This window comes from Saccopteryx leptura, chromosome 3 (assembly GCF_036850995.1).
Source record: "Saccopteryx leptura isolate mSacLep1 chromosome 3, mSacLep1_pri_phased_curated, whole genome shotgun sequence".
Taxonomy (NCBI): Eukaryota; Metazoa; Chordata; class Mammalia; order Chiroptera; family Emballonuridae; genus Saccopteryx; species Saccopteryx leptura.
Window position 1 is genome coordinate 91,202,812 of NC_089505.1, and position 70,292 is coordinate 91,273,103.

General features: G+C 53.5%; 1 protein-coding gene across 1 annotated transcript; it reads left to right on the forward strand.

Moving 5' to 3' along the window:
- The first annotated feature begins 17,318 nt into the window (after positions 1-17,318).
- On the forward strand, positions 17,319-60,126 carry DISP3 (dispatched RND transporter family member 3). Its single transcript, XM_066375068.1, has 21 exons — positions 17,319-17,515; positions 35,948-37,016; positions 37,782-38,001; positions 40,810-40,946; positions 41,847-41,981; positions 42,515-42,675; positions 44,022-44,161; positions 44,748-44,896; positions 45,129-45,290; positions 46,136-46,297; positions 48,004-48,117; positions 48,763-48,899; positions 50,364-50,548; positions 52,494-52,624; positions 52,699-52,871; positions 53,704-53,830; positions 54,319-54,464; positions 56,618-56,777; positions 57,325-57,438; positions 57,829-57,995; positions 58,846-60,126. Exons 2-21 carry the CDS (start codon positions 35,951-35,953, stop codon positions 59,206-59,208), a joined length of 4,149 nt encoding a protein of 1,382 aa, XP_066231165.1. The 5' UTR covers positions 17,319-17,515; positions 35,948-35,950; the 3' UTR covers positions 59,209-60,126.
- Positions 60,127-70,292: the final 10,166 nt, after the last annotated feature.

Below are 70,292 nucleotides of genomic sequence, written 5' to 3' on the forward strand. Positions count from 1 at the left end.
TCCATCTCAGTACTGTCACTTGTCAACTGTGTGACCCTCGCATAGTCACTGGAGCTCTCTGGGCTCTCATTTCCCCATGCGGACTGTGGAGGGTGGGTGGTGGGAGGGGGCGACAACGAGGAAAGCTGTGACAGACAAGTAGCGTGCAGGTACAAATAGCTGGCAGGCAGTTGGCGGCGGCCATTACGCCTTTCCCAGTCTCCTCCCACGTGCTCAACACTGTCCTCCGCAGGGTGATGGATGCAGCTTCCATTTCCTTTGCATTTAACTCACTTAAATTTTAACAATTCTTTAAAAAAAATGAAACAAAATACAGATAAACAGCCATTTATAATCATGGCTCCATAAACCAGAAATTTCTCTTTGCGAATGCAGTCTGTACAGCAACTATTCGTGAGGCAGGAGCGAGAACATTACTATGCAGTATGAAAACTCCCAGGGAAGGGGGTGAAAGCCCGACTTCTCCAGATTGGTCTCTTCTTCCCAGAAATGTCAGCATGTCTCCCAGTTTGGGACTACAACATCCCTGAGTCTTGGTGGACTCCAGGGGGCTGGCCTCTGCATGCAGGTGCTCGTGGGGAGTGCGGGGAGGGGCAGCCAAGTTATGATCAAGGCTTCAGTTAACTGTTCTTTTTTTTTTTTCTGAAGCTGGAAACGGGGAGAGACAGTCAGACAAACTCCCGCATGCGCCCGACCGGGATCCAGGATCCATCCGGCACGCCCACCAGGGGCGACGCTCTGCCCACCAGGGGGCGATGCTCTGCCCCTCTGGGGTGTTGCTCTGCCGCGACCAGAGCCGCTCTAGCGCCTGGGGCAGAGGCCAAGGAGCCATCCCCAGCACCTAGGCCATCTTTGCTCCAATGGAGCCTTGGCTGCGGGAGGGGAAGAGAGAGACAGGGAGGAAGGAGGGGGGGTGGTGGAGAAGCAGATGGGCGCTTCTCCTATGTGCCCTGGCCGGGAATTGAACCTGGGTCCCCCGCACGCCAGGCCGACGCTCTACCGCTGAGCCAACCGGCCAGGGCCCAGTTAACTGTTCTTAAATTGACCAGTGGACCTCCTCTGGGGACGGCCAAGCCCAGGGGCTCAGCATTGGGCTTGGTCATCTACACAATGGCCTTGGAAACAGCTGGGTTTAGGGTCAAGCCCTGCCTCTGTCACTTGCTGGCCGTGTGGCTACAGGCAAGTCCATCTGCCTCTCTGGACCTCAGTCTCCTCACTTGTGAAATGGGTAACAGGAGTACTTCCCTGGCAACTGGGCAGCGAGGACTAAGAGAGAATGCACAGCATGCTCAGACTTGTTTCTGGCCCATGGGAAGGGCAGAACGCACACATGCAGCCTGGATGTCAGGAATCCCAGCCGTGACTCGCTGCTAAAGGCAAACAGAGAGAGCCCAGAGCCTGCCCTACAGATCAGGGGAGTCTTCCCACAAGCGATGCACTCCCTTCGCTGCTAAGAGAGATGGCACTGCCCTGACCGGTTGGCTCAGTGGTAGAGCACTGGCCTGGCGTGTAGGAGTCCCGGGTTCGATTCCCGGCCAGGGCACACAGGAGAAGCGCCCATCTGCTTCTCCACCCCACCCCTCTCCTTCCTCTCTGTCTCTCTCTTCCCCTCCCGCAGCCAAGGCTCCATTGGAGCAAAGTTGGCCCAGGCACCGAAGATGGCTCCATGGCCTCTGTCTCAGGCGCTAGAATAGCCCTGGTTGCAACAGAGCAACGCCCGGGATGGGCAGAGCATCGCCCCCTGGTGGGCATGCCGGGTGGATCCTTGTGGGGCGCATGCGGGAGTCTGACTGCCTCCCCATTTCCAACTTCAGAAAAATACAAAAAAAAAAAAAAAGAGAGAGATAGCATGCGACAGCTGCTGCAGGACTGTTGTGCGGTTCACATGTGCGGGGCTCCTCACACGGAGCTTCGTCCGTGATAGGTGCTCACTTCACATTCCCTTCCCTCGGGGCCAGGGCTTAGGGGGGACAACACATCCTCTCTCACAGGGCTCGGCGCAGAGTGAGTGCCCAATACCTACCCCCTGTCACATGGATAGGCACAGAGTGGGTGCTTCATACACATTCCTCTCACTCCAGAACTGGCACGTGAAAGGTGCTCAATGCACGCTGCCCTCACACAAGATGTGGTGTGCAGCCATGTTCGATCTATGCCAGGGCCTTTCTCCCTCTCACCCTTTTTAACAAGGCCTGTGTCTTCTCCTTGGTGTCACAATGCATCTCACCCAGCACTGAACACACAGTGGGTACTCAGCAAACGTGGACTGGATGGACCTGATCCCAGCCCCCTCCCAGCCCCCTCCCAGCCAGACAGAGCACGGTGATGGGGGCGTGCGGGTGAGCTGGGAGTGGGCAGCTTCTCCGGCTCCTTGGAACTCAACTTGATGTGTAAGTGTGATGACTGTCCTGGTGCCTACTTGCCAAGCTCCCTGAGGTCAGTAATCTGACTGCAGTCGCTGCCTCACTAACCTGCCCATTGGCTTCTTGCTGGAGACTGCGGATACTACTACCCCTGGTCTGCCTGCCTTTCTCCCATCCTTCCACTTTCCTGGGAAGGAGACAGACCACGTGGGCTGTGCAGGGCACCTCTCAGCACCGTGCCAGGGCTGGCACTGGACTGTTAATGGTAGAGGACTAGCAATGGGGAAGTCAGCTGATATACTGTTAGAATGAGACACAGAAGGCACCATGACCCGGAGGGTACTGGGACCCATGACACCTTGCCCCTCAACACGGGGAATCTGGGTGTCTCATTCAGTCACATCTGTCTTGAGCATTGTCCCTGTCAGGACTTGGTGCTTGGGGTCCCGCGGCTCCCCAATCTCCATGGCCACAGTTCACTGGGGGAGGTGGATTATAATGGAGAGACGGGTAGGAAGTACTTCCATCTCCAAGGAAGATCGATTGTCCCTACCTAAAGGCACTGGGGGCTTCACTGAGGGGATGACATTTGAGATGGACCTTGGTGGCTACATAAAATTAATCCAGGGGAGGCAAGAGTCCATCCGGTGGTGGGAACAGTCTATGCAAAGTATGGTGGTGTGAAATGGTGTGAAGGTGGGGACAGAGTCATCTGCCCTTTTGACGTGTCTTTCTGCTCTATGTAAAGGCACCAACTTCTCCATTTCTTTGAGCTGGAGGAAGAGGAGGAGAGAAAACGACAACAACAACACTGGTTCCAAGGTCTGAGGTCCCCACCTGCCACAAGCATAGAGGTGGAGGAGTTCTCAGAGATCATCTAGTATCCGGGATTGCAAAGAAAGTCTAATTTCAGGGCCAAGCGGACCGCCTGGGAGGTCTGCCTAGGGAGATGTGCTGAGAAAAGCTTGCGGGTGAACCTGGGTGCAGTGCTGCAATGGATTAGTGATGTCTGCCGGGGGAACACCATGGTTGCATGGCAGTCCCCTCCATTTACACATGTGGACACTAAAGCCTGAGCAGGAAGAGTCACCCCTCCAAGGACACACAGAGCCAAGGAGAGATGCCAGAGCTCCTCTCTCCATCCTGGGCTCTTCCCGTTATACCAGTGAGTCTCAAACCTGAGCAGGCAGCAGAATCACCCGGAGAGGAGAAGCCTGTTAAACAGATTCTCAGCCCAACCCCCAGCATTTCTGATTCTGCAATTTGCATTTCTAATAAGCTCCCAGGTGCTGCTGCTGCTCCAGGGGCCTCACTTTGTGAACCACTGCTCTATACCAACATGCTAGGTTGAAAGTTGAGGTTAATCCCATTTCTGAAAAACAAGGCTAACCATATTCTTCTGAGCCCCTAGGGTTGTAGTGAAGGGCATACGAGGTCAAGTTTGGAAATATACTCTGTAGAGTTAAAGCAGAGGTCTTCAACCTCCGCTGCATATCAGGGTCACCTGCTGGACATTAAAAAGTCCTGCTTGAGAAGAAATAGTAGTTATGTGACATGGTAGAGGTGCTACACTACGGTAATAATCATTCCACAAGATATAAGTGTATCAAGTCAACACATTGTACACCTTCAATTTACACAATGGTCTATGTCAATTACATTTTAATAAAGTCCTGCTGCCCAGGCCACAGCCTAGACAAATTAAATGAGAATCTCTGAGGTGGATCCAGGCGTCGTCTGTGTTTTCCAAACCTCCCGGGTGATTCTAATGTGCGCCCAGCCTTGAGAAATAGTGGGGGACCTCGTTGGAAATGCAGATTTACATTCAGCAAGTCCAGGAAGGGACTGAGAGTGGTCCAGGGGGTGCCGATGCTACTGGTTCATGGACCACCCTTTGAGAAGCAAGGTCCAGACGAGAGACAGAATCTGCTGTTATCATCGCTGAGTCTGGGTAGGTAAGGGGGTTTGCGCTCGGTTTGAGAGCCACTCCTTCCTGTTACAGGTGTTACCTGATCACACTGTTTCCATCCTCTCTGCAGTCCTGGCTGGGGGGATCCAGGGACCACCCCGCAGCTCATCCTCCAAGCTCCACCCCTGCAAGGCCCCAAGCTGCTTTGTCAGGCGGGAGCCAAGTGCCATCCGCCACCCGCCACCACTCATTTCCTTCATCTTCATTCTGGTCTTTAGCAAACAGCGTCAGATATGATAGATTTTTTGTTTGCAAACCCAGCCTCAAGGCTGGAAATTGACATCTTCCGCTCTCCTGTTGCACCATTTGTGTCTCGCTGTCTTTTTGCCCATGATTGCCCCTTGCCATTTGCCCACCAGGTGTTTCAGCTAATTCATGCACTACTTGAACACCTACTGTGTGCAAGGGGGATGTCAGTTTGCTCTATGACCTTGAGCAAGTCTGTTACTCACTCCGACTAAGCAGCTCAGGGTTGGGACCTTGTTTTAGTCTCCTTAGGGTCCTTGGGGCCTAGTACAGTAGCTGGCAGGTAGACAGGGCTCAACTAGTATTTGTTAAACAGATGCTGTTGAATGGATGAAATCAAGAGCTCTCAGAGCCTTAGTTTCTTTGCCTATAGTGAGGCCAATTTCCTAAGAGTGTAGTGAGATTTATCATTATTGGGGAGGCCTCCAGTTTACAGGTGGGTAAATTGAGGACAAGATATGCAAGTAGCAAGTCACTGGAGCAAGTCAAACTAGAATCCAAGTCTGTTATACTCAGAAACCTTCATCCAGGGCAAAAGAGCCACTTGTTTTCCCAGGAAGAGCGGCCAGACCAGAAGTGCAGCAGGACCCAGGAGCTGCGGACGGGCAGAGGCCCTGTGGCTGGAGAGGAGCGAGGCAGCTCAGCCCTGGCAGAGGGAAGGGGCCCTGGAGCCAGGTCAGCCATTGGCACCTTTGAAGATTATCTCAGCAGGTAGAGAAGCCAGGATGAGGTATGAGCCTTCCTCCCCTTTCCTGAAATATCTGCTCAGAAAGGTCAGCCAGCAAAAGGGAACACCGATGCCAAACTGGAAGTTGGCACACTGGACCAGGCACCCGGCCCAGCAGAGTCCAGTCTGGGGCAGGCTTCTCTGTCAGCCAAGCACAGCCTTTTCAAGGGGCATCTTCACCATCCACCCCTCTCTCTGGGTATCCCTTGTGTTTTCCAGATCCTTGTTTGCAGCAGCCTCTCCTAGCAGCAGAGCTTGCACTGTCCCAGGCCAGCTCAGACCCAACTCCTCCTTGGAAGAAGGGGTGAGAGAGAGCCTGCCACATAGAAACAGAAACGTGAAGGGCTACAGGCTGGTGCCACTGCTGAGACCAGGAAGCTGGGACTATGTAACACATTGTACCCAGCTCACCCAGGCCAGTCTACAGTCTGGTATCTGGTGCTGCAGGAGCACCTGGGAGAAGACAATGTGCAGACTCCGGGGGCGGGGTGTGCATAAAGGCATCTTGGTCCCTCTTCTTCTCTACATCCATAGCTTTGTGCCCCTCCCCATGAGATTCAACAGATTTATAATTCTAAGCATCCTTGGCTCTTGGTGTCTAAAATTATGTAATGATAGGATTCCAATTTTATTTAATCAAGACTTATTTGCAAGGGACAGAAATCCTGTTCCACCTGGTCTCAAAGCTGAAAAGTTCAAAAGTAGACTAGGACTTCAGGCATAGCTTGATCCAGGAGCTCAAGTCAAGTTTCTCTCTGTCCTTCAGTTTATGACGAGGTTGGCACTATTTATTCTTGGAATAGACATGGTGGCATCATGGCCACTCATAATTTTTCTAGCATCTCAGTTTCAAGTCCTGCAGGACATACAGAGTCTCTTCCTGTCTTCCTCTAACTTCTTATGTCAGGCCTAGCAATTTGACCAGAAGTCCAGGATTGCATTCTCATTGGTCCGGATTTGTTGTGAGCCAGACAATGGGATACTCTGATTGGCTTAGGCCTGAGTCACATGTTCATTTTCCCCCATCCAAATCACATGGTCTGGAGAGGAATGGTGGTTCTCAATTGAAAATTAATAGGCTGCTATCAAAAGAATGGTGTACAGATTCAGGAAGCAAAAATAAAAAACATCCTTACACTGAGGTTCTGAGGCTATATAAATGAGTGATCCTATGAGAACTTGAGCCAAGATTTGAAGGAATCCCTACAGCTCACCTCTCAGATTTGGAACTACGGGAGCTACTAGAAAGTAGGGGTAAAGGGTAAATCTCCCCCACTCTCTACCTTTCCAGATTTAAACAGTGTATCCCTTCACTTTTCCTTTGCTTTTAACTCTTGGAGCCTGAGTATTTTCTTTCTATTTCTTCTCTGTTGCTATTTTGCAAGGAGCCTGACTAAGTTTCCGATGGGGATGGTGGAGAGTGAGCTGAAGGCTCCACGGGTCATGGCTGCAGGGAAGGAAGCTGGATGCCCGGCCAGTGGCTTTGAGGAGCAGTCAGCCAGCCGCCGGAATCTGTAAGAGGGAAGGGGAGGCATAAACACAGCACAGAAGACTGAACTATTGATCCGATTCTTCTTCCCCTGGAGTGGTCTTCTACATTCATACCCTTGCCATGGCTACGAGGTGAGCCGAGTCTAGTTGACCTTGGGCTTGGCCACGTGACTTGCTGACGATGGGTGGTAGCAGATATAATGCGAGAAGAGGCTTGGGATGTGTTATGGGGTTGCGTTTGCCCCCTAGCCCTCCTCCCACAGCCACTTCCGTGACACATGGGGCAGACACGAGCTGGCCCACACTCTGAAACAGAGCTCCTCACTCAGCTTCTAGACCTGTGAGCAAAATGTAAGTGTTAATGTTAAACACAGCCGGGATTTTGAAGCAGTTTGTAATGTAGCATTATTGTGGCAAAAGCTGACTGAGAAAGGCAGCAAGAAGTATCAGAGGCTCTAGAGGACCAAGAGAGTGTGGGGTCAGCCCTACCATTGGGATTTTGGGGGCCCTGCAAAATTAAGAGCTGGGAGCCCAGGTTCTAGAGCCCTCCCACAAAGTGCCATATGATCACGGGAAAGTCATCCCTTTAATTAAGCGTCAACTGTCCCACGTCTTTTTTTTTTTTTTTAATTTAGTCAGGCACAGGAGGCAGGGAGGCAAAGACAGACTCCCGCATGCTCCCGATCAGCATCCACCCAGCAAACCCCCTACAAGGCGGTGTTCTGCCCATCTGGGGGCGCTGCTCCATTGCTCAGCAACTAAACTACTTCAGCACCTAAGGTGAGGCCATGGAGCCATCCTCAGCCCTCGGGGCCAACTTGCTCGAACTATTTGAACCATGGCTACAGGAGGAGAGGAGAGAGAGAGAGAGAAAGAAAGAGAGGGAAGGGGAGAGGCAGGGGTGCAGAAGCAGATGGTCGCTTCTCCTGTGTGTCCTGACTGGGAATTGAACTCAGAACTTCCATATGCCAGGCCAATGCTCTACTGCTGAGCCAACTGGCCAGGGCCTGTCCCACTTCTAAAATGAGAATAATAATGTCTGTCCCTGATTTCTCAGTAGCCAGGTCCTGGAGCAGATGGTTCCAGAACTCTGGCTCTGCTGCTGCTGCTCATGATCTGCCCCCTACACTGCCCCCAGCCCTGGCCTGGGAAGTGGCCCCCCTGAAGAGTATGTGCATACCCCACACCCCATGTACCCTCACATAATGACTCTCTATAGAAATCAAGTCAGACTGTGAAAGATGATGAAATAGATGTGTGAGATTGTTCTAGCAGCAAAGAAGAGGGAGTGTGGAAGGCTCCTTGGGGGAAAGAGTGGAGGTGGGGTCGGGGGTGGCTTCGTCATACAAGCGAGGAGCTGAGCCTTGAAGATGAGTAATGCTTCAGCTGGTGGAGAAGAGAAAGAGCATTTCAGGCAGATGGGGTGACGTGAGTAGAGGCAGAAGCATGACAGAGCCCGCAGTGTTGGAGCAATGATGGGCCAGCTTTTCAGCTGAGGGCTGAGTCAGGGCTGCTGGGGGCAGGGCGGGGACTGCGTTTGGTGAGGCTGGAGGAAGGCCTTGTGAGGAAAGGGCCTCGAGTGCCACATTCAGTGTGGAGGCTGTGTCCTATGGGCAATGGGGAGAGGTGGGGGGGCGGAGTGCTTGGAGCAGCTGACTCTCCTGCAGGGAACAGCCAGCATCTGGGGCTTCCTGGATGTCCCAGGAGCTCTCCTGGCTTCCCCCAGCCCCTCATACCGTCCCTAGGAGACAGTAAAGCCTGGGCTCCGGGCCTCCGTAGGCTCCACAGTCTGGGAGCCTACAAAGTGAGCAGGTTTGGAAGCAGGAAGATGCAGGGACTTGGTTGGAGTTGAAGAAGAATCTTCTTGAAATAAATGATTGAGGGGAAGGGGTGAGCTTCCAGCTAAGACAAGAGGAAGGAGAATCATGGGGAGGTGAGCTCATCTGGGTCACAGCATCGAGGGGACAGACTGAGCCTCAGATGTGGTCACAAACCCCATCCTCTTACATTGTGGCTCCAGTGGGCAACCTCTAGGCCTGGCAATCAGTCAGAGCTGGATTCAAATCTTGGCTCGACATTTACTAGATGTGTGACCTTAGGCTGGTGACTTAACCTCTCTCAGTCACCTCTTTTGTAAAACAGGGACTATAGTATCCACTTCCTGAGAATTTTTTAGAATTAAACAATAGCAGCTGGCATTTCTAAGCACTTACCATGTCTAGACACTGATCTCAGGACTTCCCATATACCCCTAACTCCTCAGCACAGCCTTAGGAATTAGGTACTGCTAGGAACCCCCTTTACAGATGAGGGATCTGAAGCACAGAAAGGTTATGTGAATTGCCCAAAGTCACACAGCTAATAAGTGGCAGAGCCGGGCTTTAAGTTGTTTGGCTCCAAGGCTTGTGCTCTGAACCCAAAGGCTCTATCTGAGATGATACGAACATTTTACACTTAGGACACACGCAAAAATGCTGGCTATCCCCTTGTTATCTAAATAGTACCAAAAATATTTGGGAGAACAAACAATTCCTGGGAAATGAGTTTCAGGAAGTCCTTCACTGGCTAGGGGGAGAAGTTTCTCTAAATCCCCTTGACCCAAAACAAGAGGAAGCAGGACAATGACATTGCCCGGTGACCGCTGCACGCCAGACACACTGCATATGCCATCCTCACAGCCGCCCCTCGAGGCAAGTCTTGTCTCCATTTTAAAGGTAAAAAAACTGAGAGAGTTGAGACAACTTAGCCAATACCACCTGACCTATAAGCGATGCAGCTATAAATGGACTGAAGTCTGTCTGATGCCAAACTCTATTCTGTTAACCACCTGCCCGGCAGGCCCCTTAATTATCCGTGGATTAAAATGATAATGATCACAAAATCCTCAGGGGATTAGAGAAAGTCCCCTGCACTTGGTCCAGTAATGCTTGGACCCACGTGTTCTGGTCTGCTTCCATTTTCCTGATTTAGCAAAGATGATGAGCGTTTGTCTACCCCGGGCAGCCCCTGTACACACGGGGAGGGGGAGGGCAGGAGGTACGAAGAACAGCGCCATCCAGATGAAATCAGCATAGAGTTAAAAAAAATTTTTTTTTTAAAGAAAATTCTTGCCCAACAATCCATCCAAGGCCAAAAGAGAATGGATCGCACCACCTTGGGTCTTGTCACACCGTATATGAGGAGGGGTTGCCATCCCCCGCAGGGCGCAGGGACAACAGGGCTCAGAAGTCAGCTGGACCTTGCAAACCCTGGCCTCTCTGAGCCGTGCTTTCTGCATTTGTAACACGGAGATGATTGTTCTCCGAGAGCTGCTGTGATGGTTAAAGGGGACGGTATAGGTAAAACACTTGACACAGGGCTTTGTCACACAGTAAGTGCTCAGTAAATGTTTACTGTGGTCATTATCAAGGGAAGGAATACATATAAAGGCAGGGAAGTGGGGAGTTTGGGAATGTGGGGATAGACACAGGAAAGAAGACAAGGAGCAGGGGGAGGGCAGGGAGGGGATGTGCCTCCAGCCCCTCTCCCCAGCACAGCTGTTCTGGGCTGGCTCACACTGCTCCCTCATGTGGTCGCTGCTCATGTATTCCTCCTGCATTCTGCTGCCACATCTGCCAGGCGTGGCCCTGGATGCCAGGGAGAACAGCCATCCCCACACGTGCCCAGTTAATAAATGAGGACCCAGAGGTGTTGTGGAGGACACAAGGCCTTGGAGGGGTGGCCAAACGAGCAGTGCTGTTAGGAGGCAACCACACCACTGCAATTACTTGCTCTGGGTCTCAGTCTCCCCACTGGTGAATGAGAAGCTAGGAGATGACTTGGCGTTTTGTCTCAGGTAATGCCAAGCCCATGGTGTGTCCACAGCCAGATGCTGTGGCCTCTGTATCTTGTCCTAGAAGGTGTGGGTATGACCCTGCCGTCCTGGGTCCTGGGAACTGTCTTGCCATTTTGCAGGATGACCTTTCTAGTTTTCAGGGACAAATTTCATTAGGCAAACCAATTCCCACATGGGCAGGTGAGCTCTGTCTTAGAGCATTTCCCTTGGTAGATGTTGCTCAGAGAGAAGAAAGGACATCCCTGAGGATGAATCAGGAAATCAGTTTAGTTGTGTTTTAGACATGAGATGAGACCAGGTACCAAAGTAGGGGCTCTGAGACTGGGCACCCATCCAGGACCTGGTTCAGCCAGGAGCAGCCCAGCAAAGCAGATAAACACAGTCTCTTTGACATCAGGCAAACCTTTGTTCAAATTCTTTCCATCCCTGACTCTTTCTGTAACCTTAACAAAGTCTCTCAACCTCTCTGCCCTTCGGTTTTAACATCTGCACAATGGGAATAATAGTGTGGTAAAGAACTTGGGTTGTAGACTCAACCAGCCTGGGGTGGAGTCCTCAGTATTTACCTGTTCCGTGAGCTGAAGCAACTTACTCTGTGAGCCTCTATTTCCTTGCCTGGAAATAAGGATAATCAGGAGACACCTCATGGGCTGGTTGTGAGTTTAAATGAAGTAGTGCATATGTGCAGGGAGCAGCACTCAATAAAAGCTAGCCATTAATTGTTACTGATGCCAATGCTGTTAGCAGCGTCCCTGGCTGCCTAAAAAGGTATTCTAGCTGCTTGGGCACCGATGATCATCGAACAACCCTTCACTCCAGCTCGGAAGCCCCAGCCACAGAGCTCTCTGGCACAGAACATTCCCGACCCTGCCCACACGGCATGTGCCGGAGCAGGAGCTGGTGCTGGGCAGCCCTGCAGAGCTGCACAGATTTCTGACTGGGAAGATGCCAGGAAAGCTCTTTCTTACTGTCACTGCAGAGGCCCAGATGGAACCTGGTGGTCAGGGTTAACGCTGGCCTGGCTCCTGGCGCCAGTCGCCCAGCCAGACTGACTAAGGCAGGGTGAAGCGCCGGCCAACTTGTGCCAGGAAGCTGAGGCCAGAGGGGCAAAGGGCTTGGCAGGGCAGGGGGAGGAGGTGGGGGCTGGGATTCCGTGCTGAGTCATGGATGAGCTCACACCGAGGCAGGTACCCCAGGAGCCTTAGGTACTTCTGAGGAGGGGCTGGGAGTCAGGCCCTACTCATGACCCTGACTTCTAATGCTTGGGCAGCCCATTGGGCACTCGGAGACCCCCACCAGATGTAACTGAGTTATTCTTGAACCTAAGCATTACTTACACTGAGCATCACACCACCTCCAAGGATCCAACTCAGTGGCCAGCTCCACTCTCTTCAAGTTTTGACCTCACTGAAACTGTGGTCCAGGTGTTAGGAGACCAGAGTCAGCCACTGTCCGTGGTCCTGAAACACCCCACCAACAAGAACTGTACAGGGATTTCTACCCAGCCTCTTCTGGGCCTGGTGATGATCTTTATTTCTGATCTCTGTGGTTTCTTTTGCTGATGCAGACCAACAGATTTGTGATGTTTAGCTTAACTCTTTATGTAACTGGTCTCATGTTCTTTTGATGTTCCATAACATGGACCTCTGCTGCCATCCATCCCTTGGAAAAACTGGGAATTCTGTATTCCCCATGGCCTCCTACCCATTCTAAGCTATTCCCTCTTCCCATCCTCTCCCAGGAGATCACAGTTAGATCTCTAGCCTCATGTCCTCATTTGTCAGGTCAGAACAAGAGGCCAGAGTGGGAAGTGCACCAAGACCACAGTGTAAGTGTGAGCAAACCTGGGGCCACCATGTAGGTCTCCTGACTCCCCATCTACCTCCTCCTCCATTGCCCACACTTCCACGGCCCAGCCAGGGGGAACGGGACCCACAGGCAGCATGGAATCTGCCTTCCAGGGCTCTGTCCGCAGAGAACACAATAGCTACAGTTTATTTCTAGCTCACTCTGTGCCACTCACTGTGCTTCTGCATAGCAGCTCCTTCCTTTGGGGAGCTCTGATCACTGTCCCCAATATACAGGTAAGAAAATGAGATCAGAGACATGGAGGGATTTTCCTAAAGCCACAGAGCTAGTATGTGACTGAGCTGGGATTAAAACCAGAACCTATCTAATATTTCTGATAACACCCTCAGGGAATCTACTTTAAAGCCCTTAACCTAGAGGTTATTCTCTCTCCTATGTAATAGGACAGTCTTTGGCCAATGCTACACTGTCCAGATCTTTGACAGGGTCCTGCTCTCCCCTGCTATCACTTTGGCCCTGCAATGTGCCAAGCCCCGAGGGTCTAACCCCTTCCCGACTTCCACTCTGGAAGGCCTCGGCAATACTTGGTCTCCTCCAGATGTTGAGGTCAGAGCAAGGCCTCTAAAAACACGGGTGGGAGAAGAAGGGGTCATGTTGTGGGGAAGAGGATTATGTAGCAGCGTGAATATTGATGAAGCTATAATTGGCTCTTTCAGAGCCGGGGTTTCTGCAGGCCCAGGCGCTGGGGCTAATTGTTGCAAGCAATTAATAACTTGGATTGTGCTCACTCTGGCACAGGCTGCCTGCTTCCTTGGAGGAGGCAGGCAGGGCTGGGAAAGGAGTGCTGGGCCCGGCTGCTTGCAGAATCTGGAGGAGGCAGGCATGGAGGGCTGCCATCTGTCAGCCTCGCCCAGGCCCTGTCTGCAGCACCCCACCCCAGCCTGGCCCTATCGCCTTCTCCCAGACCTCTCTCTTGTCTTGCATTATCGTTCCCCACCTCCCCATCCTCTTTCCCCTTAAACTCACACTTGCTTCCTGAACAGAGTGCCAGGAAGAACAGACTAGGAAGAGGAGAGATGAGTGACTTGGGAAAAGCTCAGGGCTGAGACCTGGGAGGTGCCAGTCCAACTCCAGCTCTTCCACTAACTTGCTACACGACCTTGAGTCAGAAACTCATTCACCATGAACTTGGGCAAGTTTCCTGAACTCTTCTGCATCTATTAGATCACATGAAGTGCAATCAACCCTGAAAGTCATGGAAACAGGGACTGTGTCATTCTACCTATTATAATCTCTCTATGTAAAACTATAACTGTATAACCATACACACACACACACACACACACACACATACAACTAATTATCACCTCTAAATCTATGTTCCACCTCAGCTGAAAAATAATTGCAGGCATATTTTAAGCAGAGGTCATTATATTCCCATTTTGCAGTTGGGGAAACTGAGTCTTAGAGAAGTGAAGTGATTTGCCCAAGGTCATACCATTAGTAACAGACACATAGAAAAATCAAACTTGGTTTTATAAACCTAAAGCCCTTTCTAGCATACTTCAGTTCGCTTGTGCCTCTACTCGCTGGCTTCCTAGAGGAGGTGAGGCTGGAGGTTGGGGCCCAGAGCCCCAGAGTCAGTGGACATCAGATTGAAGAGAGGGTTACTTATATGTGTAATTATTCTGTTCCCTGATGCTGGGACAATGGAGAAACAGTCTTAATCTGCTTTACTTTAAAAGATAAACACCTCAGACTTCCCTGTAGACTCTTCCCCTCATCTGCTCAACCATCTGGTGAGAGGACTTGATTTGTATACAGTCCCCTGCACCAAGGCTGGGGCTAAGAGTTGAGAGGTGTTATGGTCACTGCTGGGTCATCTCTTGCCCAGCAGGTAAATAAAAGAAAAGAAAAAAGAGGAGGAGGAGGAGGAGCTAGAATGTATTTAGAGCTTGGTTTATGCCATGCCCTGGGCTAAAGGCTATTTTTGCACTGAGATTATCTTATTTAATAAACTATTGCCACTACTGTGAAGCCAGTACCTTTGCCATCCCTATTTTATAGATGAGATGGTTTGGGCTTAGCAAAGTGGAGTGACGTTCCCAAGGTCACACAGCTGGGAAGGGATGGAACAGACATAAGGCTTTGCTGGGAGTGATGGAATCCATGCTAAGCTCAGAAGCTCTTCTTCAGACACAGTCAGAGAGAAAACAGAAATAGAGATAAAGAGATGGGAGCTAAGGACAAAGCAGCCCTTTATAGCTCAAACCCCTTACAAAAGGCTTTTCAATTAGTCTGAAGACAGAGTATAGGGGAAGCCGCCTATCAGCAATAGAAGGCATTTAAATCAGACCCAGGAAGAACTTCCACCTGACAGCTCTGGAGTGGGGGGCCAGAGGGGATGTACTATCTTACTTTTGGCAGCCTGTTAGTTGGGCAGATCATTTGGCTACTGGAGTCATCTTTAATGAACATTTAAAGGTAAAGGAGATTTCACAGGGGTACCCTCGGGTAGGACAGCGATCTCTGCGTCCAGCATTCCCAGGCTCCCATAACTGGGCATCCTGCAGGCAGAGTGGGGTGTGGAGGGAAGGAAGTCAGAGGATGAGGCCCCCAGAAGAGGATTCTCAGGACTTCACACCCGCACCAGCTCCTGCTGCCACCACTGGTTCCACTTTATGGCAGGCATATTTCAAAGGCCTGGTTCCATTTGCATTTTTAAAACCTTGCTGATGGCCTGGGAAAATTGCATTCTGCCCCTCCCCCCCCAGTTCCTGGGTACCACACTTCTCACCTCCTCCCAGCTCCACAGGGCCTCTTCCTCTATACCCTCCATTCCCAGAAGGTCCCTCATCAAGGGCAGAGCAAGCCCAGCCCTCATCAGAGATCATCTGGGCATCCTGGGAGGCCAGAGAGGGCTCTGGGGAGGGGGTGGCACACGTGGTCACAGCTACAGCCAGCTGAACAGCATGAAACTGGGGCCCCAATCTGCTAAAAATAGTTCCCAGGTGAGTGGGGGTGGTGTCCCCAGGTGTGGGCGGAAGGTGGTATGGCATCATGGCACACACCAATGGCACTCCCTGTGGGTTTGTCAGATGGAGAGGAACAGAGCCTCAGAGAACTTTGAGGAGGCTCTTGGAAGCCGCCTTCAACCTAACTGAAAAGAGTAAGCCATTCATCCAGCAAACAAAACCCTTTGCTCTCAGCTGGCTTGGGAACACACTCTGTGTCTCCCTCATCGCTCCCTTAACAACACATTTTCCCTGTTCTCCTTCCCACTCTTTCCCGGGGAGGCACATCCTCTGCCTTCCCTCTGGGGTGTGGCAAGAGGGACTGGGAATTTGTAGGGCAGTGCTCCGTCCGTTCCTCTGTACTCACATGTCAGGTTTGGCTTCTGATCTCAGGGCAGCAACACACACACACACACACTCCACCTCTTAGGTGAGGTCTCCTGTCTCTCTCTCTCCCTCTTTCTCTCTCTCTCTCCACCCTCACAGCTCAGGGTGACAGCCTTTATGCCTGGGACTGCCCCCAACCCTAATGCTTTCCAGGCCATCTGCAGCTGCTGCAAGTCCCCTGACAGACTTGGCCATCCTGGCAATAGCTCCCCTGACAACACTAAGCACATGGGGAGTGAGTGCTGGGGCAGGGACACTGGCTCGGGCCATTTGCTTCTGCACAAATGAGCTCTCAAGGCACCCAGGGTCATAAATACCAATGTGCCCAGTTGACAACCAGCCTGTGGGTCTGGCTCACAGGGACTGCACACCAGAGAGGCAGAGCAGGAGCTCCACTCAGCACCTTGAAGTTAGAAGTGTCCCCAACTCAGTTCTCCTCTTTTAAAAGGAAGGGCTGGAGAAACTGACATGGGCTGAACACCTGTCTGTGGGTATGAGCCTTGGTGTTTCATTGTAGAACTCTCTGTGCTCTTATTCCTTCCATGAGCTGGGAACTTCCTGAAGGCAGGGACTGTGTTCCACCTATCTCTCTCTTCCCTGTTCCTCCCTCTGCACACATTCTGTGGTACAACAAATTCTTGGCTTACCCCTTACACAATAGTGGCAGTAGTGTTCCTTCTTTTTGGCTTCCCTCCATCCTACATCTGGGGGCTGGCAGCTGGTCCTCTTTAAAGGCATCCTCCTTGGCTCTCCCAGGGTGACACCAGTGCCAATGCTCTCTGAACCCTGATGAGAGAAACACGCCAGGCACTAGCCATGGCTCTCGCGTTTCTTCTCCTGTCATCCTCAGCCATGGGTATCAGGCCGAGACCGTGTGCTACAGCTGGAGGGATAATGGGTCCCAGGAGCTGGCATGGCTCTGGGCTCTGCCAGAGAGGTGAATGGAGCGGGAGGGAGGAAGGGACGGTGCCAGGAGCCTAGGCTTGGCAGCTCCCTCCAGAGGAGACCCGGGGATGCCCTAGAATGTCCAGGAGGCTGGTGACTTGCCAAGGCTGGGTGGACTAGGAGAGGAACCTAGAAAACTCAGAGGAGGGGTAGGGGGCCAGAGCTGGGCCATTTGCAGAGGAGCAAACTGACCCCCAGGGGTCGCTGCGCCTCTCGCAGCCCCGGCCCGCGGGCAGTGGAGCCCGGTTGTACCACCGCACGGCTCCCGCAGGGGGAGCGGCGGCTACGGCGGCGCCTGGCGGCGGGCTCCGGAGACAACATTACGCGGCGGAGCGCCGGCCTTTTCCGACCACTGACGCAAGGCCCGGCGGCGCAGAGGCCAGAGGCGCCAGTGGCTGGGGGTGGGGCGCGGCTTCAGAGCCAGCCCCGGGCACCCCCACGTCGCGTGGTAGAAGCCGGGACCCAAACAAAGGCGGGTGCCGAATAAAAGGCGGAGGCGCGGAGTGCTCCGGTGGCGCGCTGGGGACGAGAATCCGCACCAGGCTGTGCGCGGTCTGTGCGCTCTGGGGCAGAGCGCGAAACCCTGGCCTCTTGCAGCTCCGAAGAGCTTTTCTCTGCGATTTCCGCGAGGGAACAAGTCCGCACGGCTGAGTGGCCGCAGTCCCCGGACCCTCTGGCACGCCTCCCTCCCGCGCCCACGGCTCAGCCAGCTCAGCTTGGCCAGCCGAGGTGAGTGCGACGGCCGCTGGGCGCCATCCGGGTTTGGGCTGCGGGATACATTGCCCGGAGGAGCGGGGCAGGTCCTCTGCGCCATCCCTACCCCGGCCTGCGCAGCGCGGTGTGTGAAGTTCTGTCTAGCCAGCCCGGGATGCGGGCCTTGGAACCCACCACGCAGGGAAAGGCTGGTGGTGGACAGAGCCCAGAGCTTGCCCCCCGCGGCCGGTCACAGCTCCGCACCAGCTCCCAGCGGGCCCAAGGAGCCTCGATCTGTACGGGCCAGTTTGATGTCCAGAAACCGCGAGGCTTCCGACCACTAGCTCGCTGCTCGTCCCGGCGGTTGGATGACTTGAGTCCATAAAAGTTGAGCATCAGTCTGAACCCGCCCCATATCGGACTCTTGGCTGGGCTAGAGTCGAGGGAGGGAACAAAAAGGTTAATGACTTCCTCTCCATCTATTTCCCACCTTAACGCACTTATGCTCTCTGCGGGACATTTTCCCCGGAGTGCTGGGGCCCAGTTAACCTGGCTGCAGGTTCAGTTGGGCGCGCGGGAGCTCTGGGGCGAGACTGGGCGGGCGATGGAAGCCGAGTGCGAGAGGGTCCCCAGGCCCTGCCGAGAACGCAAGTGGGGATGGAGGTGGGGTGGGCAGCCGAGCAGTGGCGTCGCTGAGGATCGGGAAGATTTCTGGCGCGAGTGGTGCTGAGTCCCGTGAGTCAACCCTGCCTCTGGGAGAACTTTTCCCAACTGCCCCGGGGTGCGGGGGGGCGCAGCTAGGCTAAGAAGGGCCCCTCTCTGCTGTGGAAGCCAACATCGGCTCCCCGCAGTCCCTCATGGGACTGGGCGCAGATCCCCTCCACGACCTGGGTCAGCACCGCGGACAGCGCCTGGTGTGGGTCGATCTTGGCTACTCAAATTCCACAAACTCACTTGCACACTCACAGATCTACAGACCACCGGCAAACAGTTCCCGCACAGATTCATAGTCCACTCACGCAAATACACACCCACCCATAGTGCACACAATCCACACACAGAGGGGAAGAGCCACACGCACGTGGACAAGAACAGATCTTCCCACAAACACCAGCAATCAGAGTGGCATCTTCACTCCAGGTCCTGCTGTCTCTGGACACCTGAATAAGCCCCGGATTCCAGAGCTCACCTGGGGGTGCTCACAGGGATACCCAGTGACTCACAGAGCCTGCCCACCCTGCCCCCCACCACACACACACACACACACACACACACACACACATACACAGTCCTTCCCAGGAAGCAGAGGGTGGCTGAGCAGACAAACCCCCCACCCCAATGCAGATCTAGGCAGGAACCAGGGTATTTGCCAAATGGGGGGAGTAGGTTCTGGCCCAATGGAAGCTGTGGGCATAAAACTAGCCTTACAGAATCTTGGTTTTAGGCTCATAGTCCATTCCCGTTCTTCAGACCTTACTCCAGACCAATGTCCTTCCACAGCCAGAGTCTGTGCCCCCCCCCCCTGCATCATTCTTTGTTTGCACTTTCCATGTCTTTGTTTCCCTGCTCTGTTCTCCTCCCCCATGTTTATTTATCACACACCTACACACCTTTCTCTCACCCCCCACCCTTGCCTTTTTCAATTCCTCCTTCCCAGCTGCCTTCATTCTCTCCCCAACCAACTTTCCTTCAGTCAGTTTATACTCCCATGTGGGTATAGCTGGCACTTGGGGGAGCTGTCTCCATTCTCCTGATAGATTCTGCACCCCTACTCCTCTCTTTGGAAGTCTGACACACACACCCCTTTCCACTGATGGCCTCAGCAGCTTCTGGCCCCTCCCCAGGAAAATTTCCAGGGCCAGATGAACCAGAGTCTTCACAGTCTTTCCAAGGGGCCGGGATTTCACAGCAAGTGATCTCATCCCCACTTCCCTGGGGATCTGGCTGTTTGACGGGTGTGGTACCCATGCCCTGGCTTGCCCTTTGACACCTCTCCTGCTGCTGCCCTTCAAATCCGGAAACTAGGTTGAAGGAGGAAGAGTCTCAGTGTGATGCGGTGGAAGGAGCTCTGAAGTGCAAGTGGGGAGACCTGGGACCTCACCTCAGCTTGACCACAGGTCTGCTGTGTCCTTGGGTGAATTCCTGTCTCTGAGCCTCTGGCTTCCTGTCTGTACAAGAACAGGGCTGGTTTGAAAAAGAACAGGGCTGGTTGAGGTGACCTTCAAGGATCTCTTGTTTACCCTAATAATGTGGGACCTTGACTCTTTCATGAGTCTCTTAAGTGTGAATGGGATTGAAAATCACAGTTCTAACCCCAAACATTATGGTACCTTTCTCTTTCCTCAGACCACCAACCAATAGTAAAGTCATCCTGTCCCCTGAACAAGGGATGTTCAGATGATTTCCTTTATAGGACCGGAGATATCAAATAATTTTCTTGAGGTCACACAGCTGAAATGCAGTCTCCACTTGGCTCAGGCATTGATTCTACTGTCAGTATATACTCTGTATGGACCATTGCTTCTGCTGGTGGATGGCTGGTGAATGAATGAATGAATGAATGAATGAATGAATGAATGAACAAACGAACGAGTAGAGACCTAAGTCTGGATCTCCTGATCCCCAGAGCATTGGGATCATGATTTAGCCCTTTACTCTATAGTTTAGACATGTTTCCCTTGTCCCCCCTTCTCCCTTCCACTCTCCTGATCATTCAAAGGCAGATGAAGTTGTCTAAGACTCTTCCTCCCTTTAGGCCAACTCTGATTGTAAATGACTACAGAGAAGGGACTAGCTGAGAGCAGCTTAGAGTCCCTGCCTGGTGGGTAGCGGCTTGGCAATCAGCCCCAAGCCCCAAAGATGCAGTAGTAGGCTGGCCATGGGCAGCTGGCCACGATCTCAGGCTGGAGAGAAGACAGACACCACTACCACTTGGCTAAGCAGCCATTTCCCATGAGCTGAGTATTGCAAAAATCACCTTTCAGATGGACAAAGTGAGATGCTCACAGAAGAGATGGTTTCCCTAAGGGCACACAGCGAGCCCACTGTCGGTCATAAAAACAGGTACCAAAGAACGGGGGGGGGGGGGTTGACAATAGCCTCACTGGTCTTGATAATGGTGGTGGCATTATTTTATGACTGGAAGTCCAGTGACTGGCCTCTTTGGTTCCCGTTCTCCTCTCTGAAGTCGTTTCCCCAATCTGAACCTCTTGTAGTCCTCCCCCCACCCGACTATGGAGGAACTTAGGGGTAGGGCAGCGAGACAGGGGTGTCTGGTTGTCCGTCAGTCCCAGCTGAGGACGAGGGCTTGTCATCTGAAATCCTCCTCCTCCCCACCCTCTCCCACCGAGCACATCTCTGCCTGAGGAGCTGTGTCAGAGTCTGTCAAAACACCCTTCCTAGCTGGGTTCCAAATGCACAGCCCAGAGAAAATAAATAAAGAGCAGTGGTGGCCCGAAATAGACTCACAAATATGCATGTTTTCCAAAAGTCGCATTTCACGGGCAGACAGTGCAGCTTATGCTCCAGCTGCTCGACAAAGACCAGAGGCACAGACGCCTCTGGGACTGGTCCAGGGAAGGTGGGAGAACCGCCCCAGAGAGCTCACTCCTGCTTGGAAAAGCCAGCCAGCCACGCCCCTGCTCCTCACAGGGAGGTATGAGGTGGGAAATGTGCAGCGGACAAGGTTGAGGGCTTCGGTTCCTCTACCTTACAATGGGAACAGCAGGCTGGTGATAACAACTCCGAGAACAATAACCGTGCTTGTTGAGTGCTTACTATGTGGCATGTGCTAGACATTTACACATATCATCTCAACCTCACCACCATCCCATGGCATAGGGACTGCTATCCCCATTTAATATATGGGAACACTATGGTTCAGAGGAGTCCGGAGGTTTGCTCAAGGGCATGTAGCTAGAAGAGGCCAAGTTAGGATCAGATTTTGATCTGAATGAAGTAAAAGCCCCTATTTTGCCCAGTACTGTGTATTATTTCTCATATTCATTCATTCATTCATTTGTTCAGTAAATGTTTTTTTGTGAAGAAACCCATTTACATGATGGCTTTTAAAGAATGTAAATTCCTCTGCCTCCAAGGTCAGGGGTGAAGGGCAGTGCTGTTACCTGAGTTTAGCTCTGGTCATCTGTCATTGGCCCAAGAAGGGTACTCAAGACTTCTGAGCTCCAGCTGGAACTGGGTACCTCACCTCTGCATCTCGGGCTCGGTCCCTAACCATGAACTCCAGGAACTTGTTTACTTGGGGGATGGACTCATGCAGGAGCCCCACTGTGAGGGTTGGACTAGGAGAGATAATTTAACTCCGTAAGAGGTCAGGGCTGCTCAAGGCCTCTGCAGTTGGGGAATTGATTTCAGAAAGGGCAGGTGAGTTGCCCAGCATCTCTCAGCACGTTGGTGGCAGAGCCTGAAACCTCAGAGTCCCAGAATGACATGCCACGTAGCCAGGCTAGCCTCCCTTCGTGTATGCGAAGCATCCGAATGGCCCCAGCAAAGGGGGTTGAACCAATGCAGGCAGTAACCCTAACACTCTTCTTCCAAGCTCAGGGGAAACGCCATCAGCTTTTGCCACCCAGGTTCTCACCTCTACATCCCCCCAAAATCAAACCTGACCCTGGTGGCTTGCCCCAGGTGCCCACCTATTCATCATCATGAACAACACTAGCAAATACAGAACATTTGCCACGTGACAGGCACTGCTTAACGTATTTTAATTGCTGGGACCCCTACAACAGCCCAAAGGGTTCTTAATTCCACTTCGCAATTGAAGGACCCACTGGCCTAAAGTCACAGAGCTAGTAAAGAGGCAGGTGGGGCCCTGTGGAGCCCCTCCACTAGCAGGTTTACTCTGAGGGCAAGGACGGGGGTTTGGAAGCAAAGCTCAGGGAAGGAGGAGCCGACAGACGCCCGCAGGCTATTTTTATTACACCTCCGGGCCTTGTCACACATGCTGGCATTTGTGCGGGCAGAAGCTGTGTGTCTGCCAAAACCTGGAAGGAGGAAGCCCAGTGAAGGGTCCTGGGGCCAGCCCCTGGGGGACATAGGGTCTGGGTATTTCCCCTGAACTCAGCGGAGAGACCTCCCTAGGTATGTAGAACCCCAGGCATGCCCTTGACGTGGGCAGCTGCTTCCTCTCTTTGTCTCTCTCTCTGAGGGACGGATACTGTAGACCTGGACAATCTGGAAAGGGTCACTGGTGGCAGACTAGGGTCTTGTCTATGCAGTGAGCTTGACCACTGAGAACAAGGAGGTAGAAGGTACTATGGAAAGGATTGGTTTGGATTTAGATGGCGGAGGGAGTCATGCATGTCTCTTAGAGGGGGCGCTCTTTGGAACCAGGGAGTGATGTCCCAGGAAACAGTGTCCTGAGTCTTAAAAAGCCTTCTCCTTCACCCCCACCCCAGTGTCTGCCTGAGCAGCCCCTCGGCACCAGGCACTAGCCGTGCAGAAGTGGGCAAACCTCCGTTTCTGTCCTTGTAGAGCTCACCAGTCTCCCACCCCCGGCCCTGGTACCTCCTGCTGAGCAGAAGTGAGGGATGAGAAGGGATGGCTCGCCCAGGTCCCCCACCAGGAGTAGATGAAGGACCCATGTGTCCAAGGGACTCAGAGGACTTGATCCAGGAATGTGGTCATTCCAGGATCAGGAAGAAAGTTTCACAGGGGTGCTACCCGTAGCACACCTGGGAATTCTCCCCACTTGATGTCTAGATGGGAGAGGGGTGCAGCAGAGAGGACTCATTCCCACCCAGCCACCTGCCCGAAGCATCAGGCATACGTGCCGGCACCTGGACGACGTGTCCTTTGCCAAACTGTGTTAATGAAGGGGCCATGACTGCCAGCTGGAAGCCACTTCTGTCATGAAGGAGAATGTGGTAAGCTTCTTGTCTCTGGCAAAGGCAGCTCCAAAGGAGCTTGGAGTTGGAGCCGTTGGGGCCAGCTGGTATTCCTGTGATGTTCGGGGCGGGAGGTTATGTGTGTCCCCTCGCTGCGTTGGCCTTTGCACTGTCCCTGAGGATTTCTCACATTCTAACTGGGAGAGTTCTGCAGGGTGATCACCCAGAGGTAACGAAGATTGTAATAATGGCCAACATGTTTTGAATGTTTGCCACCTGCTAGGCCCTGGGCTTATAGCGTTACAGGTATTATCATTCCATCCTCATACCAGCCCTATGTGAGAGTTACCATTATTCTTCCATTCTGAGGGTGAGAAAGGAGAAACCTAGATAGCTGAACAGCTTGCTAGTGAGCAGTGGAGACAGGACTCAAACCCAAGCAAGCTACCCGGGGTGCCACCACCACAGCCACCATAGGACCACTGAAGCTCACACTGTGACCTTTATGTTCACTGGATTTGGGTCTTTAAACAGGAGCATGATTGAAACCAAAATACCTTTTGGATCTTCCAGTAATCTGGGGAATTAGTACGTGTGGACTTGAGCTGCATCCCAGTTGACAGGGTGACGTGAGTTGACCGTTGGCCTCTTGACTACCAAGCAACCAACAGGATCCCCTTTCAGATGTCCAGATGTGGGCAACATCTGGCAGACTGGCAGGACTTCCGGCGGTCATCCAGATGTTTCCCCGTGTCACACCATGTAGACACAGCTGGGACTTGCATCCCTCTGGACATGCTCGTATGTGGGAAACTCCTGGTTGGTAGCATTTGCTGGTTTTTTAAAGCATCATCTTGTAACTTCACAAAGGCAGGATGTTGTTGGCTTTGGTTCCTCTCTGCGATCCAGGCCTGAGAGACCTTAGGTTAAACTGGAGGGAACTCAGGCTTTGGGAAGGCGTCAGCAGGTGAAGGAGAATACCCCCTTTTTCCTTCTTCAGCCCAGGAAGCTGGGATGAGGCTGGCCAGCCAAGAGCATTGCAGGCAAGTAGCTGCTGCATGTTCCCTGCAAGAGCCGCTGACTTTCCGACCCCGTCCTCCAGAGGCTTTGAGCAGATGGTCCCAGAGTAACAGCCAGGAATTGGTGATGAAAAGAGACGTGTCAGCGAAGAGGCATTCTTGGGCATTAATGAGCATGAGAATAGATCTGGGGTGAGAAGGTTCACAAAGCCTTCGGGAGGAAGGGAGTTCAAGACATTGCAAAGTTAAGATAATGAAGATTTAACCGAGAGTCCTTTTTTTATATAGCCGGCACTAACCAGTGACTGAATGAAGACCATGAATGAATGACTAAGTGAATGAATGAATTAGTGAATGGGACTAATGGACTTTGACAGCCAGGGCTTTGATGGTGTGGGGAATGACCTGACTCTAAATACTGACAAAAAGAAGGATCCTGTTCTTGTCCCCCGGAACCCAGTGCAGCTCGGGGTACGGGAGAAATAGGCTGAATCCCTGAACCTTGCCTCCTCATTGTGCACCCCACCCCCCGTTCCTTTATGCAGGACCTCTGGGCACAGGGCTCTCTCTCCTGGCTCCTGGCCGGGGCAGGGTTGGAACCCAGGTGGCTGCAAAGCTGACGGAGCCTACAGCCTCTACACCCTGTGAAATTTCCAACCCTCTCTCTTCACCTTCCCATATTCTCCCCTAGTCCTACGTTACCCCATCTTCTCTCTGTCACTCTTCTGTGTCTGACCCTTTGGCCACCCCAAATGACAGAACTGGGAGGTACCTGGAAACTCATTGACTCCAGTTCTCCCGTTTGACAGAAAGGCAAACAGACCTAGGGTGGAGGAAAGACTTGCCCAAGGTCACAAGCAAAGGGTGGACAGGGTGGAAGATTGAGTAGGTTCCCACTAGACTTAGGATGACGCTGCACTACTGGGCAGGGCGGGGTAGACAGAAGGAGCCCGGGATTCCGGTGCCCAGGTGGCTTCCTTGGGTCTTTCCCGGCCTCTAGGGCCAGGGACAGCAGTTCTTAGTTCCTGGGGTCCTGAGTCTCCCACGCGTTACATGGGAAAGGCAGCGGCAGCCGAGTTAAGGGTACTTGGGGATCTGCTCTCCATCCCGGACCTTCTGTCGTGGCTGCTCAGCTCCAGCCCTCGACCCTGTCTCTGAAGGCAGTTGCACCGTCATGGAGGGCGGGCTGAGGCTGAGGGCCAGTCTTCGACACCCCCACCCTGGCAGGGGCCTCTGTGTTGGCCCCAGGTACAGAGGAACACTGAATGCACCTTCTAGAGACTCTCTTTCCCCTCTTTTCCCTCTATAAACCTGAGCTGTCAATCAACAGTATAGCCAGAAAGCCCTTCCCAAGCCACTAACCTGTGCAGGCACTGAAGGTGCATTTCTACCTGGACACCCAAGATGGTGAAGTTGGGTGTCAGTTCCTGATGCTTCTTTTCCCCCCTTCCCTGGAACCTGCCACACAGCCAGGGCTGTGCCTAGACTGTGGCCAGAATGACTGTGGGGGCAGACACTGAGAGTGTGTGTGTGTACACGTGTGTGCGCGTATGCATGCGTGTGCACCTGTAAGGTTTGAGAGGGCTGGCTCTAGAACTCAGGAAGTTTTCAAACATGTAAGACTCGAATAAAATCTAATATAGTGAGAAGAGTACTGAGCTGATCAGAAATCAGCTTCCGATAAAGCAGCTTCCCTTTCCTTCTCTTAGCTTCAGTTTTCTTGTTTGCAAATGGGAAATAATTCCTAAGACTAGAAGACCTATAGGAAGATCTACAAGCTGTAAGGTGCTACATAGATGCAGTATCACCCAACCGCTCTGTCCTCCGACTGAGGACAGGAGGAGAAATGGCTCCGTCTTGGGGACACGAGGGCCCGAGCAGCCTCCAGCATCTCCTGGCCGTGCTTTTCATCTGGGGCCAGCCTCCCCGGCCCTCCACAAGTCCAGGCAGTGGGGGATGAGGGAGCCCCAAGTTCTCAGAGGGGGAGATTTGCCCTAAGCCTTCTCACTTTCTTTCTAGGCAGTGAGGCTGGGGGTACAGTCTCTCCCCAGATCGCCTCCCCAAACCAGTCGTGGTAGCCCTGTGGGGGGCTTGATCATTTTGCATTGTGTGCCTTTTTATCTTTTAGCTTCCAGTTTACCCTCAAGCTTCTCTTTCCTGGTAGGGAACCCAGGAAAGTCTTGCAACATCCCTGGACCCTTAGATATGGTCTGGGTGTGCTCTGGGGAGGAGAGGGATAGTGCTCTCTGTAGCTTTCTCCTGAGCTAAGAACTGGCAGGTGGTCACCTGCCGTGTCCCAGCGAAGCTGATGGTGTTCAGAACATACTATTCGGTGGTTCCTGACACTTGAAATGACGATACAGCAGGACCTACCTACCCTGTGTGCCCCCACCCCCAGCTGTATAATAATTTCTGACTGGGGATGAAGGGGATCCCTCTTTAGAGAGCATCAGTTCCCAGATGGGGGACCATCCATCCAGAGATGTTAAGTGACTTGCTCTCGGTCACACAGCCGGATGGTGGCAGAGCAGGTCCCCGTGTGCTGCCCCTGGTCCTCATCCCTTGCCTTGGCCTCCTCCCTTGCCCCTGGGCTTGAGTGCTCAGGAAGAGCTGGCCGAGTTGAGAGGCAGAGATGCCAGGGGAATTGTTTTACATACTTGTTAATCGGGTCTCAGAGAGAGAAAGCCCCGAGCTCATCAACCAGGAAGGAATCCAATTTGGCTTTTATGACCACAGTTATTGGTCTTATTTTGCAGGGATCTTTTTATTTTTTATTAATGCAGTGATCGGGGCTGGAGAGCTGACTGGCTCATGGGCCCAGTGGGTCCTCTGGGCTCATATGGAACTCCAGCCAGCAGCCAGGACTTAGGAGTGGAGGAGAGGGGGTGGGAGGGGGGGCGGCCTGGACATGTTGGCCACAGCATTCAGTGAAGGTTTTCAGGAACCTTCTGACCCTTCAGACAAGGGTATTTGAGGGGCTGGCTGTGTTTCACAGGTTCTATGTGTTGATGGTTTTATTAAGATTTTATTGCCTTTTCCACAGAGACACAAGGCAGCTTGGTGGGTGCCAGGAGCCAGGTCCAGTGGGTCTGGGGGGGGCGGGCAAAATTGATAGAGTGCTCAGTGCTGGGTGGGCACAGAGCAGTGCTCAGTGGATGGGTAGCTCCCGCACAAGTCCCTGGCATGGGGCCTGGCAGGTGGTGAGCCCTGTGGCTTTCTCTTTCTTCACTGCCTGGTCCCACCAGGAGGAGCTGGTTGGCAGATCTGGGTGGCCTGTTTGCATGTCCATCCTTGCACCCCCCACACCCTGAACATCAAGTTCTGTTCCTGGCCCAAATGTCATCATTTCTCCCTCCCTGTGGTGGGAAGAAGAGCTGCTTCAAGGAATGAGCCCAGGACACAGACACAGGAGGCTGAATCTGTCCCCAACACCAGGGCGCAGCACATGTGAGCCCCAGTGCGGGGAAGGGCCAAGGTTAGATCGTCTGTGAGAGCAAGCCCCTGGGAACTGGGGAGAATGGAACCAAACCACCTGCAGCAGAATTACCTGGGGAGATGGCGTAAATACAGATTCCTGCCCCCACCCTCACCCCGCACCGAGTCTGATTGGCTAGATCTGGTGTCTGGTCCAGGAGTTTACACTTTAACAAGTAGGCCAGTGACTGATCCACATTCAAGTCTGGGGGCTGATGGGGTGGAGGAGAGTCAGCTCTGGCCGGCTTGCAGACCTGCCATGCACTGGGGCCAGATTTGGGCCTCTTCCCAACTGCAAAGCTCATAATGATCATATTAGGTGCTGTGACTCAGCAGGCAGGGTACCACATCCCCATTTTACAGCTGTAGAAACTGAGACTTGTCCAAGACACCCAGCTAGTGGCAGAGCCAGGGTTTGAAGCCAGGTCAGTCTGCCTGCAAAATCCATGTTAGCTCCCTCCTCCCGGCCCCTAAAATCAGGCCCTGTGCTCTCAGTACCTGAGAGATATCCTCTGAGTGTCAGGGGACCGGTTCTGTTCCCCTGAGCCCACTAGCCAGAGAACACATGGAACAGGGGACAGTGACAGTGGCTGTTGTGACCATGAATATTGGCTCCTCTGGTGCCAGCTGGGACCGCTCCCTGGGTGATATATTGACGGGAGCAAAGCTTGTTTGCCTGATATATATGGAGCTCTCAGGCTTACGAGTCAGTGCCCACGGCTTCCTCACCAGCTGTCAGCCCAGGGCAGCCAGCTGTCCTTTTGACACTCTGTCCCCACAGCCTGCGCTCCGTGGAGCAATAAGGGCCCCGGGCAGGACCACTGCACTACAGAGCCCCAGTCCAACTCCCTCTTCTCCCCACCTCCACCCAGGTTCCCAACAAAGAAGCCTGGATTCTCTCTGGCAGGGAGGCGGCCCTCTGAATTCCCGCCCTCTGCTGGCAGATTCTGCTGGCATGGATTCCTGGGGGTGAGGGGGCCAGATCTGCTGGGTTGGGGGCAGGGGGCAGGTGTCGGCCTTAGCTTCAGCCACAGGCCAGGTTTTCTCAGGACTGGGGAGGGGGAGGGGTGGCTGATTTAGGATCTAGCTGGGGAAGGGCTCAGGCATGTGCTGACCAGTCACCTGGCCACACCCTTTCCTCTACAGCAGTGGTCCCCAACCCTCGGGCTGCAGACTGGTACCTGTCCGTGGGCCATTTGGTACCGGTCCGCAGAGAAAGAATAAATTACTTACATTATTTTCGTTTTATTTATATTTAAGTCTGAACGATGTTTTATTTTTAAAAAATGACCAGATTCCCTCTGTTACATCCGTCTAAGACTCACTCTTGACACTTGTCTCGGTTATGTGATACATTTATCCGTTCTACCCTAAAGGCCGGTCCGTGAAAATATTTTCTGACATTAAACTGGTCCGTGGCCCAAAAAAGGTTGGGGACCACTGCTCTACAGGGCATTTCCTGGCTCTGTTGCCATTTTCATTTGAGATTCTAGATGGAACTTGGGGCTTCTTGAGATAAAACTTTAGGAGGATCCTTGGATCCAGCTGCTGAGGGGAGGGCTCCTGCTTTACCCCCACTTTCCCTCTGGGACACTTTATGCCCTGTTGTCTTGGGGTTCTCCACAGAGTCAGAACCAATAGCATGTAGTCAGATGGATGGATGACTAGATAGACAGATCACATGATTGCGGAGGATGCGATGTCCAAGCTCTGCAGTGGGCAGTTTGGAGAGCCAGGAGAGCCGACCGGCTAGCCACGGGCTGTGTCCGAAGGCCTGACCACCAGGGGAGCTGGTGGTGCAAGTTTCTGTTGGAAGGCCAGCGAGCACCCAGGAAGAGCCGACGCTTCAGTCCGAGTCTGAAGGCTGGCCGAGAGCCATGTCCCAGCTCCGGCAGTCAGCAGAAAGTTCCCTCTTCCCCAGCCTTTTCGTTCTGTTCAAGCCTTCAATTCATTGGAGGAGACCCACCCACACTAGGGAGGACAAGCTGCTTTACTCCCTTTGTACACCCAGAATCGCGTTTAGTCAAACGCCTGGGCACCCCTGGCCTAGTCACCGTGACACGCAGAATTAATCATCACACCCATGCTGCCACAGGAGGGCAGGAAGGCCAGGCTTCTGAAACTGGCAGGGACTTCCTTTGTGCCATGCCCCGAGCTGCCGCCTACTGAAAGCAGAACTGCCCAGACCTGAGTGGTTTCAGGTCCTATGGGGATGATGCAGGTTTGCTAAAGAGCAGTGGCTTTCTCCAGCGAGTTCTGGAGAGTACTCGACTCTTGGAGAACTCAAGGGCTGCCCAGAATGGCAAAAAGAGCATGGGCTTCAGAAAAAGTAGGCCTGAGGTTCAAATGCTAGCTCCACCCCTATGAGCTGTGTGACCACAAGGAAGTCACTTAACCTCTCTGATTGTTTATTCCTCTGTAAAATGGGGATGCTCATAATGCTGCCTTCCAGGGCTGACATCAGTAAGAGAGAAGGTAGGGAGAGCACTTGCACATGGTGGACACACGGCTGATTTCTATGTTACAATTCTTTTAAAGGGCGTCAGAGTTTCTGCATTGTGCTTTTGGCTTCACCCCATCTGTGTGATTTTGCCCTAGATTTCCCACCATGTCTTCAATGCCTCTGCAGCCTCCCAGGTAGAGGTTGAATGCTCAGGTCTCTGAGAAGAACTTGGGACCCTGGATGGAAGGCACTTCACTGGGTTATCTGAGTAGTGGCAGACCCTCGAAAGATGGGGGCCGAGGCCTTAGGACAGTGACGCCTAGGAGGGACAGAGCTGGCCTCTTCCCATTCCTGCCTTCTCCACCTCAGATGAGCTGATTCACCACCAGGGCAGACCCATAACCAGAAAGCAGGCAAGGACACCATGTCCCATGTCCCCACTTTAGCAGATTAGGGGTACATGGACCCATTCAGATCAAAATATCTCATTCTGAACCTCTGCCTAAATGTCTCAGCCCAAGGGCAGAAGAATCAGAGACCCTGAGATGTTTCCCAGGAGCAGAACTGAACCAGGGAGGCAAAATATCTCGAGACAGGAAGAAAAAGCTGATTAGCTCCTAATTGCCATTAAATTATATATACATATACGTATTTTAAGTCGAATCTGCATGACTAATGTGATTTTTTTTATTACATTTTAATAGCCGGGCTGGGACGGAGGAATAAATAAGGAAGGGCTCTGTCACCCTTCACTCAGCAAGAGGAAAGTTGTCAACAGGGCTGCAGGCAGGCTGTTGTGTGGGGCCACATCCTCGGGGACACCCTAGAAAGAACGAGGCACGCTGGGAAGCTGAGGGTGTCTTGGAGGCCACACCACCTCCTACCAAAGCCCCGTTGTGGGCAGATGGGAAAGTCCGCCTGGCTTGTGACTTGAAGCATGCCTTCCTTCTTAGACCTTAGAAAACCTTCCCCTGGGGGTGGTGAACGCGCTCTACGATATTCAGATGATGGATTATCAAATTCTACATCTGAAATCTATAGAATTAACCGCAGGGTCTCAGTTTCCCCATCTGTAAAATGGAGCTGGACTGGATCTGCGCTGATGTCTCTCCTGGGTCTGGTGGCTGTGATCTGCTTCCTGCTCATGGTGAAGACCTCGCTGTCCATCAAGGTAGCGGGAGATCCCACACTCAGGCACCCATCTGGCATTTGCCATCTCGCTCTCTCCCCGGGTCCTCCTGCTTCCCGGCCAGTCCCTCCTGCTGCCACCTGAGCCTCCTGCCTGTTTTGTCTCCAGGGAGGTCGAACCCCCTCCCGTGCCTATTCTAGGAACTCCTCAAAGAGTTGAAGGCTTTTTAGCAACATCTCTTCCACACACAGGCATATACTTTCTATTTTTAAATAACATTTATTTCTGATTCTAAAACTAAGCCTGTACCTGATTATTGCAGAAGAAGTGGAAATAGACACGTATAAAGGAGGAAATAAAAATCACCCGCAATCCTCCCAGAGAGAACCACTGGATTCTTTTAAATTAATGGATTTTTTAAATGCATATATAGGTGGGTTTATATATTGTTATAAAATTGGGATTATGCTGCAAATATGACTTTTGAGTTGCCCAAGCCTGGCCCTTGAAACTGGGCCAGGTTCTTCCTTCTGAGGTCCCCCAGGGTCTGCGGTTCCCCGTTAGGCAGCTGCACCACTGCTTTTCCCAAGGGGAGGGGACCTTGTTCTCTAGATGCGTGTCCGCCTTGGTGCACGGGCCCCCGGGAGACCTGGAGTTTAATTTTGACCACCTCTGAGTGTGTGTGTGAGACAGAGGCAGAGGGACAGACGGCAAGAGAAGACAAATGTCAGTCACTGAACAGAAGCCTACGCCATGGTTCCACCCTAATAGGGGAGCATAAGGCACGATAGTCCCTTGTGATCAGTCCTACTTTGGGCTCCTTGTCTGAGCCAATGACAGCCACCCTAAGCTCCTTCCCAGGAGCAGCTGGAGCTCCTCGGTAATCTAATCAATTCTGGTGGTTTGAGAAAGGAAAACAAATTAGAGATTTGCAGCCCCTCCTGGGGAGGGGCCTGAGGGGGTGGTTGTCTGTGGAGGCGCCACAGTCAGACCCCGCCCACCAGCCGGGCCTTCCTCCCACAGTCAGACCCCGCCCACCAGCCGGACCTTCCTCCCTTTGGTGGGGTCCCTCAGACAACACCCACCCTCCTCCATCAGCAGACAGGGGCCTATTGGAGATACTGGGGCATCACAGCTGAAGGGACCTGGACTTTTACCCGAAGGGGATACAGGACCCTAAGAGGGAACAGGACATGCCCAAGGCCACACAGAAAGTTGGTGGCTGAGCCAGGTCTCAAGCCATGTTGCTTGACCATCAGACTGGTGTGATAGTCCACATGGCAACTTTGCTTTTCAGGGGTGGAGGGAGAAGCTGGGCATGTGGGTGGGTGGGGTACAGAATGAGAGACAAAGAAGCCAAGTTTACTTCCTGCTTGTCCATTTCATACTCGTCAGAATCCAGACAGAAGCAACCATATTCTGCAGTCCCCTTGCATCGTTTGGTGACTGTCTCTGAACAGGGGAGAGTGCTAACATATATCTCAAGATTCTTCAGAGATTCTGTTTCCTTCACTCAACAACTACCTTCTAAGCGCTGACCCCTCCCCCCCCCCCCCCCCAGATTATTTTAGGCCATGGGAACCCAGCAGGGAATGTGACAACCAAGTCCCAGCTCCCTTGGAGTTCATGTCCTCCTGGCTGTTGGGGCTCTCGCTGGAAGGCAGAACGGCTGTGCCCAATTTTCTGGCCTCTTAAATCCAGCAAATGCTGTTCCTGGGGCATGGAGTCACACATAGGGGACAGGGCTCCGCTACAATTGTTAGTTACTACCACTACATAACAACCATCCTAACACAGCAATGTATGACAACCAGTACATCATGTGCGCGGACTCTGTCAGTCAAGACAGCGCACACAGTGAGGGGCTTGGCTCTACCCCATGCCATCTGGGCACCAGCTGGGAAGACTAGAAGATTGGGGGTTACTCCATGACCAGGGGCCAGAATCATCTGAAGGCGTCTTCACTCACAGGTCGGGTGGTTGATGGTGGCTGTCAGCTGGGATGTCAGCAGAGCTCCTCCATGTGGTCTCTGTGGGCTGGTTTGTGCTTCCTCTTAGCAGGGTGGCTGGGTTCCAGGGATAAGTGTCCCAGGAGAGCCAGGCAGTGGCTGCATCTCCCTTTATTACCTGGCCTCAGTAGTCACAGAGTGCCACTCCTGCTGCGGCTCACCCAGATGCCAGGGGAAGGAATGCAGACATTCCTTCTTAATGGGGGGAAGTCTCAAAGTCACATGATGAGAAAAGCATGTGGGATGGGAGATACTGTTGAGGCCATCATTAGCAAATATAATGTGCCATATGGGTTTTAGTTCATGGCTTTTAGGGAGAAGCAGCCTATATAAAAATAGTAGCTGTCATTTCCTAAGCACTTATACCTACCAGGTGCTGTGTACATCCTCCTTCCAAGACCTCTGTGGTGACTACCACTAGCCCCATTTTGCAGATGAGAAGACTGAGGCTCAGAAAGGTTACACTGCCTGCCCTAAGTCATACAGCTGGGATTTGCACCCAAGTCCGTCTGCCTCCAAAGCCATAGCTCTTAACACTGACTGCTACACTACCTCTCCCTCTCTATCCCTAAGTAATCTCCTACCCACCCCCCTACAAAGTGTGATGAGAAACTTACACAAGCAGCTGGGGGTGGGGTGGATAGGGTGTCCAGATCTGAGAAGGCTTCTTGGCAGAGGTGACACTGAGGAAGGCCTTTAAAGATGCTTTATATTTGGACACCTGGGCTAGGAAGTGGCATTCCTAGTGGAGTAGCCATGGAATACAGGGACCCCCACATCACCTAAGGAGTGCTGCTGTGACCCACCCAGAATCTTGGCCTTTGACCCCATAACACACCAACACATTGTCAACTGATATACGCTGAAAGGCAGGCTGAGACTGGGGAGAGGGTGGATGGACTTAGTCCCCAGAAAAAGTGCCAAAATGGCCCCTGCTCCTCTCCACTATATTACCATCAGCTTCCCTTGAAGGCTGGGAACGGGGCCCAGGCCCCCACACACACCTACCTCCCACCTGCATGTGCAGACTTCGTTTTGCTCTTTGGAGATGGAGTAAGTGTAGGAGCCACGTCTGGCTCACACTCAGGAGTTTCTACTAATACAGATCAGGCCTCTGTGCAGTTAGTATCCCTTTGTCATGCTCCCTTTAGGGCACCACAAAGGGTAAGTTTAATTGTTTCATTGATAGCAATCTTGCATATTACAGGAGCAGTTCTCACCCTTTCCAGGCCTCTCTCCTTTCCAAGTCTGCTGAGCCCTCTTCCTCTCCCTCCTACCCTCACACCCCCTTGCTCACTCTGTTAATCTCTTCCTTTTCCTATTTGGGTCTCTGTCTCCCCCCGCCCCCAGTTCCCCTCTCTTCTGTCTCTACTCTCTCCCATGTCCCATCTCTTTGTCCTGTTTCCCTCCTTCCCCCTCACCCTCTCTTCCCGGACAGACTGTCTAATTGAAATAGAGCACTCTAGAGAATGTTAATAGGAAAGGCAGCATTAATTAGCCAGCCCTGGCATAATTAGCTTCCTTCTCTCACTCCCTGGCATCTAACTTGATAATGAATCTCTCCCTGTCCAAACAGTAGGCAGGACAAGGAGGACAGGCCATGCCCAGGGATGCCAGGAGGCCTCCTGCCTTCAGGCCACCCTGCTGGAGTCCTTAAGCTGCCCAGCCCAGCCCTCTCCTGCCAGGCCCTCCTGCTGCTTGTTCCCAAGTCTTAGGGAGACAGATGCCTGGCCCCTGCCTTTGCCCAAAGCTTTGATGTCGCTGGAGCTGCATGTTAAGTGGCCTGAGCCTGACAAACAGTGGCTGCAGCTGCGGTGTCCCATAGAAGGGGTGGGGGTATTGAGAGTTCTTGAGGAGAGCTATGACCACAGCTAGTCCTGGCACAACTGCATGGGCAATGGCTGAGTGCATTCCAGTCCCCAAAGGGGGGCAAAGAAATCTGTTTATGTGACAGATGATAACTAATGTACTACACAGACCGCGGAGCGCTTCCAACCTTGACCCTCCCCACAATCATGTGAGGCAGGAACGGCCACCTGTGTTTTATAGACAAAGACTCTGAAGTTCAGAGAGGCTCACTGTCTTGCCAACATTTAAACTACCAGGACCCAAACTAGGGTCCATCCCATTCCAAAGATTTACCTTGATACTTCTAGGTATTTTATAGTTGTTCATCAAATAGAAGTAATTGTAATGGAGTCACACCTCACATTGGCCTTGAGTTCTAAAATCAGAGAATGCAGCAAAAACTGGGAAATCGAAATTTCCCTCAGCTGTCCCTTACACGGGAGGAATATCTCCTGTTGGCCACTGGGCTGTGATTTTCCTTTTTCTGGGTCCTTAAAAGCCACAATCTAGTTGGGGGTAGTGATAGGGCAAATGGTGTTTTTCTTTTTGTCTTGTGGACATGTGGTTGAGTTCAGTTGGGTTAAATGCCTGCCTGATGCAATTTCGTTGTAGTATTTGTACTTGGTTATGACTGGATGGGGTTAACACCCAGGGCGGGTGATTGTAGCCAATGCCTCATCCTCTCCCTTTTCTGTAGGCTATGGACTCAGAGGATGACCCATTGTTGCAGGATGTGTGGCTAGAAGAGGAGCAGGAAGAGGAGGAAGCAACGGGTGAGGCCTTTAGGAGAGCCCAGAAGCCAGGGCCCCACGCCAGGGCAGGGAGGCAGTGTTGCTGGCGGCACTGGACCTTGCCCTCCCGGCCCCCGGCCTCGGGCTTCTGGAGTACCTTGGGCTGGGCCTTCACCAATCCTTGCTGTGCGGGCCTTGTGCTCTTTCTGGGCTGTAGCATCCCCCTGGCCCTGTCAGCCTTCATGTTCCTCTACTACCCACCACTGGACATTGACATCTCCTACAACGCCTTTGAGATCCGAAACCACGAGGCCTCCCAGCGTTTTGACGCCCTTGCGCTAGCACTTAAGTCCCAATTTGGGTCCTGGGGACGCAACCGGCGCGACTTGGCTGACTTTACCTCTGAGACGCTACAGCGCCTCATCTCAGAGCAGCTGCAGCAGCTGCATCTCAGCAACAGCTCACGAAGGGCCCCACGCTCCGTCTGCGCTGTGCCACAGTGTGGTCCAGGACGGAGGTGGGACACATCCACTGCCGGGAAGCCAGCAGCCAATCGGAGTGGGCGTCTTCGACGCCAGTCTGCCCTGGCAGCCAACCAGAGTGAAGCCCCATTGAACCAGGGGCTGAACAAGAATGGGCAGCGCCAAGTGGGCACTGCGCCTGCCGTGGCCAATCAGAGCCGGGCCCGCAGGGGCACCTCGCGCTGGGACTACTCTCGCTCCTATGTGAGCACCAATACCCAGACTCACGCGCACTGGCGCATCGAGCTCATCTTCCTGGCACGTGGCGATGCGGAACGCAACATTTTCACCAGCGAGCGCCTGGTCACAATCCACGAGATTGAGCGCAAAATCATGGACCACCCAGGCTTCAGGGAGTTCTGCTGGAAGCCCCACGAAGTGCTCAAGGACCTGCCGCTCGGCTCCTACTCCTACTGCTCCCCGCCGAGCTCGCTCATGACCTACTTCTTCCCCACTGAGAGGGGCGGCAAGATCTACTACGACGGCATGGGCCAGGACCTGGCGGATATCCGGGGTGAGCTGCTAGGATGTTGTTGGGGGGGGGGGGGGGGAATAGGGCCTGTAGTGGGCGGGGTTTGAAGCAGCCTGGGGGTTAGGGCTTGTAAACAGTGGGGCTGAATGAGATTAGCTAGGTGGGGTAGATTGGCAGGGTTGACTCTGGGTTCAGTACTTTTGAGGCTGGTGGGAGGAATGGGGTGGGGGGACCTGGCTGTGAGGCGGAATCAGGCTGGGGCTGAGTGCTGGGCAGGCTTGGGCACCGTGGAAAGAAGGGTGGCTAGCAGGGCTGGGTTTGAGGTTGGTTAGAGGGAAGCATGGGTGTGGGTACAGAGAACCAGGCATCTAGTCAGAGGAAGATAGGGTAGTGGCCGAGGGTGAAGGAGGACCAAGGTGGAGTTGGTTTGAGGTGAATTAGGAACGGAACTTGAAGGATGGAGCAAAGCCAGAGAATGGCTGCAGGGGGTGGGGTGGCTTTGGTGTGCCTTTTACGGGGGTGGGAGGGGTAGAGGTGGGGGGGGGAGGTGGGGCTTGGAATTAGCTGAGATTCAAACAGAAGCGAAAATGTCAATTTAATGGGAGCTGCCTGGAAGGCAGGTTTGGGAGTTCTCTGAACCATCATCACTCCGTGTCCTATTAGAAACAGTTCAAGGCAGCTTGAGAAGGAGTTCCCCAGTTCCTTAGAAGGGGTGAGATGTTGAGGAGGGTCGGATGACCTTGACGGAGGGCTGGTGGGAGTTGACCTGCTGAGCTCCTTGACCCTCTCCCACCTCTGCACCTGCAGGTTCCCTAGAGCTGGCCATGACTCACCCTGAGTTCTACTGGTATGTGGATGAGGGCCTCTCTGCAGAAAACCTCAAGAGCTCCCTCCTGCGCAGTGAGATCCTGTTTGGGGCCCCCCTGCCCAACTACTACTCTGTGGATGACCGCTGGGAGGAGCAGCGGGCCAAGTTTCAGAGCTTCGTGGTCACCTACGTGGCCATGCTGGCCAAGCAGTCTACTAGGTAGGAGGTCCAGCCACAACAGTGTGCCTGTCTGTGTGTATACCAGTAAAGGGCTATGTTAGGGTAGGGAATTGATTTCCAGGGGCTTCTTTCTCCTAAGCCCCAGATCCCCTTTCCTGCAACCTTTTCCTAGGAAGTCATTCTTCCCAACTCAGGGACAGAGCCAGATATATCCTCATTATCCCTCTGGCAGGTCAAAGGCTCCTTTTCTTGGTCATCCCTAATGTTTGGTGAACATGACAACTCTGGAGGAGGTAGGAAACCCCAGGACTCTTGCCCTGGAGGTTTTGAGTATTGATTTTCTCCTGCTGTGGTGCTAGTGGGCTTTCTGGAAAGAATATTAACCAGGGATTAAGGAGTTCTTTCTTCCTCTAATATCCAGGGGCATAGTTGACAAGTCACTTCACTTCTCTGGACCTCAGTTTTCCTACGTGTATAATGGGGATGAGGAGTCCTGCTACCCTTTTGGAGTCAGGAGGAAATGGGCTGAGAGATGGGATGCTGGGTGCTTTGGGCAGTGGGTACTTTGTCCTCCAAATCTCAGGATGCGTGTCTGAGAATACAACTGGGCCCCGTACCCACCAGCGAAGGGCATTAGGTAGTTCATCTGTCAGTCCTGCTTGGCAGTAACTCCAACGCCTCGAAGTCCCCTGCCCTGCCAAGTTAGCCCTGGGCACATTCCTCCCATTACTCATCGTTTACATCGAGCTACTACTGGAATGATCAGAGCTAACATTTATTGAGCGCTTGCTCTGTGCTACACACTGTTCTAAACCCTTTATACACCATCTCATTCTCACACCAACCTAGTGAAGGAGGTGCCCTCGTGTTTATCTTCCTTTTACAGTTGAGGAAATGGAGGCATACCATAACTTAGTACGTCATCCAAACCTAAGAGGTGGAATGGGATTAAAATATAGACTTTAATTCAGACCCCCACCCTTTGTGTTCTCTATGCCAGTTGCTTTCTGCAGAGCTCCTCCCAGCCCTGCGTCTTAGCCAGGCAAGTGCGTTTGTCCGCTAAGACCCAGCCTGGAAAGCTGCTCCCTGAGGCTGGGTGAAATGCCCTCTTCACCCTGCCAAGTCCCCTTCACCCTCAGGCAGGCAGGAAAGAGCCTACATGGGCTTTGGGGTCAGATCCCAGTCATTCCGCTCAGCTGTGTCAGTTATTTCACATCTCTGAGCTACAATTTCATTGTAGCCCTTGCCCAGCTGTATTCTAGCTGTTTAATTCCTTGTCACTCAGTGGGCAGCCCTCAAATCAGCAGCACACGCAGCACCTGGGGGCTTGTTAGAAATGCAGGCTCTCCGAATCTCCAGGCCTTCCTTAGACCTGCAGGGTTTCCAGGTGACTTGTTTGCGCATTAAAGTGTGAGGAAGTTCTGGTCGTAATTATGTCTCAATAGAGTGCGAGTTTGTTGTTCCTGGCTCCTTTCTCTAGGCGTAGGCCCTTGAACAGCAACAGGAACACCTTAATAGGTGTTCTGAGGGATGGGTGGATAGATGTATGGAGGGAGGGAAGGTAAAGGAGGAGCCCTGAGGGAAGGTACTTGCCTGGGTTGGGAAGCTTGGAGGGGCTAGAAGGATCTTCAAGGATTCAGATACCAACAATTGCCTCTGCCTAATATATTTAGCTGGTGAGGCAAAACCCCTGCCCTGGGTGATAAACCTCTCTTCCCCTTCCTATCCTCCCAGAGTTTCAAGAGTGGTAACAACCAGGACCCTTATAGACTTGACTTAGTACCTCCTTTTACATTAATAAAATCTTTTTTATTATTCTATTATTGGTTACCCAAGGGATGGCACCATGCACCTTGACTTATTATTACAGAATAATGCAAATGATCACTTTTACTGCTTCCCAGATAATACTAGAATCTTAGAATATAGTTCGCTGCATTTATAACCCTTCAGCCATTTTGCATTTTTGTTGCATGCATTTTAATTCTATATACATTTTAAACCTCATAAGACATTACAGGATTCACTTGTATTTACTCACATGTTTACCTTTTCTGTTGCTCTTCATTACTTTCTACAATTTTATGTTTCCCTCTGGGATCATTTTCCTTGTATCTGAAGAACTCTCTTTAGTGTATTTTTTTTTTCTTAGTGCAGGTTTGCTGGTCGTAAATTCTCTTTTGTTTACCTAGAAAATATCTTTATTTTACCTTTATGTTTGGAGTATATTTCTGCTGGTATAGAATTATAAATTGGCAGTTATTTTCCTTTAATACATTAAAGAATTAAATTCATTGTGTTCTGACTTCCATTGTTTCTGTGGAAAAGTCAGCTGTTAACCTTTTTGTTTCCCCTTTGAATGATTGTCTCCCCCTCCCCCCCCCAAAGCTTCTTTTAAGATTTCTCTTTGTCTTTGGTTTCACCAGTCTCACTATGATTTATGTAGGTGTGGTTTTCTTTGTTCTTCTTGGATGCACAGAACCATTTGAGTCCGTGGGTTGGTAACTTGCATCAGTTTTAGGAATTCCCTGGCTATTGTCTCTTCAAATATTGCCTTGACCTCACTTTTTGTCCCTTTTCCTTTTGTGATTCTAATTACACAAATGTTAGTTCTTTTCACTGGGTTTCATGTGTTTAGTATGCACCTTTCTAGGTTTTTCTTTTCTATTTTTTCCCCGTTGTTTTGGTTTAGATAATCCAGTTCACTGGTCTGACTTCTGTTGTATCTAATCTGCCACTTATGTGGATAGCTCCTGGTCTTCCCCCAAGGGTTGACAGCCACCTCTAATCCACTTCCATCTCTCTCTCTCTCTCTCTTTCTCTCTCCACGTTCCCCCTTTCTCCCAGCAAAGTCCAGGTTCTCTATGGAGGGACAGACCTCTTTGACTATGAGGTGCGCAGAACCTTCAACAACGACATGCTCCTGGCCTTTATCAGCAGCAGCTGCATCGCCGCCCTCGTTTACATTCTCACCTCCTGCTCGGGTAGGACTTCTCTGAAGGTCTTGTCTCCTCCCAGTGTGCCCCTATCTAGACAAAGCCTTCCTTCTCAAGAATGCCAGAAATAGTCCTCAATCCACCATGTCAGAGCTAGTGGTGAGGAGTGCTCAGAAATCACCTTTCAAGCCCAGGTAGGTAGACTGAGGTCCAGAGACAGGGGGGCCTTACCCAAGGGCCTCCACTCCCAGGACCTCACACAGTTTAACCTTTTGCCCTTTGACCATCTTTTTCTTGCTGGTAACCTTGTTTTGGGGAGTCTGGAGACTGGACCCTCATTATGGATTATTCTGTAGCCTGTTTTACAGTCCCAAGTCAGCCACACTTGTCCCCGTTTACTTTTCCAGTGCCTCCTTCCCACGTACTCTGCTTCTTACTGGGTATACAGTCAGACCTCTCTATTGCCCAAGTGAACGAAAGATTGGTGATATCTTCAAAAATGGGAAAGACATTCATTCATTCATTCATGTAAAATATTAATTGGGCACCAAACTATGTGCCCAATGCTCTAAGATGCCAGGGATCCAATGATAAATGTCACAGACACACTTCCTACCCCCATGGAACCTTTATCTACTGGGGTGACAGGTGTTCAATAAATATATAATGTTCGTAATTTCCTGTTAGCCCTTGAGATAAGTTCTGCAAAGATGAGGGCCCATGAGTAAACTGCCTTATTCAGAGACGGCTTCCTCCGCCACTCAGACGTCTGGCCTGGCCCCTTCTCTGGGCATGGAGAACTGTGCCAGGCATGGACGAGGTGGTGAAGGGTACCCCACAGTGGGGGCAGGTCTGAGGCAGGACCCAGCCGGGGTCATGGGCACTAAAGGCGGTGTGTGTTCCATGGGGTCTCCCTCACTGTATTCCCTGCCCCCTTGCCCCACCCAGTGTTCCTGTCCTTTTTTGGGATCGCGAGTATCGGCCTCAGCTGCCTGGTGGCACTCTTCCTGTACCACGTGGTCTTTGGTGTTCAGTACTTGGGCATCCTCAATGGCGTGGCTGCCTTCGTGATAGTAGGCATTGGTGAGTGGCGTCCGTTGACATAGCGATGGGTTTCTCACTTGAGAACTCCACCCCAGAAAGGGCCTCCTCTCTGGATGCAAAGCCTGGCTTCCATGGAGTCTCCAGAAGGTCCCTCTCAGACCTCAGAGCCTTGGAGTATGGTGGGGGGTAGAGTATGAGTGGTGGGCAGATCCCTGGAATATGGTGGGTAGAACCCCCAAGGGTTGGGAGGAGCCAGTGGATGTGCTGGGTAGAGGTTAGGAATCGTGGAGAAAGTGCAGGAAAGATGGGGAGGAGGCAAAGATTTGGAAGAAGGAGGCTGGCTCTGGGGCTGGGCTGCGGCCATAGAGCATGGAGGATGGGGTTTGGATCTTGGTCGAAGGAGCCAATGTCAGATGGGTCTTTCTGAACTCCAGTCAAAGAAGCAGGATTCCCCGGGAGCCTGACCTCTCAGGGGTCCTCTCAGGGTTGGGCTAGGCCAAATCTGGTCTGATCCAGGAGACAACAGAGTGATCCTGAGCCTGTCCTTGCTGGCCCGGAACTCCCTTCTGTAGGTGTGGACGACGTCTTTGTGTTCATCAACACCTACCGCCAGGCCACCCACCTGGAAGACCCCCAGCTTCGGATGATCCACACCATCCAGACGGCAGGCAAGGCCACTTTCTTCACCTCCCTGACCACGGCCGCCGCTTACGCCGCAAATGTCTTCTCCCAGGTGGGAGGCCACCCTCTGTCCCCGCCCCGGCCTCCCCGTTTCTCCCATACATACCTGGCCCCTGGTCTCTGCTCCTGCCACTGCCCCTTCTCTTGTGGACACACAGCCTTTGCCCCAGGTTCTTGGCATGTCTGTAGAGTCCGTTTTTGTTACTTGTCACCATTACCAGATCTTAACAAATGGGAAAATAATAATAATACAAATAATATTTATTATTGTTGTTCATTAAGATTAATCTAGTATCTGCCCTGAAGGGGATTTGGCAGTTTCCAAAGCTCTTTTGTATTTAGTACTTGGGATATACTTATGACAAAGGTATCATCACATCCCTATTTTCCTAATATATAATAAACTGAGGCCCAGAGAGGTAAAGTGACTTCCCCAATATCACACAGCTGGTAAGTGGTAAGCCTGACCAAGTCTCAAGACCCCTGAACTCTTTCCACCTGCTGGCTTCATCCTACATTGTCACCACTCACTCTGACTGTCCTCTCACTGGCCCCATTGCCCCTCGGGCTTCTGAGTGGGGCTCAGGAGAAGGATCTGAGTGTGGGCCAGGATATCGGTGCTGATAGAACCTGAAAGGCAGCGAACCTGCCCACGTCTTTGACAGATTTTCTCATCTGGGCTGAGTATTCCATCTAGAAACCACCAGATGCTTTGGAATTATCCTGGTCTCCCTAGAGACCCACATCCAGGAAACAGGCAGCGCTGAGTTCAAATCCACCTCCACCATTTACTGGCTGTGTGACCTTCGGCAGGTTGTTTAACCTCCCTGAGCCTCATTATCCTCATGTGTGCCTTATGCAGGGACTGAAATGAGATGATTGTCGAGGTGTTTCACAAACAGTGAAGGCTTGTCTGCTTATTGGCTACAGTTTTCTGATTGCCCCCCCCCCCCCCCCCGTGCAGGTCCCTGTGACACTTCCGGAGCACACCCATAGCTCCGAGGCCCCCAGCTCCCTATTCCTGTCATGTGGCAGCATTCTCTCCTTGCCCACTAACACGTGGCTGGTCTAACGGGGTGTGTCTGACCCCCAGTCATATGTGTGGTGACAGCTATCAAGTATTTGCTCTATGCCAAGAACTGTCCCTAGCAGTGGGCTGTAGTAGAGACAAGAGCCTTCACTCCGGGCGTGGGACTCTTCCTCCCCTTCTGTGTCCCTTGGCACCAGCCCTCGCCCTCCGACATCCTCCTGGGCCAATGGCTCCATCCCGGCAGCCTGGGCCTCCTCCTCCTACCTTAGAGCAGTCTGGGGTCCTGAATGCCTTCAGCTGCAGAGTCCACGGGCTCCTTGGGCTCCAGGACCGACCAGCCCCACATCCTCCTACCTCTCCATTGCCAGATCCCAGCCGTCCATGACTTTGGCCTGTTCATGTCTCTCATCGTGTCCTGCTGCTGGCTGGCTGTGCTCTTCACCATGCCTGCTGCCCTGGGCATCTGGAGCCTTTACATGGCACCACTAGAGGGCGCCTGCCAGACCCGGTGAGCTGGGCCGGAGGGGTGAGGGGGTGGCCTGTCTTCTCCCTAAACATCCACAACAGGCCCCTTTTGTTTGCTGTTGAGCTCCTTTTATACGCCCAGTCCTATGCTGGGTGCTACTGCAGGGACAAGGCACGAGGAAGAGAACCTTGTGGGGTGGTTACCATTTGTGAGCGCCTGCTGTGTACCAGGAGGTGGGCAAAGCACTGGGTACTGGTCATCTTGATAGCTCCACCACAGGACCCTCCTCCTCCTGGTGTCAGAGCCCCGGGCCACATGCCAGAAGAGGTGTGAGTCCCCTGCTCTGGTCACCTTGATGCATGAGGGACTGCAGGTTGTCACCCCCCCTCTCTGGGTGATGGCTGCTGTCACTATTTGTCTCCCCAGAGGAATAATGGCCCCTGAGGGCCGTAGGGGAGATGGCACCAGAAAGAACTCAGGCAGAGATTTCTGGAAGTTTGTGAGACTATCCTGTGTGTGAGGTCAGCGGCAGTGTGATACCTGGTTTGTGTGGTAGCCGGGACCCTGGCCCACCCTCCCTGGACATCCAGACCATCAGGGCTCACCCCTGCCCCCATTCTCTCCATAGCTGCCACCAGAAGTGTGGCCGCAAGAGCTCCCTGCACTTCCCCGGGGACGTGTTTGCCATTCCCGAGCGGGCTGGGGACAGCCCTGCCCAGGGCCCTGTGCCCTACCTGGATGATGACATCCCCTTGCTGAATGTAGAGGAGGAGCCAGGTAAGGCCTGGAGCAGGCCTGCCCCTGCTGAGACCTGGGGGTGGCCTCTGCCGAGGGAAGTGACTCTTGACAAGATGCTTTGAGGACAGGCTGGGCCTGCGGCAGGGGCTGGACGAAATGATCGGGGGGACCCCAGCAAGCATTTGGGCTTCCCCAGAGAGGGTGGAGACTGGGGTGGGCTTTGACCAGGTCTGGGCCAGGCCTCTCACCAGCCACTGCTCTGCCCTGGCAGTGTCTCTGGAACTGGGAGACGTGTCTCTGGTGTCCATGCCCCCCACGGGCCTGCAGCCTGCCCCTGACAGGGGCGGCCGGGGGCAGCTTATTGCTCAGCTTCAAGAACTGTTACACCACTGGGTCCTGTGGTCAGCCGTCAAGAGCCGCTGGGTGATTGTGGGTGAGTGGGCTCCCCACCCTCCTTCCCCTCTGTCCTGTAGCTTCTACCCAGTGTCAGAGTGTGGGGCACAGGCTCCCCCAAAAACATGTGGGCATTGGGAGCCCACCCCATGCTGCAAATGAGCCAAAGGTCAGAGAGCTGGGCTGGCCTCCCTCACTCGCTCTGAGCCTCACCTCCTTCCCATGTGGCATGAAGCTGGTCTTCAATAGCCTTTGTTTATTGAGCACTTTCTATGTGCCAGTCATCGTGCTAGGCAGTTACAGCAGAGCGCTCAGTGTTTGGGCTCTGGAGTTGGACCAGCTTGGCTGAGTGGGACTCCTAACTCTACCATATGCTCATGTGTGACCTTGGCTCTGCCCTTCTATCTGAGCCTGTTTCCTGTCCTGTGACAGAGGGTAAGAATAGGATCTGTCTCATCAGGCAGTTGGAAGGAACACCGTAGTGCCGGTAAAGAATTTAGCCCAGGGCATGGCAGGCAGTCAGTGCTCAATAAACAGTAAGTGCTATTGACTATTATTACTGTTATCATCAGCAACAGTATTTAGGGTTGTGTATAAACAACTGGATGAGCCAGCTCTTTATAAACTAAGTGCTCTAAGATGGTGGCTGGTTCTTGTCTAGGAGTGTGAGCTTGTAGCTTATCGTCTGACTCCCAAGTGACGCATAACAACCAACCCATACCCCTCCCCTGAGCAAGCTTCACCCACAGGCTGGCATGCTGGGATCGGCCCACTCCCGTGGGAGCCCTTCCCCCTGCTCCTCCAAAAGGGAGCAGCTCTTTGCTGAGACCCTAGAGGCATCGCCAGGGCCCCAGCTCTGACAAGTGCACTGTCCTTCCCTCCCAGGGCTCTTTGTCTCCATCCTCATCCTGTCCCTGGTGTTTGCTAGCCGGCTCCGCCCCGCCAGCCGCGCCCCCCTGCTCTTCCGGCCGGATACCAACATCCAGGTGCTACTGGACCTCAAGTACAACCTGAGCGCTGAGGGCATCTCCTGTATCACCTGTTCAGGTGAGGGTTTCCATCCAGGGGTCTCCTGCGGGCCCCTGCTCTATCTGGAGTCCAGATCTCAAAGGCCTGAAAGATGTGAGACCCACACTCGGTGTTTCCACATGTCATTAAACAAATACTGGGGGTCAGTTGCCCGGCTCTAGGGAGACCACAGTGGGTAGGACAGGCTTTCCAAGCTCAGGGAGTTCATTCCAGTGCTAGAGGCCAGCCTTGTCATAGTAGATCTGAGCTATGATGGAGGAAGGACAGAGTACCTGGGGAGCTCAGTATCATGGAAGGCTTCCTGGAGGAGGTACTGTCTAAGCGGAGACTCAAAGAATGGAAAGAGGTTTACCTGGCTAGGAGGGAGAGATGGTGGGAGCTGGAGCCATCATGCTGATGGTGGCAGTGGAGTCAAGACCTATTCAGGAGGTGAAATCCATAGGACTGAGGGACAGTGCATGTCAGGAATGAGCAAAGAGAAGAGAGAAAGATGTCTCTTTGCCTCAGAGGTAACCTGGGCCAGGCTCTCACTTTGCAGAGGGAAGCCTGAGGTCGGGGGTCGGGCCAGGGGAAGTCGACCCAAGGTTGCACAGCTCTGCCAGGGCAGTTAGAAACCAAAGGAGAAGATGCTTGGGCGAACGCGTCCAGCTCCTGGGAGATTCGCTGACTGCTGTAATTGCCTTCATCTAATTAGGGTGGTGTTCAGATTCACTTGGCCTTCCCCTTGGTAATGGCATTAGCCAAATGCATGATAATTGACTGCAGCTCAGAGAGGTGCCCGAAGAACCCCTCCTAAATTGGAGCCAGCCCGGGCCACATCCTCGGCTCCTCTCCTGCCCTCCTGGGCATACAAATTAAGTGCCATTGTCACTGCCGCTAAAGGGCTCCTGCTGTCCCTCAAGGCCTGGAGGCCAAGAGCTGCATCCACTCCCATTTCACAGATGGACAAACCCCAGGATGATCCTGAAGTTCCTAGAGGCATGGAGAAGGGCCAGGACCCTGTCAGATCCAGCCCCCAGCCTCTTTTATCTCTTAGCTCTCTGGACTGCCTCTTAAGGGGACCCATTCAGACTAGAACCAAAAGAGCTTTGGCTCTAGGGGCAGACAGGACTGGGTCCTAATGGGGCTCTGCCCCTCACTTCCTGTGCTGATCCTGTGAGCCCCCAGAACCTCTGCTTCCTTCCCTGTCAAGTGGGATTCATAACAACGACCTAGGATTGCTATGAGGATTACATTCTGGAGGGTGTGTAAAATTTCTCTCTTTAAAAAACAAAACTCAGCAGCAGTGCTCGGCCAAAACAGGCAAGTCCCCATCACCTCTGCTAGCTGGTGACATTCCATTTCTAATTGCTCCTGATAAGTGCTCTAATTGAGCAATTATCACGAGCTAAGTGCATGAGAGGCAGCATCCCACGTGGTCCCCAGCCACTGCCTGCAGGTAGTGTCTCATGCCATTTGACAGGAAGGAGCGAGACCTGCTGAGTCTCACTCACGCTAAAGCTTCAGACTGTCTCTGGCCAGCAGGTGCCTTTCTCCTGCCTTAAAACTCCTGTAGATTCACTATTTGATGTTTTCTCTCGGTTCTATTTCATTTCATTCAGACCCCTGACACACCCTCTCCCCAAGCTGAAGGCCCTCAGTACCGTGTCCCCTGGGGTTGTCGCCATTCCCTGCCGGGCCCAGCCAGGGCGGCTCTGCTGTCCCTGACCCAGCTCGGGGGTTAGGTCTGTTCCAGGAGAAGCCCCACAGCCTGCAGAACAACATCCGGACGTCCCTGGAGAAGAAGAAGCGGGGCTCAGGGGTGCTGTGGGCCGGCCGGCCGGAGGCCACCCTGCAGGGTCAGTGCGGAGTGTGGGCTGCCTGGTGGGAGTATTGGGAGAGCCTGCCCGGTGCGAGGGGGGGGGCCTGGGTGGAGGGTGCATTAAAGTCCCCTGTGAGACAAGAACCTATGTTCTTGGTTCACTGTGGCAGGGCTGGATGACGGGTGGACTCAGGGTGAACCGGACCCTCTCCTAATGTCCCCAGCCAGAACTGTGGGCTCCCCTCCTGCCATGCTCCAGCCTAGCCTGGAGCCTGCCCTGTGCACCAGATCCATCCTGAGTGGGGAGGACAGGGGTGTCCTCATGCCGGGGTCTCCATCAGAGGTGGGGCACGAGGACATGTCTGGGAATTAAGTGCCCCACAGGCAGTCCTGTGTGACCAGGGCCAGCCCCACTGTTCACACTGTGCTTGCATCATTAGCGACACTACCTCTACCCTAGTCCATGCCAGCACATCACCAACTTACTGTTGCTGTCACTCCCTCCACCCATGCCACCAGCCCAAACCGGTGGCCACCGCCTCATCCCCCACTACCCACACAGCACCGCCACCACCAAGGTCAGGGCTCAGCCCCTCGGACAGCAGAGGGAGGACTACTCCAGGGTCAGGGGAGCCTGTCGAGGTAACTGTCTACCCCCATCTGTCCCTCGTTTGTCCCCCAGACGCCCCAGGCACCGTGTATGTCTCCAAGGTGAAGAGTAAAGGCCACCTAGCTGTCTACAGGTTCTCCCTCAATGCCAGCCTGCCTGCCCCTTGGCAGATCGTGTCCCCTGGGGATGGGGAGGTGCCCTCTTTCCAGGTAAGCCTGGACTGTCGTGAAAGGAGCCACCATTACCAGGGGAGAGGGCCCTCGATGCCACACTGGTGGGCACTGGCCATGTAGGGAGGGGGAGGCCGGGTCTGTGAGGTGGGAGCTGCTGCAGGCAGATGAGGACCCTTAGCCAGGTCTGCGGTAGGGACCTGTAAAGTGGTAAGAGCATGGGCTTCTGAGTCAGTCAGTCCTGGGTTCGAATCCTGGCTCTGCCACTTATACTTCTTGGGTCTTTGGGCAGATGACTTAGTCTCTCTGAGCCTCAGTTTCCTCATCTGTGAAATGGGGATATGAAAAGAACCAGTCAGGGCCCTGGCCGGTTGGTTCAGTGGTAGAGCGTCGGCCTGGCGTGCAGGAGTCCCAGGTTCGATTCCCAGCTAGGGCACACAGGAGAGGCGCCCATCTTCTCCACCCCTCCCCCTCTCTTTCCTCTCTGTCTCTCTCTTCCCCTCCCGCAGCCAAGGCTCCATTGGAGCAAAGTTGGCCCGGGCACTGAGGATGGCTCCATGGCCTCTGCCTCAGGCGCTAGAATGGCCCTGGTTGCAACAGAGCAACACCCCAGATGGGCAGAGCATCGCCCCCTGGTGGGCATGCCGGGTGGATCCCGATCGGGCACATGCGGGAGTCTGTCTGACTGCCTCCCCGTTTCCAACTTCAGAAAAATAAAAAAATTTAAAAAAAAAAACCAGTCAGGGTTGTTGGAGGTACATGAGTAAGGCCTGTGTGTCCCATAACATCTGGAATGTAGTGAGTGCTCGGGAAGTGGTAGCCATTAGTTAGGTTGTTGTGCATGGCAACTGCTGCAGCAGCCCAGAGAAGGGCCTCCAGAGGCCAACCCCAGCCTCCAGGTTTTCCACCGCAGGAGTCATTTGTGTTTCTTTAACATACTATACCTTCCCGCTGACACTTAACACGTGGCAGCACATTTGTCCATTTGAAAGATGAGGTGCCCATGTCACTTCCTGACTGAGCCTTTGCATTGCTGTTCCCGCTGCCTAGAAAGCTCTCCTTCCCCCCAGAGCCCTGTTCTGGCCATCCTTCCTGGTCTACCCTTCTCTGCCCCTGCCCATTTATCCTGTGTCTTATCACCAGGATTGTTTAATTCCTGGCCCTTAAAAGAATCTAAAGCCATCATAATTGGCGGCAGCCCTTGAGGGCAGGGACCAATCCACCTTGCCCACTGCTGTATCCCCAGAGCCCAACTCAGGGCGGCAAGAATTAATGCTCACTTGAAGGCAAGACTGAGGCTCAGAGAGGGAAGGAAAGATTTGCCCCATCTTTGAACTCGAACTCAGGCTGCCTGCACCTGTGCCCAGGGCTCTATCCTCCACTCTGGGGCCTGGGTGCTGGGTGGGACATGCAGAGGAGGGAGGGGACAGAGCCTGAGGCCGGGCCCAGGCCAAGGCAGCCTCCCGGAGTCACATGTCTTGTCTCTGTCGATCCACTGCTTAGGTGTATAGAACGCCTTTTGGTAACTTCACCAAGAAGCTGACCGCTTGTATGTCTACAGTAGGGCAGCTCCAGGCGGCGAGCCCCTCCCACAAGTGGATGGTGACAGCCTTGGCCTGCGACACCAAGCGGGGCTGGAAGTTTGACTTCAGCTTCTATGTGGCCACCAAGGAGCAGCAGCACACCCGGTAACAGAGCCTTGCCGATAAGCCTGTTTCCACCCACCCAGGCCCCCTACCTCCTTTCCTCCCTCTCTCTTTCTCTCTCTCTCTCCCTCTTTCCTTCTCTCTCTCTCTCTCTTTCTCTCCCTCCCCCCTCCCTATCTATCCCTCTTTATCCCTCAATGCCAGCAGGTGCCTTTAAGAAACCTATGTCAATTTCCACACGTGTTCATATATTTTTCTGCCCAAGATAGGGGAGTGGGGAACACGAGCAAAGCGGATGGCGGGCGACCTGCTCCCCCATCTGCTTCTCTCCCTCTTGATGGGGCACAGTGACCACCTCACTGTCCCTCAGCATGCCAGCAGCTCCCCTCCCAGGGCCTTTGCCTTTGCCGTTCCCTCTGCCCAGAATGTTCTTCCCCAGCTCCTCATGTGCTGGACTTCTTCTCAGGATTCAGGCCTCTGCCCAGACGTCCCCTCCTGGGAGAGGCTGTCCCAGAGCAGGGCTCCCTCCCTCATTTAAAATAGCCGCCCCGGTCCCTCCCCTACATCACTTCATGCTCTCTCTCTGGCCCCATCACCACCTGGAATTATAATGACGTGCTGGCTAGTCGCCTGTCTCCCCTCAGGAGCATGGGCGTGTCGGCGGTAGACACGTAAATGTCGGTCCATGCGGTGTCCCCAGCGCCTAGCACAGTGTCTGGCATGTAGCAGGTGCTCCATAAACATTTGCTGAGTGAATGAACAAATGAATGAATGAATACACTCTGATTTCCTCTCCAAGGCACTTAGCCACTCTCAATATATATAATTAATTCAGAAAATAATGTCCCTCCTCAGACTATAAGGTGACAGCGGGGACTGTCTGTCATGTTTACCCACTGTGTGGTACTCTCAGGCCCTGCCTATGCCTGGCGTGAAGTAAGTGCCCAAAATACTTCACTGCATTCTGCACCTCAGGGGTCTTGAGCCAGCTGGGTTTCATCCCATGGTCTGGGCCAGGGCTCCACATGCGTTCATCCATCAAGGCCATAGCCGCCAAGAACCTCCGCTTTCCTCCATTCATTCATTCTACAAGCACTGAGCACCGCCTGCGTGCGGCCCCGTGCGGGTGCTGGGGACACAGTGATAAACATGACAGCTGTGACCCTGCCCTCTGGCTGACTAGGGGGAGGCAGCCGCTAACAAGTCAGCTGCAATATCGTTACACATGATGACATGAGCTCTGACAGAATGAGCCAGGCTGCTGAACAGTGCAGGGCCCTGCACTGGTGACACCTGGGGCCGTGGCCACTGACAGCTGGCCTCGGGACATCCAGTCCCCACACAAGGCTGAACTACGCTTGGGGCAGAGGGGTGAGGCGTGGAGGCAGGGAGTGACCAGGACGGACTTGCTGGGCCCTTCCAGCCCCGTGCACCTTGGCTCAGAGAGCGGAGTGGCCCCTGCCTGCCCTCCCCTGAGCCCGGGGCTGGGTGTGCTCTGCACATACACAGTGGCGACGACTGGGGTCAGGCTTTCTGCATGAGCTTAGAACATTCTAGAAAGGACCTTGAGCTACATCAGGTAGCTGTGCTCACCAGTGGTGAACAAACTGACCATAGAAGCCTTTCTTCCAAACAGAAGCTTGAGTCTCCATAACTGTGGGGGTGGAGGAGCTTCTGAGCATGGAGGGACCCCCAGGGCTGGCTTTGGGGCCCCTCGGTTAACTCTTGCACCCCCTAGAGGGAAGTTTGGGACTGCTGGTCTCCTTCATGCCCCAGGTAAGGAGACACCAGGTGGGGCAAGAGCCTTGAGCTGGCCTATACAGTGGGCTTGGGCAAGGTCTGGACCACGACCAGCCTCCAAACCCAGCCCCCAACTGGCGTCCACATCCCTGTGCTCCTCCAGCCCCTGCACACGGCTGTGCTAGCCTCACTCCCCGAGTCCTCTGGGACTCCCCAGCCTCAGTGCCCACCTCCCTTGCCTTCGCAGGAAGCTGTACTTTGCGCAGTCCCACAAACCACCCTTCCACGGGCGCGTGTGCACGGCGCCTCCCGGCTGCCTGCTCAGCTCCAGCCCCGACGGGCCCACCAAAGGCTTCTTCTATGTGCCCAGTGAGAAAGGTACACGTGGGGAGACCGCAGTGGGACTGGGGGGCTGGACCCCACCTCCGGTACAACCATGACTTTCCCTGCAGGGCCCAGGGCCCGCCTCTCGGCCACTTTCGGCTTCAACCCCTGCGTGAACACAGGCTGCGGGAAGCCGGCGGTGAGGCCACTGGTGGACACGGGGGCCATGGTCTTCGTGGTCTTCGGCATCGTTGGCATCAACCGCACGCGGCAGGTGGACAACCACGTCATCGGAGAGCCGGTATGTGCGCCCATTCTGGGCAGATGCTGAAGGGCCCGACGAACCAGGAGTGCTGGCCAGGGAGCCACCCCCCCCCCCCCCAGCACCCACGTGCCTCAGGAGGCTGGACAGGGCCACCACGGCCCCAGGGTTTCATTTCTCTTGAGGACCGAGCAGAGTTGAGTGCTCAGAATTACCCAGGAATCTGAACACATCTGGGGCTGGGGTGGAGACGAGGGCAGTACACATGAGTAAAACCGCGTGCCCTTCCAGCCGCCGCGTTCCCGCCCTGTGCGGCCTCCCTCCCCTCGGACGTGTGTGTTCCATGCTGGGCCCTGGGGCGTTTGAAGGGCGAGGAGCTGACTGAGGGGGCTGTGACGAGGTGTGTGCCTCGCACGTGATGGGAGCCGGGCGTATGGCCAGAAGGACAGGCCAGGCGTGGGCACGATCGTGTGGCTGCCTTGGGAGTCAGTCTAGCTGGGAGCCCAGGATCAGACACAAAGTGATTTGGGAGCCAGGTGGAGGCAGAACAGAGCAGCCTGTGCAGTCCAGACCGAGAGACCACAGGTGTCCAGAGGAGGGCAGGGAGAACGGGAGGATTCGATTTGCAGAGGGAGAGGGGAAAGCGGGAAGCCCGGGAAGAGCGTTGGGTGAGAGAAGGAGGCGAGGCGAAGGGGGCCTGTGCGGCGTGGGCAGTTGGGAGCAAACAGTGCGACTGGCGGTGGGCTTGGGTGGGCACCATAGGTGACCATGCACGGGGCTCCAGCTTGCCGGTCGCAATGGTAGCAGGGACCTGGGACTAAGTTCCCGACTCACTGAGCGGCCTGCGCTGCCTTGTGTCTCCTTGGGAAAGGGCAGCGTCATCTATGACAGCGGCTTTGACCTCTTCAAAGAAATTGGGCACCTGTGTCGCCTCTGCAAGGCCATCGCAGGGAACTCAGAGCTGGTGAAGCCAGGCGGGGCCCAGTGCCTGCCCTCAGGTGTGTGGGGGAGCCAGCCCTCAGCGGGAGGGGGAAGGAGGGACCCAGGGGTATGTACTGACATGTGTCTGTGCGGGAGTGTCTACGCTGCGGTCGGGGAATGCTAGCATTTGTGTACCTTCCAGGAGAGAGTGGGCTCATGAGTGTGAACTGGCCCAGAGGTGCCCGTGTGTGGTGGCATGTGCAGTGTGTATGGACACACCTGCAGGAGTAGCTTTTCCAAAATCGGGAACAGGGGCTGGCCCCTAAGTGACCAGGGATCCCCCAGAGAGGGCATAGATGTGTCGTTCTCCACCCTGAGGGCAGATGGGTGTTGTAGGTTCCCAATGATATTGCCAATGGTTACACACACTTTAAATCTGGAGGTTAAAGGGAGGGCGTGTGCCCCCCCCACACACACACATACACGCAGATGGGTGAGCACGTGCACGGTGGGAGGGAGGGGTGCTCTCTCAGGTAACCCTCACTCCCTCTCCTCCTCCCCGCAGGCTACAGCATCTCCTCCTTCCTGCAGATGTTGCACCCCGAGTGTAAGGAGCTGCCCGAGCCCAACCTGCTCCCGGGACAGCTGTCACATGGGGCCGTGGGCGTCAAGGAGGGACGCGTGCAGTGGATCTCCATGGCCTTTGAGTCGGTGAGCCCCTGGCAGCCTCGCGCGTGTCCCCTCTGATTCCTGGCCCCTGGCCCTTGTCCCAGATCAGAGGGGTTGCTATTCAGAGGGAGCTGTGAGGCCCAGAGAGGTGAAATGGATTGTCCAAGGTCACCTGGTTCATGAACAGCAGCATGGGGTGCTGTGCCAGCCATCTGACTGCAGAGCTCTGCCTTTCTACCACGCAGGCTGCCAGCCAGCCCCCAGCACCCTCCCTGCCACCTGCCCAGGGCTGTGTCCTTGTGCAGCCTCTGAGCTGCAGGGGCTGGTAAAAGAGCAGGATGCTCCCCTCTGCCACCATGAGGGGCCTCCCCCGGTTGGGGGGTGGTCCAGAAGCCAGGGGACTGGCCATCCATAATACCTCACTGCTTCCTCTCTCATCCCAGCGCTCCCTGGGCTCTGCCCAAGGAGGCACACCTGTGCGTGCGCACACACACAGGTGCACAGACACACAGGTGCACAGACACACACACACCCCGCCCTGGACACCTGTGGGCCTCGCGGCCCTGGCACTGTACCGCACGAGGCTGCCCCAGTCTGCCCCTGCTGCCTCCGTGCTGAGACCTGGGGTCCAGTCCCGCTCTGATCCCGGCATGCTCTGTGTCCTGGAGCAGGTAACTCCTGCCTGCTGGCCTCAAGTTCCTCCTCTGAGGAATGGGGTCACAGATCCCCCCTCCTCTGACGGCCATTGAGAAGAACAGGGAGATCACGTGAGAGCATTGGGGAATAGGAATGGTGGTGACGAGGGGACAAGACGAAGCTGATGCTTGTTCTCTGGCCCCCAGCCCTGCTTTCCTTCCCACCACGTGTGCCACTTACCACACAGGCTGCCAAACCAGCGGCCACCAGCGAGGAGGGCCCAGAGACCTTCCCAGCCCCCGATGAGCCCCAGGCTAATGCCGACACCCATTCAAAGCCCAGGAAGTTTTTTTTATTGTAAAATACACAACATTAACCATCTTGACCACTTCGAAGCATATCGTTCAGTAATATCAAGTGTATTCGCATTGTTGTACAACTATCACCACCATCTATCTCTTAACCTTTCATCTTACAAAACTGAGACTGTCCACATTCAGCACAACTCCCCCTTCCTTCCCCTCCCCCGCCCCTGGCAGCCACCACCCTCCTGTCTGTCCCTGTGATTGCGCTCCTCCTCTAGGTGCCTCGTGTAAGTGGAATCACTCAGTATTGGTCTTATGTGTCTGGCTCATCTCGCTCAGCGTAATGTCCTCTAGGCTGACCCACGTTGTAGCCTGTGTCAGAATGTCCTTCCTTTTTAAGGCTGAAGCCACAGATAGTTTCAGAGAGGAGAGGATCCCTGCTCAGGCTTCTCCGCACAACGGGATGTCACTTCCAAGCTGACCCCTGCCAATCCTCGGATACACGTGCGTGCACAGACACACTATAACTTGTCTGTGCTGGTTCAGGGGTGGGGGGCAGAATTGGGTCAGTGAGACAGTAGAGGGAAAAGTTCCAGAGTGGGATGAGTGCCGGGTCTTTACCATCCCCTGAACAGCTAGCTCCTCAGAACTGGACACTGTGAACCAGACAGCCCACTCTCTGCCTTCCTGTTCTCACAGTCCAGCCAGGAGATGGGCCAGTTGACGGGCAGTAACAAGAACTGTGATTCACAGGCCAGAGTTCAGGTCCCCTCCTGCTTGGGGGCATCTGGCCATTCTCTGATCCTGAATTTGGCCACTTAAAAAGTGATAGGTTACTTTCAATGTTTCATGCAGAGAGCCCAGAGGATGCCCATCTTGAGGTATCAAGGAAGGCTTCCTGGAGGAGATGGAATGGTAGTGAGCCTTGAAGGATGAGTGGGAGCTGGCTTGCAGACAGAGGGTGGAATGCAAGAGCAGGGGAGCTCTGCGAGCAGAAGTGGCTTTGTTGGAAAGGAGCAGGGACTTTGGTTGCATTGGAATCTGCTGTTGCTGTATGTAAGAACCACATGTGTCCCCAGAAGCTAGGGGGAAGTCATCTTGGATTGGCTCACTCTTCACTCCCACACACAACACACTTCATTCACAGGTGGTCAAGGACTGGCTGCATCTGCCCCAGAAGAGACCAGCCATGGCCTGGGAAGGGTGACTGGGCCACAGCCACCTGCCCATCTCACTGGCTCATGTCCCCCACAGACCACGTACAAGGGCAAGTCCTCCTTCCAGACCTACTCGGACTACCTGCGCTGGGAGAGCTTCCTGCAGCAGCAGCTGCAGACATTCCCCGAGGGCTCAGCCCTGCGCCGTGGCTTCCAGACCTGCGAGCACTGGAAGCAGATCTTTATGGAGATCATAGGCGAGCAGCAGCCCGACCCCTTGCCCCCCTCACGCCCAGGGCCCCAGTGGGGTGGATGGAGGCAGCGGGAACGGGCAGGTGACCAGGGCAGGGAGGGCATGCCGTGGTCTCTGAACCACACCTGTCATCTTCTCAGTCCTGGCCTAGATCCTGGAGAAATGGGTATGACCAGTGGTCGGGAACACCAGTCAGCCAGAGTTTGGGTCCCCTCCTGCTCAGGGGCGTCTGGCCATGTAAAAGGAATAGCAATGACCATTATGGTGGTCATTCTGAGCCCATCTCAGTGCTAGGCCCTGATTTGAGTGCCTGACCCATTACCTCTTTAAACTCCAGATGAGGGCTATGGGGTAGGTACTGTTATTACCCCATTTTATAGGTGAAGAAATGGAGGCTCAGAGAGGTCAAGTGGCTTTCCCAGAGTGACACAGCTAGAAATGACTGTGCCCATTGGTTTAACCCCAGTGACCTCTGAACCATGGGGGTGAGGGAGGATTGTGGGTGCTCCACCCATGCAGCCCCGCTGAGGACCCACCCTCTTGCCTCACAGGGGTGCAGAGCGCCCTGTATGGCCTGGCCCTCTCCCTGCTCATCTGTGTGGCCGCGGTGGCCGTGTTCACCACCCACGTGCTGCTCCTGCTGCCTGTGCTCCTGAGTATCTTGGGTATGTGGGCTGGGGTCATACCAACAGGCTCTCCCAGCCCTGAATTGTCACGTCTCAGTGATGGCTTCCTGGCCAGCCCCTCCCTAACCCCTAGCAAAATGCCCCTCTCCTCGGTGCCATCTCAGTGACAGTCATTCATGGGAATCTGCCCCACAATTCAGTCCCCAAGGTGAGCCAGATCTCACTGGGTATAGCCTTCAGCCAGTGACATGTTGCTGCACCTGGGTCCCCCGGCTCTCTCTGGCCCTGTCCCTCCTGCCCTCAGAGGCAGGGGCTCCACTCTAGACTTCACCCCATTCCCCAGGGGCCCTGTGAATTCACCTGGGATCCCTCCAGGACTGTGGTGGCACCAGGGCTGAGCTGCCTCCCTGCTGTCCCCTGCCGCTGCAGGCATCGTCTGCCTCGTGGTGACCATCATGTACTGGAGTGGCTGGGAGATGGGCGCCGTGGAAGCCATCTCCCTGTCCATCCTGGTTGGCTCCTCTGTGGACTACTGTGTCCATCTGGTTGAGGGCTACCTGCTGGCCGGAGAGAACCTGCCCCCCTACCAGGCCGAGGTGAGCACCCTGCCTGCCCTTCTCCTCCACATGGATCCTTTCCTGCCTCCATGCAGCTGACCGACACCCAGGGACAGCCAGACACCCCCCGCCCAACCCCCAACCAGGCTGTGTTCTAGAAGCTGTGTTTCCAGGGCTGATCTCCTGGATTTAAGTCTTGTGGCATCTGCCCCAAAGCAGCGCTCCGGTCCCTGGTGGGTCCACTCCCCTGGCTTCCCTAACTGAGCATGAGGGGTTGGACCAGGTGACATCCAAAGGTCTTTCCTGCTTCTTGGCTCCCTGAGTCCGAGTCTCATTCTGCAGTCTGGGGAGCAGGGCCGGGCCCTTCCTTCATGACCCTGCGGCCACCAGCTCGCTCTCTGTGGTCTAGTGAAAACATACCCTTGACTCTATGCCAAAAGCAGCTCTGCATCTCCTAAAGTTTTTGGTTTTTTCCTAATGTTGGCGTGAAAACATTCATAAGTATGTAAATTAAATTTATACATTTAGTTGCTTTTGGCCAAAGGAAGGAAATGAGTTCCAACTAGGGCCCCCATTTATAAGGACCTACCATGCAGATCATCAGCATCCTGGTTGTCATAGCAACATTTAATGTGCCCCCACTCTGTGCTGTGAGCTGCTATAAGGGGACCCATCTCATCTTTGCCCCAACCCTGTGGAGTAGGTGCTGTAATTATCCTACTTACGGAGGCAGAATTGGGGGATTCCAGGGACAGAGCTGTTTTGAGGCACAGGGGTGTGTGTTTACCCAGCGTCCAAGCCCCAACCCAAGCCCGAGGCGGGGGGGGGGGGGGATCTCTGCGTCACATCAGGTCCCCCAGCTCCAGCTTCTGCTCTCACCCGCACCCAGGACGCCCACTCGCAGCGCCAGTGGCGGACGCTGGAGGCGGTGCGGCACGTGGGTGTGGCCATCGTCTCCAGTGCCCTCACCACGGTCATCGCCACGGTGCCCCTCTTCTTCTGCATCATCGCCCCATTTGCCAAATTCGGCAAGATCGTCGCACTCAACACCGGTGTCTCCATCCTCTACACGCTCACGGTCAGCACGGCCCTGCTCGGCATCATGGCGCCCAGCTCCTTCACCCGGACCAGGACTTCCTTCCTCAAGGCCCTGGGCGCCGTGCTCCTGGCGGGGGCCCTGGGGCTGGGCGCCTGCCTCCTGCTCCTCCGGAGTGGCTACAAGATTCCTCTGCCCAACGGGACCTCCCTATAGCCCTGGCCCTGAGTCCTGACTTGCTCTCTTGGTCCAGCGGGTGGGGAAGTGATCCCAGAGGCACTTTGTTTCCCAGCTCAGCTCCAACTAGCTGTGTTTCCAGGCCTGGGCTTGAAGGTGGCCCTCGCCCGTGTGGGAGTGGACACCCGCCGTGTGGCTCACACTGCCTTCATCACAATGCCCAGCCAGAGCTGGGTGGAGACACCGGCCGCCACCCCTGCCCTGCCAGGTTGCTGGCAGCTGCACTGGGTCCCCCTCCCCCCTTCCCAACAGCTGAGAAAACCAGCCCTCCTCCCATGCTCGGTCACCACGGAGGTCAGGTTATTTGTGCAGGGGGTCTCCCTCTCACTGCCTCAGTGCTTACAACAATTTTCTGATGTGGGTGTTACAGGGGCCCCCATTCTACAGGTGTGAAAACTGAGGCACCAGGAGGCCAAGGGACTGACCTGTAGCTGGGTCAGTGGCAGAGCCAGAGCTACTTCCTGAGCCCAGTGCCTCCCTTGGGGACTTTGCAGGAAGAGCAAGCACAGTGGGTTCAAGGGCAGGGACATTGTTCCCCTGCCCTCCCCCCCTCCCCTTCAGCTTTACCGTGGCCAGTGCTGGTCCTGTGGTCTTCCCCAGGCCTTTTGGTCCTGACCAGAGAAGACAGAGGGGCCAGCCTGAAGTTCTGCATGTCCTACCCTCAACCCAGCCTCAGAGGGCCTTTCTGAGACCCTCCCTGAGGGCTTTAGGGCCCCAGCACAATCTTCCTTAGGGACCCGCCATCTCCCTCCCCTGACTGTGGGGGTGGAACTTGGGGGAGGGGCACAGCCCCTGGGAGGCGAGCGGGCCAGGCCGCTGCCTGCTCACAGCAGATGGTTTCTGTTAAGTGAACTGAAACTGCAGACTACCACCGTTAACACGAGAATTTTAAGCATCGTGGCTCTGTCACATTCTTAAAATTGGAATAAGTTAGTGTTTGCATGCTGCCCAGCCAGAACCTGGGCAGGAGGGGGATGGAGGTGGGAGAGGGTGCCAGCCCCACTGTGGCCCAGGGCCGTGGAGTGCTCTGCTGGCCCAGGGCAAGGCCACAGGCCTTTGGGGTTCACTAGATGTCACTTTCTTTAAGGGGCTCACCTGGCTCCCCAGTTGGGACATTTTCACATGCCACTGGTGTGCCTGGTATTACGCTGGGCACTGACCTTTTGCCTTGGGGCAGACATTGTCCACTGGGCTTCAGGAAGCTGGGCACAGACTGAACTGGGAGTGAGCCCTGAGGATGGGAGAGATGCCATCAAGGGTGGTCTCTAGGCCAGCTCACCAGGTCCTCTGTAACTGTGAAGGGGGGTGATGATGCACGATATGTGCACCACCGTGTCCCCTGCCAAGCGCATACCTGGCCCCAAGTAACTGCTCAGTATCTGCTGAGGGAATGTCAGACCTGTAGATCCACTGTCTGGGGCGAGACAGACACCACACCAGCAATGAACGGGACAAATTAACACAGAGCAGTTATTGTACCTGGGTTTGCATTCGTCTGCTAGGGCTGCCATAACAAAGTGCCACCCACCACTTGGCTTATAACAACAGAAATGTTCTCTCACAGTTCTGGGGGCTAGAAGTGCAAAATTCAGGCGTTGGCAGGGTTGGTTCCTTCTGGAGGTTCCAAGGAAATGGTCCACACCTGTCTCCTGGTTTCTGGTGATAGCCAGCATCTTTGGTGTGCCGCAGTTTGCAGACGCAGCTCTGTCTCCACCGTCACGTGCCCGTCTTTTTCTCTGTCCTGTTCACATCACTTCCTCTCTCATAAAGAAACCAGTCTTATTGGATTAGGGCCCACTCTAATGACCTTATCTTAACTCAGTCATCTGCAAAGACCCCGTTTCCAAATAAGCTCACAGTCATGGGTACCAGGGTTGAGCAGATCTTTTGGGAGGACAGATATCGACCCATAACAGGGTTGAATGTGGCTCAGCTCATTTGTTAACCTTAAGGAGTAGGTGCTGTCGTACCCATTTACACATGGGGAAAACCAGGCTCCAAGAAATTGGCTTCCCTGGGTCATGCGGGCCGTGTTGGTGTGGCCAGACGGACCCCAATCAGGCGCACAGCCTCCCGAAGAATTATAACTGAGGGCGATGACAGGAATGTTGGAGGTTAAGTCAGGAGGACCTGTTCTTAGAAGATTTGAAATGAAACCACTGAATTTGTAAAATATTTCACTTTTTTCATCAACTCTGTTATGAACCTGAGCCCTCGGAGGCCCGACAAAGAGCTCTGTGGCTGGAGGGGACAGCTTGTGCTCTGGCCCCACAGCCCTAAGGGGCGGATCAGGGGTTCAGGTGGTCCCACCCAGGGTTCTGGCAGCCCCCACATGGTGGGGGGGCATGACTATGGGATTTCCAGCTTCCTTTCCACCTCTTCCAATGACCACTGGGAGGAACAGGGAACTTAAGGGAGGGGGCCAAGTGGGAGGGGTGGGGGAAGGGAGGGGCTGGCTGGTGGACAAGACATTCCAGAAGTTGTTGAGGAAAAGGACTGCCATTTCCAAGTCCTTGTCCTAAGACCTTCCTAATCTAGTTTTAATGTGGAGGCAAGTTATTTGCATGTCACTTGCATCAAGTCCCAATAATGCCCATTTGTAAAGAAGCCCTCAGCCCATTCCCTTGCTTTGAAGAAACAGCTTCTCTTCCTTCCCCTTGGCCTCTATCCAGAGTGTTGTGTGGGGTTGTAGGCCCACAGGTCAAGGGCAGAGGAGGCCACGCCCTGGTGACCCTGTCACCTCCCCCACAGACTGCCCCAAATGGGCACAACTCGCTCATGACCCTCATAACTCCTGCAAGCTGGGTTCCCACCTTACAGGTGAGGGGAAGGCAAGGGCACGCGGCACACCACCAGGCAGCTTCTGGCCCGGGGCTCCTGCCACGGACACCCATCTGCCAGGTCCCCCCTCTGCGGACGGCATTCTCAACCTCAGGACTTCCATCAAACTGGCCTGTCCTGGCCCCTGAGACCCTGCGTGGTGATGGCTCTGTCCAGCTCCCAGCAGGCAGTTCTCTCCTCCCAGGGGCAGAAGCCCAGGGAAGGCTGGGGGGAGGATGGGGGTGACTATTTGGGAAATCCAGGGAACTGTGGCCACACACCTGGCTCCCTACTTACCTATAAATAAATAAGTCCCCCTTCATTCTGTTTGTGAATGTTGACACCACAGGGTCCCCGAGGCCCTAACTCCCTTGGTGAGAACCTTGACCTTCCTTTGCTGCTGCTGCACAGCTCCTGGTCTTAATGAGCTTTCGCTGAGCATTAATGAGATGCTCTTCATTAGCTGGGGCACAGCAGTTAGCCCGGCGCTGCTGAGATGTGCAGGCATTCAGGGGGCCGAGGAGCAGGAGACGGACCCCTGTCACCTGCTAAGTTTCCCTGAGCGCCTGCTTCTCACTGCCCTTCCCTTGGAGGCCAGGAGATGTCAATGAGTGCCAAGGTTTTTGGAGTGCCTACCACGTCCCCCGCCCTGTTTGTGCATTCTCAGACTCCTCACAGCATTCCTCTGAACGGAGGGGGTTTGTTCTAATTCGCTGCTAAGGAAACTGCAGCCCAGAGACAAAAAGTAACTGGTCTGAGGTCACACAACTTGTGAGTGACAGAGCTAGGCTGGCCACCTGGAGCTGCTGGCTTCTGTGTGTGTGTGTTCTCTCTCCTGCAGCCTCCCAGCATGCCACGAGGTTTGACGGGCAGAAGCAGCCAGCTGCAGGCCAGCTGAGCAGCCAAGGTTCTCCCCTCGGCCATGGTCACTCCCCTGCCTGCTGCTCTGAGAAGGAGGAACACCAGACTCAGAGCTGGGAGAGCCCAGCATCTGAGTCTGAGCTCCAGGCCTGCCTGGGTAACCTTAAGCCACCAAACATTGATTTAATTCCCTGGAAAATGTGGCAAGGTGCAAAATGATGTCCAGAACTCAGACTCCTTCGGCTGCTATGTTGCCAGAATTTGATGATGATTTTTTTTTCCAAGTAAGAGGATGGGAGATAGAGAGACAGATTCCCACATGCACCCCAACCGGGATCCACCCAGCAACCCCTGCCTGGGGTTGATGGTCTACCCATCTGGGGCCATGCTTGCAACCAAGCTATTTTTAGCACCTGAAGTAGAGACTCCACGGAGCCATCCTCAGCACCCAGGTCAATGCGCTTGAATCAAGAACCAACCAATTGAGCCACTGGCTGCAGGAGGAGAAGAAGGAGGGAGAGAGAGAGAGAAGGGGGATGGAGAGGTGAGGAGAAGCAGATGGTCACTTCTCCTGTGTGCCCTGACTGGGAATCAAACCTGGGACATCCACATGCCAGGCTGATGCTCTACACTGAGACAACCAGCCAGGGCAGATTTTGGTTCTAAAAACAAGCCATCCCCAGTGCCCACCACCAGTGGCCATCCTCCTGTTCTCATCGTTGTTCACAGCCTAGAAGCAGGAGAGTGCCCACCGGAGCTGTTGTCCATTCATTTGTTTATTTAACAACTATTTATTGAGCTCTTACTATGTGCCAGGCACTGTTCTAGTCCTCAGTGACACAGGGTTTGAAAAAACGGGCCCAGACCCTGACCTCAGGGAGTTAGAGTGAAGGTAGGAAAAATAATACAAGAACCCCTCAAATATATAACCACAAACCAGAAGGCTGCAAGGGACAGATGTGAGGGGTAAAGGCCACAAAGCCATGTGGCCTGGCTGGCAGAGGGGTACCTGGGGAAGTGGCTTCTGTGCTGAGATTTAGGGAATGAGGACAAGTTCCCTTGCCTCTGGAGAATGGACCCCATCGGGCCTTCTTGAGGCAAAAAACAGCAGGCTGGCCTGACCTGTGGTGGCGCAGTGGATAAAGCGTCAACCTGGAAATGCTGAGGTCGCCAGTTCGAAACCCTGGGCTTGCCTGGTCAAGGCACATATGGGAGTTGATGCTTCCAGCTCCTCCCCACCTTCTCTCTCTGCCTCTCTCTCCTCTCTCTCTCCCTCTCTGTCTCTCTCTCTCCCTTTCTCTCTCCTCTCTAAAATGAATTTAAAAAAAAATTTTTTTAAAGAAATCTTAAAAAAAAAAAACAGCAGGCTGATGTTAAGGCATGAAGGAAGGAACTTATCGTATGTTAGAGGGGACAAGGCTGGAGTCTTCTTCAGACAGTAGACAGAAAAAGGGGGACACTCACAGGGCCAGAAGGGAACTGTCCATCCTAGGAGCTTGAAACTCTTACCTACAGTACTTAGAGTTACACACCCACCCCACAAAGTAAATCGAGGTGACAAGCAAAGCTTGCGGAGCAGCCCTCAGCACAAGATCCTTAGACCAGCCTGTCACTCCGTCACTGCAGAGAAAGTTGGAAGAGCCGAGTCTCCTTTTCCTCTTGGGGCCCCCAGAGGGTTTGGAGTGGGCTTCACACCTGCTCCTGTAGACTAAATACCGCCATTGGCATGCAAGGCTCAGTGGAGTCCTGAGAAATGCCTGCCACTCCAAATGGACTTAAAATATGAGCCCAGGTGGGGAGAGGAGGGCAGGGGAGGGGGCTCTAATCACCACTGTCCACACATAGCCCGGGGGCTCAGGCTGGCATCCGGCCTGATGGCTTTGCCCAGCCCTACCCGTAAAGGCTGCCTGGATTTGCCTTTGCGATGGAGTCTCTGCAATGGAAGGTGGAACTAGGATGCAGCAGCTGGTGGAATGCACCTTTCTGGCCTCCTTGTGGGTTCCCACCTTTAATCTGTCCCCCATAGAAGCCTGTTCTTCCCTCTTCTGGTCACTGCACCTTGATTTTTCTTTGAGGATCCTACCCTAACCCAGACTGTGGTGCACAGGAAGCTGAGGCCACCCTACCACCCCCCCACTCCTCCACTAGGTGAGTAACCATGTGACCTAGTCCTGACCAATCAGTGCATTCCATCTTCCTGGCCATAGTGATTGGTTAAGGGATGGTCACCTGCCACAAATCAGTTCAATGCATGTCTACCTGGTGACTTCCTGAAATTATTGGGAAAGACACACTCTCTTTTGACCGATATTTCTAGGCTGTGGGAGGAAAGCCTGGAGCCTGCCTTGGAGTGAGGCCAACAGAGGAAAGCAGAGGGGAGGATGAATGACAAATTTCTGATGCCAGCACTTGAGCCTCTGAATCTAGCCATGCCTGAAGCTAAACACCTCTAGGTTTTTTTTCATAAACAAGCCAATTGATATCTTTTTTTCCTTAAGCCACTTTGAGTAAGGTTCTCTTTTGCTTTAAAGTCCCAACTAATGCCCCACCCACCCATGTTACACACCTTCTCACAAGACTTCCTTGTATTTCTGTCATTTACAGGTCTTTTACATCAGTGGTCCCCAACCTTTTTTGGGCCACAGACCAGTTTAATGTCAGAAAATATTTTCACGGACCGGCCTTTAGGGTGGGACGGATAAATGTATCACGTGACTGAGACAAGCGTCAAGAGTGAGTCTTAGACGGATGACAGAGAGGATCTGGCCATTTTTTAAAAATAAAACATCGTTCAGACTTAAATATAAATAAAACGGAAATAATGTAAGTTATTTATTCTTTCTCTGCAGACCGGTACCAAATGGCCCACGGACTGGTACCGGTCCGCAGCCCGGGGGTTGGGGACCACTGTTTTACATGATATTTAAGGCCCACTGTGACCTGGCCCACCCCCCTCCAGGCTCATCTCCTAGGTCTTCTAGCCATGCTGGGCTCTTCACCCTCCCTGGACACTCCACACTTCCCTTCTGGACTATGCACACGTCCCTTTCCACTTCCCCCCTTAATACCTGTCAAACTCTGACCTGTCTCTCAAGGCTCAACTCAAATGCCACCTCCTCCAGGAAGGCTTCCTCTGCTCTCTCATGGCTTTTTGCTGGAACACCAAGCCCATGCTATAGTGAGTTGTGTCCACATCTACCTTCCTGGCTGACAATGTCCTTTCCTTGAGAAAGGACAAGGCTGTGCCCACTCCCATGACTGTCCAAGGAAGCTGGACTCTATCTGAGGTGAATGGGGATAAAACTAAAGGTTTGTTTGTTGGTTTTTTAAAAGCAGAAGATCAATTAATGACTATCCAGTTTGTAAAAATCTAAACATTCGATACCACATTGTGTTGGCAAGGCTATGGGGAGGCAGGCTCTCTTATGCTTGCTGGTGGGAATCCAAACTGGTTCAGCCGCTGTGGAGGAAAATTTGGCGGTAACTATCAAATCACAATCACAATATTTTTATTTGAGAGAGGCAGGGAGAGAGAGAGGCAGGAACATTGAGCTGCTCTTATACATGCCCTGACTGGGTATCGAACCCAGCAACCTCCGCGCTCCAGGATGACACTTCAACCAACCAAGCTATCCAGTCAGGGCTTAATTTTTATTGATTTTTAGAGAGACAGAGAGAGGAAGGGAAAGAGAGGGGAAAGGAAAGGGAAGCATTTGTACAATGACAATCCTTTTGATTCAGTGATCCTGCTTCTGAGAATTTATCCTGCAGTTCAACTTACCTTTGGCCCGGTGTGGAAGTTATTTACTGAATTTCATCTAGGAGCCCCGAAACGTCCATCAGCACAAGGACTGATGAAATAAATTACAGCTGGTTCATTCAGACATTAGGATACTCTGCAGCGGTGAGGAATGAACGAGGAAGTTTCTAGGTGCTGATGCGTGAAAATTCGCCAAGCTGTTTCAAATGGGGTTGGGGGGAAAACTGCAAAACAGTGTGTACAATATGCTAGCTTATGCATTTCAAAATGGGTAGGTGGGAGACTGCATACCCCTTTTTTGCTTATAGATGCATAAACTCTGAAGGAAACACAGGGGAAACTAAAACAGTGGTTACTTGTAGGGGTGGAGGTGCTAGGTGGATGGCAGACAGCAACGGGAGGCTTTCGTTGTAAATCTTTTCATACCCTTGAATTTTTTACTGTAGGAATGTGTTACCTGGGTGATTCTTTTTTAAAGCCAGCTAGAGACGTGGCTTTCATTAGCTCCTACCAGCTGTGGGAGGAGAGTGGAATGAAGCAGGAGAGCCACGAGGAAGGAGGAAAGGGGTGGACCCCCACCCCAACAAGTCATCAACACACATCAGCTGAAGTCCTCCAAACCTGGTGCAGCCTCCTCGCTGCCTTCTCTGAGCAGAGGTGGGACCGTCACCATCACCCGCTCTGTAGCCAGCATGCCAGTAACCCTTGGAGTGATCAGGAGTGTGGTGTCGCCTGATGCACTCCCTCCGTCCTCGCAGTCCAGCGGGGGGCAGAGGGAAAGCGTGGAAGGGGCAGCACAGGGCAACAGAAAGAGCTGTGCGGCTGTGCTGGGGCTGACTCAGAGAAATCGGAGTTGGCAGCTTCATTCTGCTCCCCTTAACTGCGGGTTTGGGCAAATCGTTTGCTGTATCTTAACCTGTTTGCTCACCCATTAAATAAAATAACAATATTCATCATGCGTAGTTGTATTTTAAATGTGGTGATATATATGTCAAGGGCTTGGCCATAGACTAAGCCATCATCACTACCATCACCATGGTTATGAAACAGACTTCTCCCAACTCAGAATAGCATTGATGTGCTTAGAGTTGCAAAGCACTTAAATAAACGGGAACTGTTCTCTCCTTGACTAGTTTCTCTCTGACTTTGGGTTGGAGTATGTTTTCTTTGTCCATTAGGATGTCAGCCAAAGTGAAGCCAGCAAAGTCCTGGAAGGCTCTTGCCCTCGGACTGTCAACTTCTCCTTGGGAAGAACACGCCCCAGGGAACCCACTGGTTCCAGGAAGCTGGGAGCCACGTAGAACAGACTTGACCCAAGCCCAGCTGGTCCTGCATAGCATAGATCGTCTGACTCCCAGCTGACATCAATATAATGATTGTTGTTTTTAAGCCACTGAGTTTGGGGAGATGTGTTACATAGCATTATTGCAGCAATAGCTGGCTAAAGCCTCCTTTATTGCTTCCAGAATAAAGTTGAAGGTCCTTTATACAGCCCTCAAGGGCCTTTAGGATCTCAATGACAATTTCCTCATTTTTTTAAAGAGTTTAGTTATTGATTTTTTAGAAAGAGGAGAGAGAGAGAGAGAGAGAGAGAGAGAAGGGGGGAGGAGCGGGAAGCATCTACTCATAGCAGCTGCTTCTCGTATGTGCCTTGACCAGGCAAGCCCAGGGTTTTAAACCATCAGCATTCCAGGCTGACACTTTATCCACTGTGCCACCACAGGTCAGGCAACAATGTCCCCATTTTTTTCTCATGCTGCTCACTACCTCCTTGACTTTGCCTCAGCCAAACCAAACTTCTATCCTGTTCCTGATGCGTGCCGTCCTGCGGCTCAGCTCCAGACCTCCGTGCAGCCTGTTCTCCCTGCCCAGAATGCTCCTTCTTATCCTTCTGCAGTCAGCTTCCTCCAGGAAGCCCTCAGGGGTGCCCCCAAGACTGGGTTAGTTGTCCTGTGATGTGATTCCACAGCCCTCTGTACTTCCTGTGCCTACCACTAGGGTATGGCCCGTGACAACAAAGATGAGGTATTCCAGTTCCTGGCATCTAGTATGTTCCCTGTAAGTATCTATTGACTGGATGAATTTACTGTCCCTTCCAGCCTCTATCTGCCTACCTATAAAATGGGAAGTATCTCATCAGAACTGGTGCAGAGTGAAGCCCTTGCCTTGCTTCACTGCAGGGGGTGGACTTAGCAGGTACCTTTCACTCTCCAGCTACTCTGCATCCCCTCCCTGCCTTCAGCCTCCCTCCTCTATCCCCCACCCCTGCTCTTCTCAAAGCGGCTGGAGGTGAAGAGGGCGATTATCAGCAGAAGATCAAGGGAGCCTTTGTTCTGCACAAGCCCAGCCCCGGGAGATGCTGCTGTACTCATCAGGCTGCGTAGGGAGAGAAAGGCAGGCAGTCCCCTATCACTCCGCTCTGCCTGCCCAAGCACCTTCAGGGCAGACGCACTGGGCCTGGTGAAAACAAGCAGAATTCTGCAGGGCAGGCAGGGGAGGGAAGGAAGCTGAGATGTAACCTGTGTCCCTCGCACATGCCTTCTTTCCACCCATGAAATGCCTTTATCCCCACAGCCTCCCTGGACGGAAGGGGTGTCTGTCTCGTTTTGCAGAGGTGAAGCTGACTCTCCCACTTGCTCCCAGCGGTGGGGTTCTAACCCAGGCTGGCTGGCTGACTCCAAGGTCCGTTCCTGCTGCTCTGTTGCTTATTCCAGAGCAATGGCCCGGAGCGCCTCAGTGCTGCAAGCAGAACCAAAGGGGAGAGAGCATCGGTGGCATTCATACAATAAAAATACCCCCTAAGATGTGGGTGGCACCATGCACTTCACAAGAGGCTGTCCCATTCAGGATCTCACCACTTCCTCGCAACTTTGTGAGTCAGGCTTGTTGCCAGCCCATCTTACAGAGGAGGAAACTGAGACTCAGTTAAGGGGAAGTGATTTCTTACCGGGGCTCACAGCAAACAGTAAAGCTGAGGCAAGATTCCCCCCACCTTGTTCCCTGGGTCACTGAATTCCAGAAGTCCCAGCCAGAGGCTCTGGGGCCCTTGTCCCAGGGAAACTTTGGCAAGTCTGATCTGTTGGGACACATCTTTCCCCACAAGGTGGTCATCAGACCAGCAGGCTGCCCAAGTTCCACCTATAGCTCTGGGACCTTGTGCAAATCACATGATACCAATGCCGAACCGCAATGGACAAATTATTTATAGCTGCTTATCAAACCATCTCAAAATCAAGTGGCTTAAAACAATCACTTACTTAGCTCATTATTCTGTGAGCTAATTAAATTATGCTGGGCTCATCTGGATGGTTCTGATCCTAGAGGGCTCCCTCCTGTGTCTGCAGTTAGCTGTCCGTTAGCTGAGTGGTTTTGCTTTGGGGGCTTGGCTGGCTGTCAGGCTGGGGGAACAGGGGTCACTGGGTCGTGTGTCACTCACCAGGCTTGTTCACAAGGCAGTTTCAGGGCTTCTGGAGAATGAGTGGGAGTGTGCAAAGCCTCCTTTTATAGGTTACATCATGACACACACCCCCAAATTCATATGTTGGAGCCCTAACCTTAGTACCTCGGAACGTGGCCTTACTTGGAAATAGGGCCTTTAAAGTGATGACTAAGTTACAATGAG

Bases quoted from the DNA above. Each gene is read 5' to 3' on its own strand.
- DISP3 (XM_066375068.1), top strand. From the start codon at position 35,951: ATGGACTCAGAGGATGACCCATTGTTGCAGGATGTGTGGCTAGAAGAG. The intron at 50,549-52,493 runs GTAACAGAGCCT...TTGCCTTCGCAG, and splicing joins AAGGAGCAGCAGCACACCCG to GAAGCTGTACTTTGCGCAGT. The intron at 57,439-57,828 runs GTATGTGGGCTG...CTGCCGCTGCAG, and splicing joins TGTGCTCCTGAGTATCTTGG to GCATCGTCTGCCTCGTGGTG.